Here is a 72,089-nt window from a genome sequence, read left to right as displayed (position 1 = left end):
TGCACCATACAGTCAAGCAGAGTATAGGTATATCACTCAAGTCCACACAAACTATGACGATCAAGACGAATAGTGATACAGACATCATGCTCAAAAGACAATCAAGGCAATATACAAGCCAGAGAATCAACACATCAAGTCAAATGATATACACCAGTGAATCCATGCATGTGAGGTGAACAGAACAATCATGACAAAATCAGAATGACTATGCTAAGCAAGGCAAGATGATCAGTCAATATAATCAGCATGTCAATGTACTCAACAAACATGACAATGAAGCACAGAAAAATCAAAATCCTCAATCAAGATAATCAATCTCATAATCAGCATGTCAAATATCTCATACAAATATATCAATGAAGCATGAATAAACTGGCTATATCATAATCCCCAACCAAAATAATCAACTAACATGATCAACACGTCAATGTCCCAAGTGAAAACTCGAGAACTCCCAATGTGCAATCAAGAGATGAGTACCCACTGATCGACTCATCAAACGCCACGTTTGCTTCACTTTAAGTTCAAGCTTGACCCTCTAAACATCCCCAGTGGAGTCGCCATTTTGTGGACCCCGCATTTCGGCTCATGCGTTTTCCACTCGATGGCGAGCTCGATTTTTATTTAGAACAATGATTTTTATTGATTATTCGAAAATGACTTGGAGTCGCTACTTATTTTTGTTTTATTTTTAAAGGGTAAACAAAATAAGAAAGAAAAACCCTAAATGTGACTCCTTATTTGGAAAAGGTGGTCTACGAAAAATCGGATCGGGTTCGGAGGTCAGGTTACTTATCGGGAAGGTACGGTAAGGACCGTAGCACCCTTCTAAGTCCCTAAAGTCGGGTCTCTACTAATAAAATGAAGCAATCATGGCAATTGATGAGGGAAACAATGAATATCCGGAATGGTCATGCACACATAAAAGTCGAGACACGCATAAACAACGATTAGAGGAAAAATGGGTACACACCTGGGCAACGAGCCACCATGCGCTATCAATAGAGAGGGTTAGTGCACAATTTAGGAATAGTCGCAGGTATGTTAGAGAGTAGGGTAAATCAATCATGTATGATAATCAAAGCAAACAATCAATCAATCAATCATAAAGTCACGTATGTGGGGCTCCCACCAAAGCCCGATTTATATTGCATGAATTAATCTCACGAATCCCATTATTTCGGAATTATGAGGATTCATCATTCTTGCTTGTGTAAAAATTAAAGAAATAGAACATTATTTAAAAATCAGAGTGGAATTAAAACTGTTCGAGAGAAAATTGGATTTCTGAGATTTATTTGGAAATTGAAGTCTCGAAAATTATTTGAAGACTAGAGTCTTGAGAATTAAATTTAAGAATTGGAATTTTGGATATTAAATTTGAAAGAAATTAGAATTTTGGAAATCGGAAATTAAGTTCAGAAATTGGAATTTTGAAGATTTGTTTAAAATGGAATTTCAAAATAAATAACTAAAATAATAATAATTAAATAGATTAATGTGAATATCGGAATTTTCAGAAATAGCAATTTAATTCGGAAATCAAAAGTTTTAAATGAATTGTTTAAAATGGAATTTTAGAATAAATAAATAAAATAATAATAATTAAATAAATTAATGGGAATATGGGAAATTTTCGGGATTAGGAATTTTCGGAAAATTAAATTTAAAAATTTGATTATTAGGAAATTAAATTTAAAATTAGAATTTTAGAAAATTATTTTGAGAATGGCATTTTTAAAATAAATAAATAATAAATAATAAATAAATGAATAAATTTGGGACTTTGAAATTTTAGGAAATTTTAAAAGAGTTAATGGAGAATATATATATATATATATATATATATATATATAAGAATAAATAAAATAATCAAAGAAACAAAACTTTTAACATTAAAAATAATAAATAATAAAAAAATGATAAAAGGTAAAAAAACAAAATGATGGCACGTGGCCATTATAAGTTGGAGGGCAAATCTTCCATTCATTTGGCCGCCCATGCCCATTGCTTGTGAATGTGTAATATTAAAAGAAAAGGAAAAAAGTGGCAGGTACCCAATTTATAATATTATACACATATGCTTGAATGGATTCTTGTCAGGAGACTGAAACAAGAAGTGGCGGCGAGAATGGAGAGGGCGCAGTGGTATTTGCAGAGGAGGTGGAGTTGGACCAGAAGACTGCCCCGGCGACTGTGATGGCATGTTTGCCCAGAGGCTCACGCAAGTTCCGGCCATGGATTCCACCTTCACCCGATGTCGACGGCGAAGCTGATGGCCCATGGTGAACGCGAAGTGCAGGTACCTCTCCGGCGCCCTATAGTATGGCCAAAAACTGAGGCTAGCGGGGATGGTGGTGATGGTGGAAGCCTCGGTGTTGGAGAAAGACAAAGAGAGGTGGAAGTGGAGATAAATAAATATAAAAAAAAAAAGATGGAGGTGGAGGTGGTTAGCATGATGAGTTCATGCATGGAGGTCTAAAACGGGTGTAGTGGTCAGAGAGATAAATGGGTATTGATAGTGGGTAAAAGTAAGCTCAGATTCCAGAAAAAATAAATAAATTACAAGGATCCACAATATGCATGTTCAGACATCAAAAATGAAAATCCTCATGCATAGAAACTATCATAACATGGCATAAATACACAAACAAAAAATAAATAAATGAATGAATCCAATTTTCAAAATCCATACCTTAGTTATTCCCCTTTCTTGCTCGTTTCCTCGGTATGTCTCTCTCTCAGTCCCCTCTCCAAAGAACCTCCTGCCCCCCGAAAACCTTCATTCTCTTCCCCTCCAGAAAACCTTTCCCAGCTGCTCTCCTCGGATCCCCCCGTCAGCCTTTCTTTTTCCCTGTTTCTCCCTCCTTTCACAAGCCATCACCAACTCTCCTGTTCACCCATCAGCAGCATGGTGTTTTTCAACCACCAGCATGGCTGCCATCCCCCATTTGCTCTCCGTCCAATACCGCTTTCCCCTAGCAGAAAAGGGGTCTCCCTCCCCTTATTTTAAAAAAAAATGCAAAGAAGTAAAAAACTCTTTCTCGGGTCCCCCACAAAAGGGGTCTACACCTATTTTCAAATAGACATTAAAAACGTAAAACATTAGGATTCGTTTTCTTGATCTTTTATTATTTTCATCTATTTAATAACCGGTTGTCTTTCGAGTTCTTTGTCTATACGACCTGATAGGCGTTGTGACTCAAAGAGGCAATCCCAGCTCTCCTAAACTTGGCATGACATCTACTCTTGCACAGAGATGATAGAAAAGAGAGAGTTAATAAACTCCAAATTAGAATGATAATGGGAAAGGAGGAATCCATCAAGAATTGCATATATATATATATATATATATATATATATATATATGGTGGTGAGCAATTTCTCTTCAACCTCTAAATTCTTCTTATTTTGAAATCGAAAAATCCTTAAAAGAAACATATTAAGCCATAAGGGTACATCTTGTATGGCTTAGGGCTTCCATGGAGCCCTTTTTAGACTTGGTCTCCTTTCTTCTTCATCATTTGTCATCCATAATCCTAACCAGTTGAGAAAGACGAATTCCTTCATCTCTATATTTTTTCAAAAGTTATGATCAAAGGTTGTTTTTTTTTCATCTCTCTTGTATCTAATTTAAATATGTTATTGTGAAGGTGAGGTGATGTGAAGTCATTTATCTTATGGTTCAATAATAGTTAGTGTGGGTGCGATTTTATATTCTCTTATAGGGTTCCACATGTTTGAACACTAAAAAGAAATATAGGATCGTTACCTACCCTTACTTTTAATCCATAAAATGCAGTCAAAGCAACTTTCTCATGGTAATTAAGGACTTCCAAGGGTAAGTGTCAACATCTCAAGCCAATCTTTTACTTTTTTATTACTTTCATAAACATCTTTTACATATTTTTTTTTCCTAATCCTTGAAGTAAAATAGAAAGTTTCCCTTAAAATCAATCATCAAATCATGTTTTTAAAACCAATTTTGGAGACAACTCAAATATTTTCTTGTATAACTTTATTTTCCTTTGGATTTAGTAACTTGAGCATTTGTAGATCCTAAACTAAACATTTATATTATATTTGTTGATGACTTCAATAAATATAAATATTTAGTTGCTATTATTTGTTATATAATTATTGAATGGATTTTTTTAAATCGTTAAAGAATAATTTTCCTATCATACTATATGACTAAAACAGAGTTGTTGTTTTTTTGTTTTTTGTTTTTTGTTTTTTTAAAGAAAAAGCAAACTTTTTGTTAAAAGCAATTTGATTTCAAACTTTGGGTTATTTATTTTTTTTATAATTTGTTATAATTTCTTTTTGCTTTTTAATGCTTAATAGAAAAAAAATGTTACAAAAATAAACAATCTAATACTTAACACTATTAAATGTTATTTAGTTTTAATTTCTATTTAGAATTAAGTAAAAAAAAAAAAAAAAAAACAATCACCACCTAAATTTTAATATTAATTTAGAAATTATTTTATAATTTATAATTTGTTAAATATTTATTTATATATTTGTTGATAACAGTCTTGTTTAAGATATAAAAATATTTTGTAAATATTAAATATTATATTAAACAATACTATATATTGGTATCATAATATATTGTATTATACATATAGTTTTAACTGTCCAAATTCCTTTTTATTGTAGTAAATAATTATTTATTTATTTGTTGATAATAGTTAGGATACAAAAGTATTTTATAAATATTAATATTATATTAAAAAAATACTATATATTAGTATTATGGATATAGTTTTAAATTTTAATCATCCAAATTCCTTTTTATTATACTTCTTTAAATTATTTTGGTTTTTAATATTTGAATTGATTATATTTTTTCTAGAATCTTTTAAACTACAATTTAATTTGTTTTTACATTTTAATTTAGTTAAGATTACTTTAAAAAAAAAAATAAATAAAAATAGTTAGTTATCCTTTGAATATCCTTATCATTATGAGATAAAGGATTAAATATTTTTAAAGAATTTTAGATATTCATTTTAACTCTTAAAATTAGAAATTTTACTTCTTTTTTTAATTCAATAATTCAGAATCTATATGATGTTTGCATATAAACATTTATATTATATTTGTTGTTGCATTTAATAAATATAAATGTTTGGTCCCACAAGGAACATCCTTTTGGAATTTTTTTTTTATAAAAAAAATCTTTTTTTATATTATTTTTTTATTTGATTAAGGAGGAATTTCATACCATAACTAAAATAGGTTTCAATTCTTAGGTTTAATATTATTTAAAAATTATTCTATAATTTATAATTTAATAAATATTTATTTATCTATTTGTTGATAACCGTCATTGTTAAGATATAAAGTATTTGACAAATATTAAATATTATATTAAACAATGCCATATATTAGTACTATATTATATTGTGTATAAATATAGTTTTAATATTTAAATTGTTTATATTTTCATATAATCTTTTAAAGTATTAAAAGTTTGTTTTGTTTATTTATTTTAATGTTTTTATTTAGTTAAGATTAGTTTAAAAAATAACTAAGAAAGAGATACAAAGTTAGTTATCTTTTTAATATCCTTATCCTTATCCTTATAATTTCATATTTGTCATAGAGAGATAAATGAGTATATATATATATATATATATTATTAAAGAAGTTTAAATATTCATTTTAAATCTAAAAATTAGAATTGTCTTTTTTTTTTTTTAACTCAATAATTTAGAATATATATGAAATTTTTATATACATTTTATTTCTATTTAGATTTAATACACATTTAAAATTTAAATAAATAAACAACCACTTTTTGTGGGCTTATGGTTTGGCCCAATTGGATTGGAGACCAAACTATCATAAGTGATATGGGTATCCAACCATTAGTAGAATAATATTCGTTTTAATAATTATTTTTCTTAAGTTTTATTTTTAAAAAGAATTGTTAATACCATGAAAAAGGGGGAAAATATTAGAAAAATTTTCTTGGAAAAATAAGAAAGTTTGGGAAAAGTAAACTCCTCAATAATTTAATTTTTTTTTTTTTAGAAAAAATTGGATGTAATGTAATAAAATAAAATTATTTGAAAAAAATATGAGTAACCTTTTGAATACAAAAAGACCAAATAAATTTTATTTAACTTAACCAAATTGTAAGTAAAAATCATATTTATGATCTTCTATTAAATAATTTAAAAAGTTTTTAATTTATAAAATCAAAATACCATGTAAGCCAAAAAAATTGCTTTTATAAAAATAAAATATTACATAAGCATATAAATTATTTATAATTAATTAAAATTAAAATATTATTATTATTATTATTATTATTATTATTATTATTATTATTATTTATAAAATCATAAGATCATATTTGGTTGACCGAATATAGCATGAGATATGATAAGAAAGCAAATATTATATCTTATCTCATGTTTGGTTAGTGATGGGATAAGATGAGTTATCCCTATCTTATCCCATGTTTAGTTATCACTTATCATATCCTATGTTGGACAAATATGAGATTAGATAAATGGATTTTTTTTTCATACCATATTAAATGACTAAAATAGGTTTCAATTATTAGGTTTAATATTATTTAGAAATTATTCTATAATTTATAATTTAATAAATAATTATTTATTTATTTGTTGATAATAGTCATGATTAATATATAAAAGTATTTTTCAAATATTAAATATTATATTAAACAATACTATATATTAGTACTATATTATATTGTGTATAGATATAGTTTTAATTATCCAAATTCCTTGTTATTGTACATCTTTAAATTATTTTGGTTTTTAACATTTAATTGTTTATTTTTTTCCTAGCATCTTTTAAAGTATTAAAAGTTTGTTTTGTTCATTTATTTTAATATTTTTATTTAGTTTTTTTTTTTATAACAATATTTTTATTTAGTTAAGATTACTTTAAAAGATAAATGAAAAAGATATAATAAGTTAGTTATCTTTTTAATATTCTTATCCTTATAATAATATCCTTATCCTTATAACTTTGTTATTAGATAAAGGACTAATATTTTTTTTAATATTATTAAAGAATTTTAGATACTCATTTAAAATCTAAAAATTATATATATATATATATATATATATATATATATATATATATATTTTAACTCAACAATACAAAATCTATGTGAAATTTTTGCATCAATTTTTATTTCAACTTCGATTGATTACACATTCAAAATTTAAATAAATAAACAACCATTTTTTGTGGCCTATGATTTGGCCGGCCCAATTAGGTTGGACACCAAACTATCCTAAGTGATAAGGATGTCCAACAATTAGTTGAATAATATTTGTTTTAATAAAATGTTTTCCTTTAAGTTAGATTTTTTATTATATATATATATATATAAATACTTTTATATCCTAATCACAACTATTATCAACAAATAAATAAATAATTATTTACTACAATAAAAAAGAATTTGGATAGTTAAAACTATATGTATGATATAATATAGTATGATATCAATGTATAGTATTGTTTAATATAATATTTAATATTTACAAAATATTTTTATTTCTTAAACATGACTATTATGAACAAATATATAAATAATTATTTAACAAATTATAAATTATAGAATAATTTCTAAATAATATTAAACCTAAGAAATGAAACTTGTTTTAGTCATATAGTATGAAAGGAAAATCCTTCTTCAACAATTTCAAAAAATCCATTAAATAATTATATAGTAAATGATAGCAACTAAACATTTATATTTATTGAAGTCATCCACGAATATAATATAAATGGTTTAGTTTAGATATAAAAGAGAAAGAAATGAATATAAATAGATAAAAATTAAAAAAAAAAAAAAAAAGGAAATAAGGAGGTTTATCAGCTCCTCTCTTCTTTTCATCCCAATCGTTGGGACTATGAAGAAAGGCCCATGGAAGCCCCAAGCCATACAAGACACATATTAATATAAGGATAGCACGGCATAATATTTTTCTTTATGGGTTTTCCGATTTCAAATACAATAATCAATTCCCAGGTCCAAGAGAAGATGCTCACCAACGCATCATGTCGTTCTAGAGATTAGTTGGTGTTTAATTGAACTTGGTATTTTAATGAGCCCCCATCCTTGATGAAGTCTTTATTGCACTCAGCATATTGTCATGCGTTTCTCAAATAGGTCAATTCTTGTGATAAGATGTTTTTTCTTTTGGAGCTTTCATCTATCAATCCCAGGCTTTAAAGGTCAAATAAGGGTTTATCTATATCTAAAGAAGATGGATTTAGTCTTACAATTCATTTGACATTAATTTTAGAAAATATTCTTAATTTTTTTATTATTTGAATTTTTTTTATCAAAAACACTTGTTTTCAAGTGATAAAAAGATTAAAAATGCTTTTTAGGATTACTTTCAAGCGAGTATCTTTGTTTTCTTTCAAACAGGCAAGGAGTCATGATTCATAGGATTGGAGGGTGGGGCGTGTCCTAAGATAACCACCATACTATTTCATTACCTCCTCCAGACCCCATCAACAAACCCATAGGCTTAGCAGTTGTCATAAGTTTTGGACCTCTCAGGTAGATATCTTATCTGTAATCTTTATATCTAAACATGCTATAAAAAAATATTAAATAGCAATTAGATCATAAACGGAATTATAAATTGATCAGAAAACATACCTCCCGCCATTGCCATTCTACAGGTTAAAATGGGTTTTGCCATTTTCGGGTTTCAGGTGCTTCTAAACCTTCACAATCTCCACTTAGACGGTGTTTTGAAAACTGAAAAGAGATTGTAGGCTTAAGGTACCCTCCCATTAGTGTTCTGCCTCGTTTTAAAAGAATCTCTCCATCACCGAGTCTACCTGGAAAGTGCACAGAACATGGGGTAGTGATACGAACGTGGTTTGGAGCATGAATCCTCGTTCCTAAATTGATGGAATGATGTGGACCACATTCCAAATCACGTCTTCGGTTTATTACTGAAGATGCAAGAGAAATAAAATCCCAACATTATCAACATCACCAAAGTCATATATAGATATAGTTGCTTCTGATGTCATGAGTCTCTCTTTGTCCCAAGATTTCTTGTCTTTTCCCTCTTCCTCTTTTTTGATGGATTCTTCCTTTCCCAGAATCATTCTGACTTGGAGTTTAACATCTCATCTATGTATCATCTCTAAATCAATGTACCAAAAATAGAGTCCTAAAACAAAAAACAAATTTTAAAATAATATTTTAAATAGATGAAAATAATATTCAACTTACAACAATGAAAATGAAGATGAATTGGTTGGTGGTTTACTTAATGGTGTTAAGCTAGCTTTGGTACATTCTAATATTACAGCCAGTTGGAATTTGTTTTTCAACAGCTTCAATCAAAGCATTTTTAAAATCCTTTTTCAAGGTATTTATGTGTGAACATATGAACTGCAAAATTTATTGTTAAGACTTTGTTGTTCAGCCTTGAAAGAGACATGCATGGTTGAAACAGTACATCATATGTTACTCCAAGAGCCAATAGCCATTCACTCTTCATCCACCCATCATTGCGAAGTTGGTGGGCTCCATGCATGTCTAATCACTTCTTCTTCAATGGGCTATGGGAATTATAGAACCTTTCGTTACTATTCATATTTTCTATGTCTTGGTCTCTTCTATTAAATGGCTGTATATGGATTTTTTTAATTTTCAAATGACTAGCTAGCAAAAGAAATAGGAAAGAATTTCTAATTTCTTGAGAATAAAAATCTATGATCTATTACAAAGTCATTTATACGTCTAGTATTATTGAAAAATTTTCAAATTAATGTCAATATCGGTATATTCAAAATTACCTTTATCAATATATGGGCTTTTCATCTAAACCATCTTCAATCTTTACAAGGAAAACAACTTTTAAACCATCTTCAATCTTCACAAGAAAAACAACTTTTAAAGAGTTTGTTACAACTCCCCAAAATTTTATCTTCTGATGGGAATTGCATCTAAGAAGGTGATGAGGTGCGAGACGATGGTGAAACAATTCTTGGACAATATTGGATCTTTAAGCAACGTAGAGAGAGAAATATCGGATTTTATATCGGTACTTCTTTTCTAAAAATTATTCTCTACCTCTTAAATTATTACTTATGTTTCATACTCAATTAATTGTTTTTTCATTTCCTCCAACATCTTAATAGTTATCAAAACTGCAATTTTACTAATCAACCAGAATCAGTTTTTTTGAAATTGAATTACTATTTGTCTTCCTATTTGGAATGTGTTGGGTGTTATTTATAATTCAAATTCATATTTTCTATAATAATCATGTGGATGTCATTTATAACTCAAATTAATATTTTATGTTCTCATGTAAAAACCATGAAAATCTTGCCACAAACACCATGACAAAACACATATCACCAAACCTCATCATTTGTGAAACGGTTATCACCCATGTATATATAAAGTTTCAAATAATCTTGGGTAGACCAGAATATAGTTTTGATCCACAATGGAAATTATACCCAGCCGTCATCATATCCATAAATTTTCAATTGTCTATGGTGGCCCTAAGAACTACTTGTCAATATATATATATATATATATATATATATATATATATATATATAAGTCATTCATGGATATGGTTAAAGGATGTTTGTTTTTTTAATTTTTTGCTTAAAATATTTTTTTATTTGATTTATTACTTATTTTTAAATTTTTTATTAAATAAAATAATTAAAATATTTAATTTTTTCTAAATATTAAAAATGAATTACCATAACTTAAAGTAAACTTATTCGGTTTTTTTTCTTTATTTTTAGTACTTAATAGAAATTAATATTAAAAAAATTGAACAATTTAATATTTAAACTATTTACTCTTAAGTTTTATTTAAAATTAAGTTAAAAAAATAATCATCACCTAAATCTAAACATTTGTAAATAAAATTATATAAAAATTATGCTTGGATATGAATAAATGCCATCAAGATGTCTATGACAAATGTATATAAAATTATGAAGTATTGATTCCAGGTAATAATGAATTTGAAATTAAGTCATTCACATGTATGGTTAAATCTGGATGTTTAAGTAATATTATATATATATATATATATATATATATATACTTAGATATCGTAGTAGGGTACGGATATAAAGAGTGGGGAAACATGGGATGTTTCGGGAACCCAATAGTTGTATCTGGTTCTGTCATTTGTAATATTCTCTATTGTATAGTGGAATCATTATATCTCATCCATGGACGTAGGCATGGTTGGCCGAACCACGTTAAAATCTTGTGTACCGTATGTGTGATTGTTTTATCTTTGTGTTCTTGAACTAACATTGTTGGCATCAAAGATTTCGTTGGCACTACAACTGGTATCAGAGCTTAGGTTGAAGATTTCTGGAAGAGTAAAAGATCACAAAGCACACAAGATGAAAACAAAAGAAATTTTCACTGAAGGTGGAGTTGATTGCTCTTTCGTGGTGATATGATACAAAAATGTTTGTGTCATGGAGAAATTAAAGATTAACTTCATGGAATTTGGTTCAAGGTGAAGATTGTTAGGAAATGTCGCAAATTCCTAATTAGTATAGATTCCTTTTTTGTAAATAATATTATATAGAATATTTATAGGTTGATATATTATTATAATATTAGACTTCCTTATAGAATAAGCAAGGTTGTTGGAAATATCTTTATAAATATTTTAGATCATGAGGGGAAAAATTAGAATGTAGGAAGAGAATATAATGCATGAAAAAACTCTATATTAAATTTCATTAGGGGTCTCTCCCTTTTATAAGAAGTTACAAGAGATATTTATGGATGATCATCCACAAGTTACCATAGTGGTACAAAATCTCATATTTTATAACAAGTTACCTTTCTTTTGGAGCTCATGAGTATAGAAGAATTTATGGAGATATGCTTAGTTTATCACCTTTTATGAATCCTCCTTTAATTTGTGCAATACAAGCAGTATTATCTTCATGTAACTTGGTTGCATTGCCTCTGATGGAAAGTAATCTACATGTTTCTTGAATATGGTGGATCATTGACCTTAGTCATATACATTCATGAGTTGCTAGTATTTCTAAATGATTTGATGATATGGCCACCATTGTTTGTTTAACAGATCTCCATGAGATAACAGTACCATTGTAATTAAACATATACCCTATTTATGACCTACCTTTATGTGGGTCTAAAAGATACTTTGCATCTGCATATCCAAGTAATTGTTGCTTTGATTCACTTGAGTAAAATAAACCCATATTAGTAGTTCCGCAAAGATAATGCACTATATGTTTAATACTATTCCAATGTCTTCGAGTTGGAGTGGAACTGTATCTTGCTAATAAATTGACAAAAAGAGCAATGTTTGAATGTGTACAATTGGCAAGATATATAAGTGCATCAATAGCACTAAGATATGGTACTTCAGGACCAAGTAATTCTTCATCTTTTTCGCAATGACAAAATAGATCATTTTTCACGTCAAGTGATTCGACAACCATTGGAGAACTTAAAGAATGCGTTTTATCCATATAAAAACACTACAAAACTTTCTAAATGTATGTTGATTGATGTACTAAAACTCCATTTTGAAAATGCTCGATCTACAGGCCAAGATAAAATTCTGTTTTTCCAAGATTTTTCATCTCAAATTCATTTTTCAAGTAATTTGTTGTTCTTGTGAACTCTTCAGGAGTTCTAATAAGATTTAAGTCATCAACATACACTGGAATAATTGCAAATCCGATTTTTGATTTCTTAATGAAGATGCATGGGCATATAGGGTTATTCACATACCTTTCTTTTAGCAAGTATTTGCTAAGGCGATTGTACCCTATGCGTCCAGATTGCTTTAATCCATACAAGGATCGTTATAACTTGATTGAGTATATGCTACGAGGCTTTGTACAATTTGCTTCAGGCAATTTAAATCCTTTAATAACATTCATGAGACGCATATCTAGTCATTATGGGACTACCAAATTAATTAAGAAATGAAATGTGATTGCGTCCATGACGGGAGAGAATGTTTCCTCGTAGTCAATACCAGGTTTCTGCGAGAAACTTTGTGCTACTAATCGCACTTTATATCTTATGATCTCATTATTCTCATTGCGTTTTTCGTACAAATACTCATTTGTACCCAACAGGCTTTACATCTTTAGGTGTTTGGACTACAAGTCCAAAAACTTCTCATTTTGTTAATGAGTTTAACTTTGCATGTATAACTTCTTTCCATTTTGGCCAATCATTTTTATGTCGGCATTCTTCCACATTTCATGGTTCAGGATCTTCATCATTTCTTATGATATCGGAGGCCACTTGGAAAGTGAAAATATTGTTAATAATAATATTATTTTGATCTCATTTTTCTCCCGTGTATACATAACTTATTGAGATATCACAATTTTCAGGTACCTGTGCCTTTTCAAGGGCTTCTTGTTTAATATTTGCCTCTTTAGGGGCTTTCTACATTATTTGTGCCTCTTCTGGGGCTATAGATTTATCAATTTTAAACTGGTTAATTATTTTTTATGGCCTCTTTTAGAGTGCCAAGTTTTTCTTGGGTTCTCCTATTCCAGAAGTTACATCATTTAAGCTGACAGGTCTACCACGCTTCAGGCGTATATTAAATTAATTTGTTAACTGTCCTACAGGGACATCAATCCGTGTTGGAGTATTTGTAGTTGGGATATATGACTTTGTCACTTTCTTTATATCAATGAATGCATCTTGTAATTGATTTGCAAGATTATGCAAATGAATGATCCTTTGAACTTCTAGTTCACATTGATTTATATGAGGATCAAGATGAGTCAAAATCAATGCATTCCAAATAATTTCACGTCATTCTTCTGGAACTAGCTCTTCTCCTCCTAACGGCGAGAAAATTGTTTCATTAAAATGATAATCTGCACAACATGTCATTCTACCTTTTAAGTGTATAGGTAGACTAGTCACTAAATAAAAACTTCTGGTTTTATAATGTACATCCATATGACCTTTTACCCCAGGGGACCAAGTTGGTCTTACAAGATTCTTCTGGATCTATCATTGTATAAAGTGTCATTCACATGGAATCAAATACTACTAGTGACATAGTATAAGCTCTTCTGGAGCCTTGAATTAGGTTTATATCACCTGATATAGTATTAACATTGTTTGTCGTCAATGTTGTGTAATTAGTGAGACGAGTTTCATCAAAGTAACAAGTCATAAAACATTGTCATAAAGACTTCGTCTTTATAGAGTTGAATAAATATTATCATAGAGAAAAAGTTAAAATCAATGGAAAAATATTAGTCATCGATGATAACTTAACTTAATAAGTTGTGTAAAAGCAATGAGAGCGTATATAACATAATAAAACAAATATGAAAAGATAATTTAAAATTATATATTTCATAAGTATCTCACACATTTGATTTTGTAAGTGTGGAGCAATTTATACATAAAATAACTAGGAAGTATTTCAATAATCAAACTAATTGTAGTGATGGATCAATGTATGAGAGAGATCCATGTATCTTCAAGTATAAATAAAGAAAAAAATTTAAATGATAAATAATAAAATGTGAAATAAACTATAAAAGATGAACAATAAACAATGTGTTCAAATATGATAACAAATTAAGTCTATTTGCAAATAAGTAAATAAAAACATAACATTTAATCATAACAAACATTTCCATCACCAATTAGATGGTCAATTTTCCCATTAGGATTCTCAAAGAAATCTGAAACATCTAAATGGGTTAGATCCACTTGGCCATCACTATCGATGAAGTTCATTTCTATTTCTTTTCCTTTTGCTTTTATTGATGTTTGGTAAAGGTCGACCAAATGTTTGGGCGTACTATAGGTACGCGACCAATGCCCCTTCATACCACATATATAACAATTATTCTCATGGTTCTTAAAAGGTTTATCTTGTAAACACTTCCTATTTTCTTGTTTTACCTCAGTATTATTCCACTATGGCGGTGCAATGAGGCTTTCCTTTTTTGAGAATTTGGTGAATTATTATTATAAGAACCATGGTATAGTGGATTTCTTCCATGTCCTCATCATCGTCCATGAGTTTGGGACACTATTGCATTCATTTCAAGAAATGATTCAGATCTAGTTGGACGAGACCGGTGATTTCTCATCAAAAGCTCATTTTTTGTTAAACCTTCATGGAGATAATGACGAAGGAAAATCGGTGTTTTTGCGTGATCCTGCAGGGATGCTTGATTTCCTTCTTTGATCATAGCTCCAAGATTCATTGACAATTTTGTTTTGAATAACTTCTGGTTATACAAGAGAATTATGAATTGTTTTCATAGCTTCTGGCTATGAAACTATTGTTAATAAAAATTATTTTCCATAATTTCTGTTGAGAAAAATAAGTGAGTACAAAATAAAAATTAAAAGCCAATATTTTTCATAATTTTGAATTATGATTATTTTGTCAGAACAAGAAAATATGCAAATTTGTACATAGCTTCAAACTATGAACTATTTATGTATAACTTCTAGTTACACAATATAATTAAAAGAAATTAAAGAAATTAAAAGTTCATATCTTTCATAGCTTTAGGCTATGATTATTTTGTCAGAACAAGGAAAATATTTAAATTTGTACATAGCTTCATGTTATGAACTGTTTTTTTTATATAAATTTGTATATAGCTTCAGGCTATGAACTATTCATTGAGTAGATTTGTGCATAGCTTCGGGCTATGAACTTTCATTATGTAGATTTGTACATAGCTTCAGGCTATGAACATTTATTTATTTATTTATTTATTTTATAGCTTCTAGCTATAATATTGTTTGGTATGACTTCTAGTTATACCGTATAATTAAAAATAAATAATTAAGGATCATATACATAACTTCTAGTCATGTATTTGTAATTTTATAGTTTTCCCTATAACTTTTGGTTATAGGGATTGCACATATTTTTCATAACTTCTGGTTATAGGGATTGTACATATTTTTCATAACTTCTGGTTATGAATTTACCCTATAATTTATAATTTATGGTTATAGGGATTGTACATATTTTTCATAACTTTTGATTATGAATTTACCCTATAATATATAATTTACCCCATAACTTCTAGTTATAGGGATTATACATATTTATGTATTCAAATAAAATAAATGAAAATAGAGATCAAAAGGTAATAAAATAGAAAATCATGATATAAGTTTATCACATACCTTTTTGTGACAAAGAAGAGAGAAAGTCTTTCTATTTCTCTAAAGAGGAGAACATCTTTAGATTTCTCTCCAGAGAAGAACACCTTTCTTATTTATTTGAAGAGAGAAAAATCTTTATATTTCTTTTGAAGAGACTATTCGTGCTGATAACGTGTTGTAAAATTATAAAGTGAAAGGAGAAGAAAACAAGAAAGAGAACAGAATGCATGAAAAAACTCTATATTAAATTTCATTAGGGGTCTCTCCTTTTTATAGGAAGTTACAAGAGATATTTATGGATGATCATCCACAAGTTACCATAGTAGTACAAAATCTCATATTTTATAATAGGTTTTTAATATTTGAATTGATTATATTTTTCTAGAATCTTTTAAACTACAATTTAATTTGTTTTTATATTTTAATTTAGTTAAGATGACTTTAAAAAAAAAAATAGTTGGTTATCCTTTTAAATCCTTATCCTTATATCTTTCCCCCTTTCATGGAGAGATAAAGATTAATTTTTTTTTTATATAATTTTTAAATGGAGTTTTTTTTGTTTGTTTAAGGAGGAGTTTCATAGTATGACTAAAATAGGTTTCAATTCTTAGGTTTAATATTTTTTAAAAATTATTCTATAATTTATAATTTAATAAATATTTATTTATTTATTTGTTGATAATAGTCATGGTTAAGATATAAAACTATTTTTCAAATATTAAATAATATGTACTATATTGTATTGTGTATAAGTATAGTTTTAACATTTAAATTGTTTATATTTTCATATAATCTTTTAAAGTACTAAAAGTTTGTTTTGTTTATTTATTTAATGTTTTTATTTAATTAAGGTTAGTTTAAAAGATAAATAAGAAAGAGATAAGAAGTTAGTTATCTTTTTAATATTCTTATCCTCATAACTTCATCTTTTTTTTATAGAGAGATAAATGATTAAATATATATTTTTAATATTATTAAAGAATTTTATATATTCATTTTAATTCTAAAAATTAGAATTTTAAATTTTTTTCTTTAACTCAATAATTTAGAATCAATATGAAATTCTTATATCCATTTTTACTTCTATCTAGATTTATTACACTTTATTTGGCCCAATTAGGTTGGACACCAAACTACCTATCATGGATATGTTTGGAAAACATAAATTGAAAAATATATTTTATTTAACATAAAAAAAATCATCAATAAAAATCATGGTTTTAAAAACAAGATTGGTCGGTTCGATTCGGCCAATTGGATTGTGATCGAACCGGAATCAGACCCGGTGAATTGACAGTCCAACCGGCAAACTAGAGGAATCGGTCGGTTCCATCAAAACCATCCGATTCAATTTTATTTTATTTTTCCTACATGCGCAATTGTTCACATTGTTGTCAACCACTAGAGCATCGTCCCGCTAGCAGCACCCCTCCCAAAACGCTGCAAAGCCCCATCGCCAACCACTCAACACCCCACCTCAACCCCCCTGCGTGCCCCAAGCCCAACAACTGCAAAATTCCCTTACAGCACCCCTCCCCAAAATGCTGCAAAGCCTCGTCACCAGCCACTCAACCCCCCACCCTCACCGTGCGCCCCAAGCCTAACTGCAAAATTCCCCATCCTCTTCTCCCCTCCCAAAATTCCCAGGCGTTTTCCTTCCTAGTTCTCACCGCCTTCCATTTTTGTTTTTTAAAATTTAATTTTTATTTTTTATATTTAATATCTTAATATTTAATTTTTTTTTTATAATTGTAATGATATATTTAATATTTAAAATTTTCATTTTTATTTTATTTATTGCACATTAAAATTTTAATTTATTAAAATTATTGGGTTAATTGACATATATAGGTAAAAAAAAACTTTGTGAAAAAACTCAACATACAAAGTAGATATTATCAAAATTTAGATAGAATTTATTATTTTTATTTATTAATTTTTTAATTTTAATAATATATAAAATACATATTTATGACGGTTTAACTAAAAATAATAAGAAAATTTTTTATTATATGAAATCAAGAGAAAATAATATTTAGTTGTGAAATGTTGAGATAATTCCATGTTTGTGAATTTACTTTTCTTTGAATTCTCCCCATATATTTAATTTTTTAATGTTTATCATAAAATTTATATTTTTAAAGAGAAACAATGGAGAACTAGAAAAAAATGATTCTTTTAATATTTTTGTTTGTATCTTTTTTATATTAGTCTCTTTTTCAAGAATGAATAATCGTCTTTAATTTAAATAAGACTTATTTTCATAATTTTATTTATAAATATTTTAATTTAATACTTTTATAATAATAAATTTTGTAGAGTCTTTAAAAAAGGGTTTACTTAGAGCTAGTTTGGTCATTTTTTCAATATAAAACATTTTAAAAAAATATTAAGTAAAAACACTATTAAACAATATTTAGTTATTTGTATTTAGAATTAAGGAAAAATAAATAAACACCACCTAAATTTTAATATTAAATTAGAAATTATTTTATAATTTATAATTTGTTAAATAATTATTTATATATTTATTGATACTAATCTTGTTTAAGATATTAAAATATTTTGCAAATATTAAATATTATATTAAACAATACTATATATTGGTATCATACTATATTGTATTATACATATAGTTTTAACGGTCCAAATTCCTTTTTATTGTAGTAAATAATTATTTATTTATTTGTTGATAATAGTCAGGATATAAAAGAATTTTATAAATATTAATATTATATTAAAAAAATACTATATATTAGTAGTATAGATATAGTTTTAAATTTCAATTATCCAAAATTCCTTTTTATTATACCTTTTTAAATTATTTTGGTTTCTAATATTTGAATTGATTATATTTTTCCAGAATCTTTTAAAATACAATTTAATTTGTTTTTATATTTTAATTTAGTTAAGATTACTTTAAAAATAAATAAATAAAAATAGTTAGTTATCCTTTTAATATCCTTATCCTTATATCTTCCTTCCTTTCACCGAGAGATAAAGGATTAAATATTTTTAAAGAATTTTAGATATTCATTTTAACTCTTAAAATTAGAAATTTTACTTCTTTTTTTTTAATTCAATAATTTAGAATCTATATGATGTTTGCATATAAACATTTATATTTATTGAATTCTATATGATGTTTGCATATAAACATTTATATTATATCCGTTGGATTTTTTATTTTTTTTTTAAAGGAGGAGTTTCACACCATACTATATGACTAAAATAGGTTTCAATTCTTAGGTTTAATATTATTTATAAATTATTCTATAATTTATAATTTAATGAATAATTATTTATCTATTTGTTGATAATAGTCATTGTTAAGATATAAAAGTATTTTACAAATATTAAATATTATATTAAACAATACCATATATTAGTATTATATTCTATTGTGTATAAATATAGTTTTAATATTTAAATTTTTTATATTTTCCTATAATCTTTTAAAGTATTAAAAGTTTGTTTTGTTTATTTACTTTATTGTTTTTATTTAGTTAAGATAAGTTTAAAAGATAAAAAGAAAGAGATAAGAAGTTAGTTATCTTTTTAGTATCCTTATCCTTATAACTTCATCTTTTTATACAGAGATATAAAGGAGTAAATATATATATAATATTATTAAAGAATTTTAAATATTCATTTTTAAATCTAAAAATTAGAATTTTACCCCTTTTTTCACTCAATAATTCAGAATCTATATGAAATTTTTATATCCATTTTTATTTCTATTTAGATTTAATACACATTTAAAATTTAAATAAATAAACAACCACTTTTTGTGGGCTTATGATTTGGCCCAATTAGATTGGAGAGCAAACTATCCTAAGTGATATGGGTATCCAACCATTAGTTGAATAATATTTGTTTTAATAAATTATTTTCTTAAGTTTGATTTTTAAAAAAGAATTGTTAATACCATGAAAAAAAGGGAAAATATTAGAAGACTTTTCTTGGAAAAATAAGAAAGTTTGGGAAAAGTAAACTCCTCAATAATTTAATTTTTTTTATAGAAAAAATTGAATATAATGTAATAAAATAAAATTATTTGAAAAAAATATGAGTAACCTTTTGAATACAAAAAGACCAAATACATTTTACTTAACTTAACCAAATTGTAAGTAAAAATCATATTTATGATCTTCTATTAAATAACTTCAAAAATTTTTAATTTATAAAATCAAAATACCATGTACGCCAAAAATTTTGCTTTTATGAAAATAAAATATTACATAAGCATATAAATTATTTATAATTAATTAAACTTAAATATTATTTATAAATTTTGTATAAAATCGGAAGATCATATTTGATTGGTCCAATATAACATGGGATAAGATGAGTTATTCTATCACTTATCATATCCTATGTTGAACAAATATGGGATAAGATAAATGGGATTAGATAAATTTTAATGGATTTTTTTCATACCATATTATATGACTAAAATAGGTTTCAATTCTTAGGTTTAATATTATTTAGAAATTATTCTTAGGTTTAGAAATTCTCAAGTCAATCGTTTACTTTTTGTTACTTTCATAAACATCTTTCACCTAATTTTTTTTTTTCCTAATCCTTGAAGTAAAATAAAAAGTTTCCCTTAAAATCAATCAACAAATCATATTTTTAAAACCAATTTATAGGTAATTGGAGAGATCCGCAGGACCAACAGAGAAGGCATTTACAGAGAATCCACCAGAAAGGCATGTTGTGGAAGTACCTGGATTGTGAAGCAATCCTTGGAGGATCTTGGACCTTTGTGCGGCTTAGAGAGAAGATGTTGATGATGCGATTAAGCATTTGTACTCACCCGATCTAAGTCTTGGTTGGGTACATGTGATTTAGGAGGTGAACTTGTTGAGGAGGAAGGAGGATCGGATTGTTTGGATGCTGCCATTAGCATGCTTGTTGATCTTGGAATGAAGACGTAATATTCTTGCCCTTTCATCGATCTAGTTGGTTTCCAAAGGCCATGTAAAAGTAGTTTCTATTTTCCTTGGTTTTTCAATATGCCCATTTGCTTGGAATTTTGATCTCTTAAAGCCAGTAACTTATTCTCAAATCTTTTCGTATCCGATGAAGTCCAATGGTATTAAGTTAATGGAATTAAATATGAAGAAGAAAGAGATCCATAACAATTATATGCTTGAATGCTTTCAAAATGAGTATGATCCATAAAAAGGAGACTATTACAAGATACAAAGAAATAAGAACCATTTTAGATGTGTATGATCAAAAGGTAGCTTTTTAGTGCATTTTAGTGTAACATCATGATCATAAATGCATATGTTGTAGCATGACATACCAATTCAAACACACATCCAATCGTTTGGAATACTTTCATGCAAAAAAAATCTGATGTAATTGTTATGGGTCTCTTTCTTCTTCATAATTTAATTTCATTAACTTAATTGGATAAGAAAAGATTTGAGAAGATAAAATCAGAATTCCAAGCAAACGGGCATATGCAAAGAACAAGGAAAATAGGAACGAACTAAGGGACCAATGTCTTCTTACAACAAATATCTCTCGCTTGAACTCTGTGGCAAGACATCCAATGGCTATATCATCTCCAAAAGCCGCTGCCTGACCTTCTCTATTCTCATCTACAGTCAATAAACACTCCTCGGAGATGATGTCATATTCATCATCAGGAGAACCAGAGATAGACATGTATTTGCCCCAACTCCCGCCGTCGTCCACAGCAATACATCTCTCTTTGTAAATAGACTCTGCTGCCATTCCTCTTCAATCATGAAAAGTAAAATAATAAAACCTCAGAGAACAAATTGATAGAACTTAATGTTACAACAACCGGCCAAATTCATCATCAGTTTAAGCTTTTTTTCATACATCAGAATTTTCTTTAACATACTTTTACATTTCTAAAGCAAGGTTCATTAAAATCAATCTCTGCAATCCAATATAACAAAGAAAGATTCAGCAGAAACCAAGATGCATTTAGAGTAACAACCAGATGCTTACTGAGAGAAGGGGGAAAGTAAGAGAAAAGAAATGAAGGGAGAAGAGCCCAAGAAACAGAACGTTTAGAGCATTTCCCATTCTTTTCCTCTTCCAAGTCCCAACAACCAAACCAAGGGGAAAATGCTCAAGAAATAGAGCCTTTTTCCACCAACCTAACAGAGCCTTTCATCGATGAAAAAACAAGAAAATTACCTCTGCATTCCCGGATAAACATGCTCGTTAATGGAAGCATCCAAACCCACGATCCTCCTTCCTAGCCAACGACTTCACCTCCTGATCACAAGTATTACACAACCAGACCTCAGATTAGGGGAGTACATATGCTGAATCGCATCGGCACCTTCCCTCCACGCTGCTGAAAGACCCACGGTCTTCCAAGAACCGCTTCACCATCCCCGCCGGAGCTCCCGCGCCTCGATCTCGCACCTCATCGCCCCTTCGTAGACGCAGTTAAGAAGAAGAGACAGTGCCATCGGGATCCACATCTCCGCCGTTTGAATAAAACAATAAAATAATACATTTAACTTGTTCCAAAAAGGTTTAAAAACATGAAAATCTTAAAATCATTATAAATTTTATTTTATTCAAGAAAACTATTATCATATTTTATTTGAGTGTGTTAAATTATTTTTTAGAATTTTAATAATTTTTATTTTGCTTTAATTGTTAAATAATTTTATTAGATAAACTTTAAAAATTTTAAAGTTTTAATCACAATTTGAAGACCATTTCTTATTAAAAGAAACAAAAATATATTTCTTCTTTTATAATTAATTGATGTAAATTAATTTTCAATACAAAATTAGATTAATACAAATGAAAGTATAGTTTGATATAAAAATTAATACATTATTCAATTTGATATAAAAGTATAGTTTTTTTTTTATTATTAGTTATAATGGGCAAAAAATTAATTTAATTTGAAAAAAAAAATGAATATTCTAAGGAAAAATGAAAAATACTTAGATAAAATAGAGGTCAAAATATTAAATATGAAAAATAGCTTTTTTAAACAATTGTATTATCTTTCATAAATATGACAATTTTTATTTTGTTTCATAAATATAAAAATATTATTTTAATTTTAATTAAAACTTAAATCATATTATATAATTTTAATTTTATGATATAAAAATATTTCATAATAAAATATTGTAATATAATTATTTTGATATTATTTCTCCATATAAATTTTAAGGAAAGGTTGTTTGTTTTTTAGTTTTTTTTTTCTAAAAGTAATTTCGGATTTTAAGTTGTTTATTTTTTAATTATTGTAATTAATTATTTATGATAATTATAATATTTGTTTGTATTAGCATAATTAAAATAGGATAAATTCGTTAAATATATGGAAAGATTAACAAGAAATAAAACTCCTTTCACATAGAACTCGACTTTCTCTAGCTTAAAATTTTATTAAAACAAATATTAGTCACCTAATGCTTGGATATTCTTTGGAATTTATTTATTAATTTATGGATATAATAGCTAGAAAATGTCTATAAATTGCATGATTTTATTTTTATAGATAAGATAAAATTAAATAACAATATTTTAAATTTTATAAACAATCAATTCCAAGACAAAATTCAAGATTCTTTAATATTAATTTTCTATAAACTAATTTTAAATTAAAATTTTGATTTACATAAATTACAAAATAAAATTTGGTCTAAATTACAAAACATTGCAAAATTGATTAAGAACTAAATTTTTATTTTATCAACATTATTCAAGGAATCGATAAAATAAGATAAGATAAATAATAATATAAAAAACTAAAAAATCTTGATTTGATGCACACAATTACAAAGTTTATAAAATATCTATCTTTTATTTTATCATCATTTCTAAATAATATTAAATATGAAAAATAGTTTTTAAAAATATTGTATGATCTTTCATAAATAAGAAATTTTTTATTTATAAAAGTATAATGACAAAAGAGAGATAAAAAATGTAAATAAATAAATGAAATAAAAATATGAAAGAATAAGGAAAGTTGTAATTTGATACATACCATTATCCTTACAAGTCTTTAATTGTCTGGAAGCTGCTTTGACATCCTCTCATAGAATATTCAAATAGTAATAAGTAGTGATAAATAGTATCTAAATAGTAAAAGTTGTTTATTAATTTAACAACCTTGATTTCAAAACGAAAACGTGCAAGATACATGGCTTTTTCACCTTCAACAACCCAATAGAAACTTAATGCTTTCATCTGAAGGTGGAGAAAAGGAAGCCAGTTGCCTTCTACAATTATTCAAGCACGCGGATTTCATCAAAATTCATGTCCGATATTTTTCCTATAAATAGAAATGCAACCTTCATCACAAGGTAGATGCGCAAAAACGAGCAACAAGTTTTCTAAAAATTCTCTTTCTAGCTTTTGTAATCTCTCATTTAAAAAATCTAGTCCTTTGTATTCATCCATTTATAGTCATCCCTCTACCGTTGTAATCAAAGTATATTTTAAATACAAAAGTTATTTTCATATTCAAATATTTGTGTTCTTATGTTGAAATTTTTGCAATAAATTGCATGAAACGTATGAAAGTCTTAAGTGCACTCATGCATTCATCTTACATTAGTTTCCTATGATCACAAATCTTCCAAGTGTTTTGATCTTGTATCCATTTGGTCCTTTGATGAATTTTCGAGTTTATGCCTGAGATTCTTAACCATTAAACAAATTAGTCGCTTAACCATGGTTTGTTATCATCAAAACCCGATTAGGAGAGTCTTTGGGCTAACAAAACATTTTCTTAATTCTTTCACATGCCAAATGTGTGTAGGACATATTACTTATGCATCCCAAATTTTGTTGAATTGGGATCACATTTTTCTTATGAGACCAATTTAATGATAATTTATCTCACTAAAAATTTTAATGTCTACAAAAAACACTTAAATCTCAAAAATATTGAAAATTTTCATTTTTCTATATCGAAGCATAAGGAAATAATATTTTTTTAAATAAAAATATTATTAAACTAACAGTTGGCTATTCTTATCCTTAATATAAATAAGAATAAAATTTTCAATAAAAAGTAAAAAAAAATGTAAAATTTCTAATTTTTAGATTTAAAATGAATAACTAAAAATTCTTTAAAAATATTAATATTTATTTTTAGACATAATTATTAGAGAATTCATTACAATAGATTTTCTTTCTATTTTCGGATTTTTGTAATTAGTTTTAATTTCCTATTTTTGTGTTTTAGGCTAATTTTAGTATTGTTTCCTATTTTTGTATTTTGGGTAGATTGTTTCCTATTTTTGTGTTTGGTTTTGTGTATATACATTCATTCTTAATCAATGGAAAAGTCAAGTCATTGTTTCTCAATAATCCTCTCTCTACTCAACATAGTATCAAGAGCCTAATCTTCTTGGGCGTATTTTCTTCCTTTTTTTTCCTTCTCCTCAATGGCTTCCGGTCCATCCTTCTCTTCCACCAATGATCCTATCACCATCCAAAACTCCCAAGATCCTCAACATCCCCTCCTTACAATCAATCTCTCCAATATCACCAAATTGACATCCATCAATTATCTCACATGGAGTCTTCAAATCCAATCTTTTCTTGAAGGTTATGATCTTCATCACTTCATTGATGGCACTCATACTCCACCACCACCCACCGTCACCGTCACTGGTGTTGCATCCCCAAATCCGGCATACACAACCTGGAAGCGTCAAGATCGTCTCATCTTTAGCGCTCTCCTTGGTGCTATCTCCGTTTGACTACAACCGCTTATTGCTCGCACCACCACTTTCCTTGATGCATGACAAACCTTAGCCAATACCTATTCCAAACCATCTCGTGGTCATATTAAACAATTGAATGAATGATTAAAGTGGTGTACCAAGGGTTCAAAATCAATTAGTGAATATATGCAGGCGATAAAACGCGTGCCGATGAACTTACCCTTTTGAGGATGCCAAATGATGATGAGGATCTCATTGATCGGGTTCTTGAAGGACTAAGTGATGAGTACAAATCCGTCATTGATGCAATTAATGTCCGTGACATGTCAATTTCTTTTGTTAAGCTGCAAGAGAAACTTTTCAACAAAGAAGCATCTCTTCAGATTGCTCAACCACCTCTATCACTACCAGCAACAAAAAATCCTACAGCCTTCCGGAATCATCCAAATTGGCGTCCACCAACCACCACTCCACAACAACCAAGCCCTACCACTGCGTTTTCTCCTCATGATCAACGCCAACCTAAACCTTATTTGGGTCGTTGTCAAGCATGCGATATTCAAGGACACACTACCAAGTGATGCCCGATGTTTTGGCTTTTCACTAATCAACAATCCCGACACCTCGTCCTTAAGGCACTTAGGGACATCATCCTTCCACACCCTGGCAACCACGAGCCAATCATGTTGTTCTTGGCAACAACACTACTCTTACTTGGCTACTGGATAGTGGAGCATCTCATCACGTTACGTCTGACTTGAGCAATCTCACTCTTCATAACTCGTATCAAGGATCTGATGATATCATGATCGGCAATGGACCGGCCCTTCCCATCACACATATCGGTTCTACCACCATACCTACTTCCTCTCACACCTTTACTTTACAAAACGTCCTTTGTGTCACTAAAGAACTTAATTTCAATTTATCAATTTTGCACTAATAACCATGTTTTTGTTGCATTCTCACCCTCTGCTTTTCAGGTGAAGGATCTAAACACATGGGTAATCCTTTTGATGGGTGAACCTAAGGATGGCGTATATGAGTGGCCGACTACATTCCCTTTTGTTACCTCTTCACCGTTGCTTGCATTTTCCAATGTCAAGACCACTTCGTCCGAGTGGCACTCTAGACTAGGTCATCCATCATTTACTATTATAAAAAATATTGTCTCTAAGTTTTCTTTACCATTGTCTAGTCTGTTATCCTCTTCCACACATTATAATGTCTGTTCATGTAATAAAAGTCATAAAATTCAATTTTCTTCTTCTACCTTAACCTCATCCCATCCACTTGAACTTCTCTTTTCTGATGTATGGACCTCTCATGTCTCTTTTGTTGATGGTTTTCAGTACTATGTTATTTTTGTTGATCATTATACACGGTATATTTGGTATTATCCACTTAAACGGAAATCCCATGTGTATGATGTCTTTGTGCACTTCAACGCATTAGTCGAAAACCAATTTAAACACCGAATTGTTACCCTCTATTCAGATAATGGTGGCTAATATCGAGTCCTTGATAATTTTCTCTCCACCAATGGTATATCTCATCTTACTACACCACCACATACACCTGAACACAATGGTCTATCCATACAACGTCATTGCCATATTGTTGAAACTGGTCTATCTCTTCTCACTTATGCATCAATGCCTCTAACTTTTTGGACTTACGTCTTTGCCACTACTATATATCTCATCAACCGTATGCCCACACCCACACTACATCTTTCATCTTTATTTTACAAACTCTTTGAGTCTCCACCCAACTACACTAAACTTCGGGTATTCGATTGCTTATGTTATTTGTGGCCTCGTCCTTATTCTCAACATAAACTTGACTCTCGTTCCACTCCTTGTGTTTTTCTTGGTTACTCTTCAACACAAAGTGCCTATATCTGTCTTGATCCGTCCACCTCTAAAACCTATATTTCTCGTCATGTCAAATTTCTTGAAAACACTTTTCTCTTTACCACTCACTAATCCCATCTAGCTCGTCCCACCCCAGAGCTCATCTCCAACTGGCTTCCACCGGTCCAAACTCTAACCATTTCAAATGGCTCACTCAATATGCCTCCATAAAAGGATTCCTCGTGTCAACATCCGTCCCAAAATGCCCAACCAGTCGACCACCCCTCCTCACCAATCGACCGTTTACCACCAGAACCACACAATTCTGAGACCTCTTCTGCTTCAACCACAACTCCATCTACCCATCAAAATACCCATCCCATGACCACTAAAGCTAAAAACAACATCCACAAACCCCTAACCAAGATGAATCTCGATGTTGTCCTTTCTCAACCATCAGACATTGAGTCTCATACCATTAACTAAGCCCTCACCGATCCCAAATGGAGACAAGCCATGAATGATGAATTTGATACTCTTGTTCGGAATGGAACTTGGGAGCTTGTTCCATCTACTTCTATGCAGAATCTTGTTGGATGTAAGTGGGTTTTTCATATTAAACAGCTTCCTGATGGCTCTATTGACAGGTACAAAGCCAAATTAGTTACCAAATGTTTTCATCACCAGCCCGACGTGGATTATCATGACACCTTTAGTTTGGTTGTCAAGCCGACAACAATACGACTTGTTCTAAGCCTGTCAATTAGTAAAGGTTGGCAATTGCGACAGTTGGATGTTAATAATGTCTTTCTTCAAAGCCATCTTTCCGAAGATGTCTACATGGTCCAACCTCTAGAATTTGTTGATAGAGACAATCCAACACATGTATGCAAATTAAAGAAGGTTATATATGGACTCAAACAAGCCCCACGGGCTTGGTATCTTGAACTTTGCCAATTCCTCATTGAGTCTAGGTTCACAAAATCTCATGCAGACACTTCTCTATTCATTCTCCACTCAGGTGACATTACTATATATCTACTTGTTTATGTGGATAACATTATTATCATAGGTACCAACACCAATATTGTTCAGCTCTACATTGACCTCCTGGCACAAAGATTTTCAATCAAAGATCTTGACACCTTGTCCTACTTTCTCGACATTGAGGTTCTTACCACTCCATCTGGTGTGTTGCTTACTCAAAGGCGCTACATCTCTAATCTTCTTGGTCGGACAAAAATGTCTAGTGCAAAACCTGTTGCTACACCACTTGTTACATATGGAAATCTCACACTTCATTCAGGTACAGCTCTGACTAATTGCACAGAATATAGAACCCTTGTTGGCAGTCTACAGTATCTTTGCCTCACTCGCCCAGACATATCATATGTTGTTAACAAGTTATCCCAATTCATCGTCATCCGACGTCTGAACATTGGAATGCTGCAAAACGATTGCTTCCATATCTATGTGGCACATTGACTCATGGATTATTTCTTCATAAGGCAAATACACTTTCTCTTCATGCCTTCTCAGATGCAGATTGGGCTGGCAACAAAGAGACTATACCTTTACGAGTGCCTATATTGTCTATCTTGGTCGTCATCCACTTTCTTGGTCATCCAAGAAACAACGTACAGTTGCTCAGTCATCCATAAAGGCTGAGTATCGATCAATTGCCGCTACTACTTCAGAAATCAATTGGATTTGTTCCCTTCTCACAGAGCTTGGCGTCACTCTACCTACACTGCATGTTATCTATTGTGACAATGTTGGTGTCACCTATCTCTATTCTAATCCAATCTTTCATTCGCGCATGAAATATGTGGCAATTGACTATCACTTTATTCGGGATCAAGTTCAATCAGGTGTTCTTCGTGTTACTCATGTTTCCTCAGCAGATCAACTTGCCAACGCTTTTACTAAACCGCTTCCACGAAGCCGCTTCCAAGAATTTCGGGTCAAAATTGGTGTCTCCTCCGGAGCTCCATCTTTAAGGGGCATATTAGAGAATTCATTACAATAGATTTTCTTTCTATTTTCAAATTCTTGTAATTAGTTGTAATTTCCTATTTTTGTGTTTTGAGCTAATTCTAGGATTGTTTCCTATTTTTGTGTTTTGGGTAGATTGTTTCCTATTTCTGTGTTTTAGGTTTTGTGTATATATATTCATTCTTAATCATTGAAAAAGTCAAAGTCATTGTTTCTCAATAATCCTCTCTCTACTTTAACAATAATATATTTTAAATAATATTTTTATAATATTTTTTTTTAGGTTTTAAAAATATAAAAAATTCAAGTATAATATGTTTTCTATTCTAATTCTAAAATAATTTATAATTATTCATTTTGATGGTTTAGGAAATAGATTATATTTAATAAAAGGTCATAAATATTATTTTATTGAGGAATTTTTTATGTTAAATAAAATGTATTTAATTATTCAAAAATTAAAAAGCTCATATTTTTTTTTCAAATATTTTCATTTTGTTACATCTTATCTGATTTTTTGAAAGAAAAATTAAGTCTCTAAAAATTCTTGTATCTTATGTTTTACCACTATTTTCTGATTTAAAAAGAAAAAGTAAAATAAAATATTTTAAAGATATGAAAGTGTAAATCTAATTAAACTTTGATGTGTTTATTTTTTCTATTTAAAGTAGAAATATATTTGTATTTTTTTTTTAAATCATCAATAGAAATTGATGCAAAATATCTAAAAATAAAACTTATTTTTTAAAAATAAAATGTTATTAAAACATCTAAAATGTATCAACATTTCCAAAGAAAAGGCCAAATTGGGCCTTTATATGACTCAATATCACAACAAATTAATGAAAACAAACAGGGCCAAAGTCTACCACTGAATTGGGCCCCATTCAGGCCTGAGTAGGCTGGCTTGATCACGGCCAACATTGGGCCAAATCTGAACCGCAAGATATGTATCAATTCCTTGCAGCACATATTACACCGGAGAGATCACGACCGTGGATTTCTTTTGAACCGTACGTCTAAGAATGAATCTAACGAAAGTCCCCAAATTACTATAACAGCCCTGACCATGTAACGTTATTGAAATTCATTGGACTTTAATTACCCCTACAGAATAGGCGGTCCCAGGTGATAAAAATCTCAATCCTTAAACCGCAGAGGTAATATGGACAAGGCATTGGCCAGCCTCACGGGTGACACGTGTTAACACAAGACAACCCACATGTCATGCAAAACCCACGCGTCAGATAGAGAAAGAAACACGTGACAATGGATTGTGAAGTAGGCACGGTTACGACTTTAATATGTTCGTTCCCAAGATCTCCACCATGAGTTCTTCCTCCTCTTCCTCCTTTCAACTCGGAAGCTTTTGAGCCATTTCTCATCCTGTAAGATTTCTGATTGTTTCTCTTTCTTTTTCTTTTTTAAAATATTTTTTCCGAATTTTGCATGGTTAAAGCTTCAATAATCTTGAGTTAGCGTTTTGATTATTGTGGGTAGGTGGGTAGCCCCTACAGTGTTTTTTTTTTTTTTGGTGATATTTATGTGAATATTTTGAAATAGATTTAAAATAAATGAAAAAAAATGGAAATGGCTGAAAAGGGGAAGATGATTGGGTAGTCATTGGGTTTGAGATGTGGGTCATAGCAAAGGGAATTAATTATATTAAATTAATTAGAATTAATTGAAAAATCTGATATTGTTTTCATATTGGTTTGTTGTTTATATTTGATCTGCTAATTGATGTTTATGAATTTTTCTTGTGTTTGATTTGTTTGTTATGTATTTTGTAGAATTGAATTTTATGTTTGTATAAAAGCGTTTGGGGTGAATTCAAAATTTCGAAACTATTATTCCAATGGAAATGGTTTCTTTGAAATTTTAGACCCAAACAGACCGTAACTTTTTTACTTTTTTTTTTTTTGGCCTTTTCAAAATAATATATATACCATTAATTAATGTAGGTTATGGAATAGCTTTAAATGTAACACTGTGATTCGATGACTTTACAAATGGCTTTAAATGTAGTTGCTTTTCAGGTTTCTGCAACTCCGCAAACATATAAATCACTGAAAGTGCTTCTTGCAAAGCAAACAAGCGTCAAGAAGGAGAAATAAGGAAGAAAAAACAGATATAAGAGATGTCTGGTGTATCCCTTGCCGTGGCTCCTCGGACGGAGCCTGACAAAACCACGACCACCCCAAACACGAAGCCCCAACAGCAGCCAGGCCGCCACAACCACCACCAGCAGCAGTCTGTGGTGGGAGGCGTCATGGGATCACTGCGCGTGATCGAACTCCAGCTAGTAGCCTTCATCATGGTTTTCTCCGCCAGCGGTCTCGTCCCTCTACTCGACCTTATATTCCCAGCATTCGCCTCCGCTTATCTTCTAGCCCTCTCCCGCTTCGCCTTCCCAGCCCATGGCAGCACCAGCTCCACCGGCTCACAGGAAATTTTCCAAGGAAGTAGGCTTTTCCGGCTCTACGTGATTGTGGGAACCGCCATCGGCCTGTTCTTGCCCCTGGCATACGTGCTAGGCGGTTTCGCCAGGGGCGATGAGCATGCAGTCCGGTCAGCAACGCCTCATCTCTTCCTCCTCTCATTCCAGATACTAACCGAGAACATAATAAGCGGGCTGTCCTTGTTTTCGCCTCCGGTAAGGGCACTGGTCCCGTTGCTCTATACCGTTAGAAGGATCTTTGTAATCGTAGACTGGATAGTGGACGTGTGGCTTAACAAGACGCTGCCTGCCAATGCACCCTTCAAGGTACTGGTTTTTCTAAAAGAAAGTGTTCATTTTTAATATCACTTCCAAACCAGGCTCTAAATATTATGGTGGAATCGATAGGATGTTGCATGGTTCTGGTTCGGAAAGACGTTGGCGGTGGCGAATTTAGCATACTTCTCCATCAACCTGTTTGTATTCTTGATTCCCCGGTTTCTTCCAAGGGCCTTCGAGAGGTATTTCAGGGAGAGGGACGAGACTCGAGCAAAGATTGAGGAGGACAAGCGCTCTGCAGCAGCAAACAAGTCCCAACCCACAGATAAGAAAGCCGATTGATTGGCCTTTCCGTTTCTTCACCATTGCTGGTATGATTCGGAATGTATGATCTCCTCCTCCTCCAACTTAACATTACTCCTTTTTGCTGTGCTTTTCTCAGTAGTCCACTGAATTTATCGTCATTTGTGTATTATCCTTTCTTCACATGTAATGAATGTGGGCACATTACCACAATCGTTCGCCATGCTTGTTTTCAAATTTTGGAAATTGTAATAAAATGATGTGAAGATCTTGTGCAAACTATTGTTTGATAGGCATTGGGAAATTAGTAATTTTGTTTCAATAATAAAATCTTCTAGTTATAATTTTTTTTTAACGTATTAATTTAATAATTTCGTAAAATATTTAAGATAATAATTTTTTAGAAATTCTAATCATTAATAAAGTTCATTGAAAAATAGTAAAAATTTTATTATTTAGTTTTTTACAATTTTTATTTTGCTAGATTTATTTATTTTTTTAATTATAGTATATTTGAAACCTTTTTATTTTTACAATAAATTAACAAACAAAAATTTTGTTTAAAAATCATATTTTTCATAAAGATGGTATACTTCTAGAGCAGAAGTTTTCAAAAAATTTGGCTATGAAAATTTGTCTATATATTTTTAAAATATTTTTTTGAATCACTATTAAAATATTTTTTAAAAATAAAAATATCTTAAATCTGTTTTAAAAAAATTATAATATTTTTTTTACAAAATATTTATTTTTATAAATTTATAGAAAAATCTCCATTTTTGAAGAAGATTTTAATTTTTTTTATGATTAATTTTAATTTTAGAATTTTTTTCAGACACAAAAACTAAACCCTTGCCCATGACGCATGTCACTTTCCTGGGAGTAATAGCAGTGTAACCACAGTTCTAAATAGGTGCATTCAACATAGCAGCCTCCTGAATAGAAAACTTCTGCAACCTTCAAATAGAATCTCTCTCCCTCTCTCTCTCTCCCTCTCCTCCCTCTCCCTCTCCCTCTCTCTCTCTCTCTCTCTCTCTCTCTCCCCCCCCCCCCCCCCCCCCTTTTCTCCCACGCCTGCAACAGTCCTTTGAAACTTTTTCCTTCTTTCACTCTCTTTTTTCCCTACAACTGTAAAAAAAAAATCAGTAGCTAGGTTGTGTCCAAATACTTTTGAATATTTTATTTAATGTGGTTGTATGTGAAAAGGTCAACAACCGAAGTTCAAGAAAGTATACACTAATAAAATATAGTGATGGGACACTAAATGATTGATGGAGCCCTAATATTTGACTCTAACCCTTCATTATGCTCTATGGATTGCTTCTTTTGCTTCCTAAAAACATGAAAGTTGTTTCCCACCTTCTTTCCCACCAATTTAATATCCAAAAAGATAGATGGAATGTGCCTTTTTCCATTCCCAGGCTCTCATATTTATCATTTTTTTTATTATTATTATTTTTATATGAATTTTTAATTAGGATTTTATTTGGGTGGAGGAGAGATTTCATATTCCCAAAAATTATTTTTGAAAAAGCTTCCAATGACACCCTGGATGCTGTTTGTCTTTAAGAGATAGTACAACACTTGTCTTTTGGGAAGTGGTAGGAAAAGAAAAGAAAAAAAAATTGAACTTTTGGCATTCAAAATTTATTAAAATATTTTTTTTTCTTTTTTTTTAATTGTAATTATTGTATATTTATAATAGTTTGGAGCAAGTGAGGATTAAATTATAAATAAGAAGAGAGTAAGGGGTTGAAAATATTATTTTAAAAATTAAGTCTTTGTCATCAACTCCCAAGTCATGAACCACGCCACAGCCATTTTTACAACTCTAAAATTTCGGTACAGTTTCCGAGTACTTTATGGTCGGCTGTCCTTATCCCTTTACCAAAAAGACTAATTTGCCCCTGAATATAGGGTATTATCACAAGGATTTGTGGGGTTTCAGGGGTCTGTCCTATCAAAGCAAAATGAAATAAGTTGGGGGACCAATTGCAATAATCGGTTCACGTTATATATCTCTAAGATCATAGTCATCATCACCTCTGGTCTCTGTCTTAACCCCACGTGCCTCTCCCGCGCGTGCCAACACGCGCTACTTCTATGATTTGAAGGAAAATTTCGTTGTGTGGATTTCTTTTTATGTTAATTAAAAAATGTTATTAAATATTTAAAATATATATATATACGATTAATATAATCACAAAATATATTATTGTAATAAATTTTTTTGAATAAAATATGAAAAATTAAATTTTTTTGATACAATATCCTTTTGTTACTTAAAATTTCTTAATTACACCATCTTTTAAATTTAAAAAAAATAATTTCTCAACTGATCATGATTACTTAAATAAAAATAAACAATTTTAAATAGGAAAAATAGAAAATTAATACTCATGCTCATTTATATCCAATCAACGATAATTCATCCAAATTGGTAAATAAAAAAATTAACAAAGATTTATAAAAATATTTTCTCCTTATTATTATACAACAATTAAAAATTAAATTCATAAAAAAAAATTATATTTTATATTTTCAAAAATAGTAAAAGTCATAAAAAGGAAATCTTCTTTTTAGGATGGTTATTTTGGTATTATCTTCTTGTTTGGTCTTTACATGGGTCCTTGTGGTTTGTTTGGGTGTTTTCTTGAGATGTGATTGGTATATTCATTGCTTTGGCAAAGAAGTAGTTGGGGAGAGAGAGAGAGAGAGTTTCTTGGGGCATAGGAATAAGATATCTTGATTAGACATGAAATATAATGTTTGGGTTGGTAGGTGTTTTGAATATTGTAGTTTTAAGACATTACTTAATTATGAAGCCAGATGGATATGGACTTTGACTAGATTAGTTTTTAAGTCAAACCCGTCACCTTGGAGGAGTATGGAGAAAATAGAGTAATATTCAAGACATATAAATAAAAGTGTTTGACAAATTTCACAACAATTACCTAATGGACAAATATAATACCATGTTTTCAAAATTCAAATTCGAGAGAGTTTCTTAAATATTAAAATATTAAGTATAGTTGATATAAATTAATTCATATTTTATAATTTTTGTGAATGAAATGCATAGTCTCGTGTTTTCTTAGGACAAATTAGTTGTCTTAATTTGTCTTTATACTCCCTTTTTAGGGCTATGTGAATAAAATTATATTTAAATATCAAATAAATTAATTTTTAAGATTTTTTAATAAAAATTTACGAAAACATAAGCAAATATTCAACATGATAAAAATATAACATGTCAATGTTGACGTTAATATTCACATAATTATCTTACAATTTCTCATCCACCTTTTAATGAAAAAGTTCGATATTTGAGTATGGATTGAAATTTACATTGTTTTATAAAAAGTTATGAACTAAATTAAGTATAAATGATTTTAGATATTGCATATCGAATAAAAGATAAAGTTTATAACATTATATAAGTATAAATTTTTTTTATTTATGTAAATGCGTTTTAAAGTCGTGATAACTCACTTAGATCAAAGCAAATAATATCTATATAACTTCGATGTGGTGATTTGTTTGACCCTCATAATCTCGTTAACTTTTCAACACAAATCGCATATAAATGATTATCACACATAGAAAAAAAAAATTCAATAATATCATCATTGCCTTGCTACTAATTTTTTGTTATAAGGGCATAATTTATAATTCCTTCTAACCATTTGAAATGGTCCTATAAATGATAAATATTGATAAAATTTTCTTATAAAGCTTTCAAATTTAGTATATTTTTTCTTTCTAGTAAATTAAACAAAAAAAACATATTTACAAAATTTTCTAGAAGACTTTATAGCAAATTTTCTAGAAAAAAATGTTTTCATATTTAGGGTAAATGTGAAAATATATTTAAGATATATTTGTCAGATTTAAGGTTACGTTTGGATATATTTGTTTATTTTTTACAAAATATAAGAATTATTATATAAAAAGGTAAATAAAAAAATAAAAATAAAAACCTTCTTTTTTTAAACTTGCTTCAAATCGATAAAGGGAAAATTTTAAATTTTTTTTACTTTTTTTTTATTTCTCTGTCGTTTCGTACCTCTCGTGAGCACCAGCATTTGGACACGCGCCTAAGACGAGGGGTGGGAGTGGCTGTGTCATAACCTGAAAAATAAGCTAGTGTGACTTCCCCTCTCTGCCGTGTTTATCAAGAAAATAAAAACCCTACCTTCCTTAGCTTCCTCCTTATTTCCCCGTCTCTCCTCACATCCACATACTCTCCTTCTTCATCTCTCTTCCCTTCTACCTGCGACTATGAAGATTAAACACAAGGGGAAAGTATACCCCTCTCCATCGTCATCTTCTTCATCCACTCCACAAACCTTTATTTCTTCTCCAGATGCGCTCTCTGTTCTCAAGCTTCTTCCAGCTGCTATTCTAGCTCTAGCTTCGGTTCTTTCTACTGAGGATAAGGAAGTTTTGGCTTATATGATTACCAGGTCCATCAAAACCACCACCACCACCAACCCATGTTCCCTTTCTCAAGATTCCAAGAAAAAGTCCAAGAAACAACCACCCGCCGCCGCAGCAGGCGGGGGCGGTGGCGGTGGCGGTGGCGGCTCTGCTCATAAACCGCCGGTGTTCGACTGTGGCTGCTTTGAGTGCTACACCTGTTACTGGTTCAGGTGGGACTCGTCTCCCAACAGAGAGCTCATCCACCAGGCCATTGAAGCGTTTGAGGACCACCTGAGCTCCGGCGAGAAACCGAAGAGAATCGGCAGCCGAGGGAAGAAGAAAGAGCGTGTTGGCCGTCGTATCGCCGATAAGCCGGATGATATATCTTGCCAGCTCGAAATGCCGGTAGCGGAGGAAGAAGCTCCTGAAGTGCCGAATACCGATGACGCCAGCGTTGCACCCGCCCCGGAGAGCCACGCCCCGACGGCGCGTGATGGGTGCGAGGAGGCAAAGGCGGAGGATAATAACGGAGACGTCCCTGGGGAAGAGTCGGCGGCGGAGACCTCAGAGATTGTACGGGACACGGCGGCGAGCAACCACAAGGGCTTGGCAAGGAAGGTGTTGCCGGACGTGTTGGGGTTATTGAATTCGCGCTTATGGGGCCTTTGGAGTCCGAATGTGTAATGTAAAATTTTAAAAATTTTTCCAGTCCCAAAAAAAGAATATATATTTTGGTGGTTGGTTATATTCTCTACTCCATTATTGGGATTTGGCCCCTCCACATAAAAAAGGCTTCATTTACTGCATTTCTCTTTCTCCGGCCATCCTCACCGGAAAATGTCTTCCGGTGACTTGGGGTTCCGGCTTTTGATTTGGAAAAATATTTTTGGTCAATTATTTTTTAAATTTTCTTAGAGGCTAAGTTTTGTAATTAGGTGAAGTAGAAGCTGACGTGGACCAGCCAAATGTGACCTCTTTCTTAGTAGTTAGTGGCGACCATATTATAAAACTTGAATATATGATGTGTTGCTTTTAATTATTCATTTCTCCCTTTTTTTAGGTTTGTCAATGATGCGATTTTCTGTGCCCTTGAAACTTTTGATTCCTTTTGTGGACAACCCTCCCGAGTACTATTTTTTTAGGACCACTAAATTTGGGCATGTTGCCCTATCAAAGATGTGGGTCGGAGTCCGGTGGTGGGTGGTGAGTGCCCGAAACCGTCCATGGTTAACTCGAATGAGTATGTTCCTTGACATGGGTATTTTTGTCTTTTTAAAATAATTGGTGGCCCTCAAGTAGGGTTCTTCTTTTCCCTATTTGTTTTAGGGTTGTGTATGGTGATGAATGGGAATGGGAATTGTCCACTAGGAAGTGCCCTTTATGTTGGGTTTCACCAATGGGCCATGGTTTCTACAGTTGGGTGATGAAAGCAGAGGAGCTTTGTACTTGAATGCACTTTTTAGGGGTCTGATTTACCTTCACTGTCATGTAAAATTTGGGAAAATTACAGTTTACTAATTTTCTCCTTTTTGTTGGGTGGATGATGATAAATTTGAGCTAAAAAAGGTGGGTTGCTTGAAGTAAAAATGAAAATTAACCAGTGTATAAGGCAATGGACATTTCTGCAGTTATTCTAGAAAACGTTTTAATTTTTCTAATACGTGTTAAAAATACTAGAAACCTCTTTTAAACACAACTCTTAATCACGCAAGCATGCATTGAGATGATTGGTTGGTTTTATTTCTATTAGGAAAACCTCATTGAAATATATTCTATATTAATCATGCTCAACACTCTAAGCATCCTTGCCTCCTCAAAATGGGGTGGGTAAAGAACATTCTTATTTTTAGAGGAATAAACATCTGGGGTTAAGAGTGGTATTTTTGCATCTCAACAATCTCATCTTTCAATATGATATTTTTGTAACCCAAATTCCCAATCTTGATTCAACATTGCCAAACAATCCCTTCCCCTAACATTGATATGTTCTTGTAAATCGAATTCATGACCTTTAATTTTGAAATCAATTATTGATCGATTTTGATTATCAATTGATATCTAATAAAGATAAGTCAAGCCTTTTATGATCTTCGATATTATTATCATCATCGTTAGGTGATTCATCTCCTTTAAATAAAATAAAAATGATCATGGTGGATTCCTCAAATTTCATAGATGGGTGATGACTGGTGAGGCATTTGGTGAAGGGTTTTTTTAACTGAGAAAATGCAGAAGATTGGAACAAAGGAGAGAGTTGGCCTAGTTGGCCACAAGCCTTATCTCGTACATTTTGGGGGGTCACTATCATCGAAGAGAAGAAGACGCAAAGAATTGAATGTATATGATGGATAATAGAGGAGTGGCATTGTCTCCTTCCATTTTGTCTGCTATTGCTACTGACAAAAACTTGGAGCCCATCCCTTCTGAATCACCTATAATCTTACCCATCTCTGAACCCAGTCTTGTTAAATCCGAAGCAGGTTTCCTATTTTTTATTTTAAAAATAAACTTTTATACAAAATATGTACTCCAATTTGGCTCATGAAGGTAACATTTTTGGAAATTTTCATAATAATTGAGAGGTGCAGCATGAGCCACGTCCCCACATTTGGTGATGATGAGAATTGGTGAACCCAAGGGACCATGGGACCCATGGACTTGACCCGCGACACTGATGCTCGGAAGATCACATGCTAGGATCATATGGGTAAAAACTAAAGAGAGTAATTTCCACGAATGAATTGTTCATGCCACTTAGGATTTTGGTGCACCCTATTTCTGGCCCATGGGCTTTTCAGATGTTTGGTGCAAAGGCCCAATCCGGTCTTGTTTGGAACTCTTCCGGGCTTGCAAGAGGGACAAATGTAGATCCAATCAAATCTAAAATAAATAAACAAAATGAATCATATTTTTCCTATTTTAATTTAAATTTTATATTCATGCATATGATTTAATAGCAACATATGTTTTAAATTGTATATTATACTTGAATGATTGATTAGAACTCATTTGGGAGTGATTTTGAAAGGATTGGAAGCACTTTCTAATTTATTTTTATTTTTTTACCTTAGATATTTATCATTACCTTATTTATTGAAACAATTATTATCTATTGCATTTACTTTATATTTATTCCTTATAATTTAATATTTGCTTTAAAGTAGATAAGCATTTTTGTAAAATTTTAAATTATCAATGTCATTTAATCATTTTTAATGAAAAAAAATATTATTATTATGTTAATAATTTTAGAAACTTTTTTTTATAAAGATAAAAAAAAATTTAAACAAAAGGCATTTAATAAGATGAAGGAGTTTGTAAAATAAAGAAGATGAATGAGTTTGTTCACTAGAAAAGATTAAAAATAAAATAAAATTAAGTGCATTTAAGAACATGATTGAATTTGTAAAGTGGAAAAGAGATTAAAAAAATAAAATAAAATAGATAGTACATTTAACAATATAGAAGGGTCTATAAAGTAAAAAAGAAAATAGAAAATAAAAAATATAGGGTGCATTTAGTGATATAAATTGGTTGAACAAATTTTGAAGTTACTATTTTTACACTTGGGGGATTTTTGGACTAAAATAACTAAAAATAAGGACACCTAGTTCAATTTTTCCAAATTTAGGCCTAAAAAATGACATTGCTCTTGAAGGCTGATCAAGATTAATAACTTAACTTAAATTACTAAACACATTAAATATATTTAATAAAATAACTCAATACTATAACTTAAAAATAAAAATAAATTAAATTAATAAATCAAAATAATGAAATTTTGTATATCTCAAATCTCTTTTACCCTAATAGCTCATATCCCTTTTTTCTTTTTTCTTTTTTCTTTTTTCTTTTTTAAATTTCTCTCTCTTCACCTTATAACTTAATATAGTCAAATAGATATGTCCACTTAATAATTTTAAAAAATCATAATTTTTTTAGAAACAATCGTAATTCTTCCAAATAAAAATTAAATAATAAATTTAAAAAAACAATTTAAATTAAAATTATTTTAAGTTTTTAAACATTAAGCATTAAGTTTTACTATACCCTATTTGATCTTAGGAAAATATTAAGTAAAAAAAAAAACTATTTAAAAAATAATTTTCTCATATTTAATTTTATTATAGAAAATATAAAATAAAATCATATATAATTTAAATTAGTTGAAAACTTACATATTTTTTCCATTGTTTAATCTTTATAGAACAATTCAAATGAGTGAAATGTGTTTGAAATATAATATAAAAATTAATTAATTGTTTATTTATTTGTTTATTTTTCTTTATATTCCTTTGCACCAATATAATGACTTATTCTCAATTGTGTAAACATTATTTACTCATGACTTTAAAATACACCTATGAAACTTTTTTCCTTTATTATGCAAGCACGATGTCCTTGTTGTGTCCCACAATATTGCAAGGTCAAACAAACTCCTACATTGGGACTAGGATCAATTTTGATACCATTTGTAATAATTCACTCCCAAATTTATTATTTGTATTCATCATTTTTTTAAGTATTTAAATGTTTAAACTCTCTAAAATTGATCAAGCAATGTTTTTCTAAAATATGCATTGACAAACATTTGTAACAATTCACTCTCAATCATGTAATATCGTTCGCTCCATCAATTGAGCTACTTAACCCTTATGGTAAGTAATTTTATAATTTATTATTTTTTTTCTAAGTATCAAAATGACATTCAAAAGTTGATCAAATAATATTTTTTTTAAATATTTATTCAACTCTATAAGGTGTCTTTCTATTTGATCTCACAATCCTATGATGAAAAACAATAAAGACATCGTATCTACATATAAATGATTGTGATATCTCACATTTGTTCAACACTATGTATATGAATTTTCTTTAAGGATATACTCGTTTTACAATCATGAAAGCTCATTGAATTATAATGTACAATATTTACACAATTAAGAATTAGTTATTACAACTAACTTCAATTTCAATAATCTAAGTCCAATCAATGATACAAAGAGTGGAAATTGATGCAAAAGTATATGGTAAAGAAGGACATCAAGAGAAAGTAGGGAGTCATTTGTGGGCCAGATCTCAAGAATAACGCACCAATCCATTTCCTCCATCTAAGGCAAACACTACAAACATGTGCTAACCTTGTCTATATATTCGACACGATAGGGAGGTCCATCCATTATATTTGCTAGTCTACTCAAGGTGTAACCATACTTTTCCCTGAAACTTTTCTGAATCCTATGTCTATTTATGCGAGTCAAAGCCGCCATCATCGGGATATGGGTAGACTACTTACCCAAAAAGAGTGGTCAAAAACCTGCCACGTCACGTGGGTAGACAAATGTTTACCGACCATGAAAATTGGCTGATCAGAGGGCCATATATCTTTTGGTCTACAGGGAGCCTCAGCCGTCAGATCAACAATTGTGAAAATGAGAAGGGAACATGAAGCGAGAGAGAGGAAGAGAAAGAGGGATGGATGTAGGGTAGACGTCCCGTCGGTCGGTGAAGAAGCCATAGAGAAAATGCTAAGAAGACAAAGGGGAAGAGGCCAGAGAGAGAGTTCCAATGGCTTGTTAGTCGTTGCCCTCTCTCTATCTCTCTTATCTCTGCTTTTATTGTTTAATAGGCTCAGTGCACTTCACTTTCCCTATTACATTCTACTCATGTCACCAACGGCTGCTCCTCACTAAATCAACCATTCACATCACTTCCTTCTCATTTCATTATCTATAATAAAAAAATAAAATAAAATTAAAATTAAAATTAAAAAGATTAAAAAGACATTTACCTTCACAGACCATTTATCTATGGATTTTTTGCTATATAACAAAAATATATATATATATATATATTTTAGAAAAATCACCTCATAATTATCACACAAGTACTTGAATAAGCGATTCTCTAAATTTTTAAAAGGCATTTTAAAAAATTTGACTAACACTTGGAAGCTCTTGACATTCTCAACATTTTTTAAAGTCACTATCACTCTTAAAGCCATTTTCGAAGTGATTATGTACAAATTATAAATGCTTCTTTTTACAAAAATTAGAGGATTGTCAAAATTATAAATAAAAAATGTAAAAAAAAAAATCACCCAAGTGATTTTTAGACTAGCACCTCATAATGCTTTTTTCAAAAATCTAACAAGCATTACTTCCAAACAGCCTTAAATTTCTTTTCAATCGAATTGAAAATGAAATCCATTTACAGAGCAATCAGGCCAAAAGAGCATAAATCACAAACATGCAGCTTAGAAGAATTGTTTGCGGGAAAAGCATCTTTCCAGAAAAACTGGAATGGTATCAAACTCGAAACTTTTATTTTATTCTTTTATTTTTTTCTTTCCTCCTAATTTTCCATTGAGAGGTCCTGGTTAATCCACAAAATGATTGCCATTTTATGGTTTGGCATGGCATGTGGGTGAGGCTACTAGCATAACGGATGTTGTAGATGAGAATGCAAGCTGGATATCTATATATATCATTGTTGTTGCTACAGCGTTTGTGTCTTAGGAACCTTAAAACTATGACTAATCGATTGTCATACCTTGGCCTGATTGATGACAATTCGGTTGTGAGGCTTCAGAACGTCCCCAATTGAGGCAGCTTGCCACAACTCACCCATATGCAAACCCTTATCCCTTTCCCTGCTTAGTGACTGTTGGGTTGTGGAAGGGCTTGCAATCTACAGGAGGAGAAAGACAAGGCAGCATTTGTTTAAAAGCCGAGTTGAAAGTATATACCAATGACACCCTGACAAACAGCACCATCCCAATGGGTCCTATATATCTGCATGAGTGAAAGAGCTTTGGTGACCAATCAATGGCTGATAAGCCAGCTGCACACGATGCAGTGCAGCTGGTAGAGGCTCCAGATGAGATACAAAAGGGCAGGCATGTTCATTTGTCGGTGCTCTTCGTGTTAGTGTTTAGAAAATATGGATGAGGGGTTCGTAGTTTAGTACCTCGTTCGCTTCTCAAAAGGAGGATGTCACGATCGTGTGCTCAGACCCTACTACAATTGAGAATGTGATCCACTTTTAGTATTTGATAAGCAGCAGATGGTTTGGTTTCAGTGGGAATGGCAGCATTTCCAGAGATCATATTTGTTTCATCCACACAAAATGAGTATTCCTGCACAAAAATTAAATAAATGGTCATGTAAGACAATGAAAACATCATTGAACTTCAAGAAAAAATCTAGCGGAATGAAGTGCTTCCACAGCCATTCAAAGCAGCGGATTCATGAAAGCAACAGAAAAACCCATTCCCACTATAGAGTTGCTGGTATCACAAAAAAAAAATGATTTAAATTAATTAAAAGATAGTTATTGAAATGTAAATCCGGAAACAACAATCATTATCTACTTATTGGAGTTACAAGAAATGAAGTAAGAATATATGAATGATACACAAATATTATACAACTATAACTAACTACACTCAATTGCTCTTATCAGCACCCGTACCATTATTCATGATGGATGTAGAACTTCATTTTAAGATCCAAAGGCAAGGATAGGGTACAAAGCAATAGCCCACTGTCATATCCATAAACCTCCCAAATTTGAATCAAACCCATTTCTGGCTTTAATCACATGACGGAGAACCTAAGGAATTGTTGATTGCCATACAGGAAGACAGGTGTTCTTTTTTTTTTTTCCTTGGCGCAGAGATTTGCCCTCATCATCATACCCTTTCCACCTCTATGCCTGTCCCTTTCAATTTCCACTGTTTGGTCTCCCACTCAGGCTAATCCATCTCCATCAGCTCAGTGACATTTGATGACCATGTAGTTCCTATCATCAAAACATAAGACTGGTATTCAAAGCTGGATATGCTCTTTTATGAGGAAACAAGATCCGAAATTATCTTCAGATGAAGCCCAATATGCTTAGAGCTTTCTCCAGCAACTTCACAAAATCTAATTGACCAGGAAAGGAAAATTTTAGAGTGATGAAAATAAAATGAAGCAAACATGCATGCTGATCATCAGTACAATTACTTGGTTTTGCTTTCAAACCTTAGAATGGAAACCTTAGTTGAACCAAAAACTCCTTGAACCTATAATGCAATAAGATTGTTGTGTTTGTACACAATCACAACATTGAAATGATATAATAAAGGATATAATGTTCAAAACATGGTAAGTTGTCTTCATGTGAAGAAGCTTCTTCCCACCTTAATGATTCATCGGAGACAGTTTTTGACAAAACTATTTTAGAACTGGACATAATCATACAAAGAACAACAAATAGTAGTTGTCGCTATTGTCAAGCTTCTCATTTCTTATCAATTTCATCCTCAATCCTAGGCATCATCGTTTGGCCACTGAATTTCTTTCATATTCAATCAAACTGCTTAAGAAACAGCCAAAGCTTTAGTTAGAACCCTAATCACTCAAGAAACTGGCTTTGGAGATATAAAGTCCATGATGAAATTAAAGCATTCACATCTATCATTTTTGTAGAAGCTACATTTTTTTTCAATATTCAAAGCTTCTCAAAAAACAATGTTACTTGTGTTGCTTTCCATACATTATCAAACAAACATCAAAGATGTTTGTTATCAGCAAGGATGGCTCTGTTCCCTTTGTCTCTAAGCTCAGAAACCCTTTCCTTCTTCTCTGTTCGCTCTTATTCACAGCGATGCTTGTGGGGTACAATAGATTTTCAAGGCCAACAGCCCAGTGCCTGATGGGCTCTGTGAAAGAATATGTATATGAAAATGGTGGAGCAGAGAACATGAACATGACCGGCTAAGGCTAGTGCTTCTCTTCCTTTAAGCTATTTTAGGCCCCTACTTTCACTATCAGACTGGAGAAATGCAATAATTCATAGAAATGAAGCCAGATGACAGTATGCATTAAGCATTCTCATGTGACAATTTTATTGTCCTACAGAAATATATTCTCAGAAATAAGGGTGTGGGCTCAAGTTAAAAGATTTATATGTGATAACACTGTTGCAATACTAACAACTAACAATTCATATTGTTTATTCACCACAAGCAAGTAAAATAGGTTCTCAAGGATGGACCACAACTTTGCAACTAATTTTACTGCAACTCCAGCACCATGAAACAAAAGACATTACAAATGTTGATATAAAAATTGAAGGCTCGAGTCGCCTATAAAAAAAAAAAGGCTGGAGTCATACCTGTAGTAGTATACCAGATCCCTTCACAGATTGACCTGTTCCAAATGCAGGGAACATTAGACATCTACAATAGCAGGAAGTTCAGTGCATCTAATTGCCTCTACAGATTAAAGTTGATTGCAAACAGCAACAAACACAAAGTTCAGAGTCATAGTTACACATCAAATACAAAGATATTTGTTTGAGACAATCATTGGTATAATAGTATATCAGATAAGGGTCATTTCAGTTAGGAATAACTTACCCAGGAGTGGGCCTACCAAAAAGCATTAAGCGTTCTAACTTTTTTTATCCCAAATAAGAAAAGATTTTCCTCATTGTCAAATTGTCTTTGAACCCATAGAAGCCAACAAAATATTCTCTATGGCCCCACTTGCAATGGTGAGGTATTTCCATCAAATAAATGGTAATGTAGGTAGAATTATTAGAATGAAAAAGGTCCATCAGCTGATGCAAAAAGTGCATGTCCATAAACATGTCAAATTGGCAAGATCAATTACAGACCCACATCAAGGTGCACCTGTCACACATGGTTCATAACTGAACATGTTTACATGCATCCTAACAAATCTACTGGACATCTGCAAAATACAACATTTGCCATCGTATTCAAGCATTGATAGGTGCAGATTGTGCAGTGATCATGCCAAATCATGTGAAGAAAAAAAAGAAGAAAAGAAAGAAAGAAAGAAAGAAACATAAACCTGCAACCAACCTCACACATGCATTAAGTGCATGGATCAGACAGAATCAACAGCTTGTGGGTACTGGAACCCACATACCATTTGGCCACATGATTTGATCTTGAAAAGGAATAGCCAACCAAATCACCAAATCTTGTAACTTTCTGTGTGTTTCTCTTTACCCACCTGTATCTCAGACCCTTGGAAGCTTTCAGCAACAATTCAATATCCTATTCATAAACAGTCATGCGGCTTACTATCAAAAGCTGCTTCTCTCATCCTCTCCTCACTACTGAAGTGATCAGACATCAAACTCTGAAGAAGGATTTTAAAAATGAAGGTATTCAATCTCTATTGAACTTTTCCATTTTGGAAGAAAATCTCTGTTACAAGAGAACCAAAACTACACTTCATACCATATGGCTTCACCATTGCACTTCTTTGATGCAGTTACTAGGTTGGATGCATCGCAAGTTCCGGCAGAATAGCAGTGAGCCACTCAAAGATTTTGCCATCGGTGAGTCCTGTTCTCTTATCTGCATTTTTCTGCTCATATGTTCCTAAAGACACATCGTTTCATATATCCATCAAACTGGTTAGTCATTGCATGGCCTTCCATGATAATTTAGTGTAAACATGATCATAGGTGACCATATTTCACATGTGTGTAAGCATGTATGCGCATGTGTGTATTAATAGAGTTCCTAGTGTGCTGGCTCATGTAAGCTTGCTGCTAGATGCATAATGGACCAAGGGAAACTCGATAAGCTATGTGCTAAGCTTGGGAAGACAAGTGCAATCTAAATTAGACCTAATCTACCTGGTAACAGAATCACTCCAAGAAACACCTGTGTGTGTAATTAGCTAGCCTTTTATGAAGCACTTATCCCTTTTGGGTTTTTTTTCCTCGTTTCTTTTTTTGATAGACAAAGACCATATATATCAGCAACGTCTAACAAAAGGGTGCATACAACCTTACATAGTATTTACAAAGGGGCCAAAAGGCCATCTAAAGCAAAGGGATACACAAAAAACAGCTCCCTCACCTTACTTAGAGCTCAGTCAATCAATAAAATTCATCATGGACAAAGGCACATCCCCATTGATAAATCCTAACAAACTGCACAGTAGTAGACACTAGGTTAAATTAAACTTTGACCCCTAAAATTACTAAATTACCCATTTATTCTGGAACTTTAAAGTGTGTCCAACTGCTTCCTGAGCTTCAAAGGGATCTTTGAATTTGGCAGAGATAAAAGGTGTTACAAAAATTCCATTTTTACCCGTAATCTTGTAATCATTTCTCCACATGCTACCACTCTAAGAATTCAATGGTGCCTATGTGATTTCACCACTTTAGCACCAAAAAGCATACAGAAACACCATTTAATGATCATATGTATTGAAGGTCATCCATGTTCAATTAGTATAACCTTTTTCATCAAGTTATTATGAAAAATAGAGCAAAAAAAAGAGCATGAAATTCCAATGCTTAAAATTGATAAAATTGAAATCTTTTATGCTATTGTGGCAAGATCACATTAAGCACTTGGATCTTTGTATTAGACTTGTATGATCTTGTCATGGCAGCACCATAAAGAAATGTTTCCATCTAATGGGCCAATTCAATGGATTAAACACAAGGAAACAACTCGTTTCAATGATTTCCTTCTAATTTTGGCTATATTTCCACAAATGGAAAAGGCTGTTTAAGAAAGGAAGTGTATGAGGCTGTGGATGGTAAAAAATTAATCCAATAGAGATGGTTTTTTCGTAGTTAGTTGACTAATTAGGACTTATCAAATGGAGGATCCCGCAATATATAGATTTTTTATTCCTGATATATCAAGATCACACAAGTACCTAAACTTCAAAAGGCACACTAGTGTGACCTCACAACATCAATACAAAAAGGCATTGTTGATCCACCATCAAATTGTACCAAATCATCCACCAACAATGGAAAGAATTCTGAGGTAAGAAGACCTGATTATTGGGCATAAACAGACTAAAGAACCGTGATATTAGTATGCTAACATCATCTATTTGCTTGAGACATCCTAGAAGAGAGAGAAAGGATTTTAAAATTTAAAATAAATTAATAATAACCTATATGGCATTCCTGTTGAAATGCCAATGCAAAGTCTTCTCCCCCAGGTAACCCCATTATTAGCCTACTTCCTTCTACATTTTGCTTGTCAGATCAGTCTGTCAATTGTTTTTCAGGACAAAGATCACTGGATGACCAACAATACTACCCAAAGTCAAACTATGGCACCAAGCCCTTAAGGCAACGAGACTACTACCTTCGAAAGTCATTCGCTGGTCTAGAAGCAGCAAGAGAAGAAGAAGAAGATGACTTTGAAGAAGAATCATCAGCAGCAATTTCAGAACTCTTCCATGGCTTTCTAGCAATCGGTACCCTCGGCTCAGACCCAGTCGTCAATGACCCATCTACGCCAACATTTGCCATCTCTGTTGAGAACATTACTGAGAAAGAAACTGAAGTAACAGAGAATGAATTGAAGCTCATTAATGATGAGTTGGAGAAGGTGCTAGGAGCTGAAGCTAAAGAAGATGGTTACTCATCTGGGAGAAATAGTCATGTTAGCACAGGAAGAAGCAGTCATGGTAGCACCATCACACTTAGTGGCAAGCCAATGGAAGGCACAGAGTCCAATGGGAATGGAACAACAGTATGCCCACTCCAGGGCTATCTTTTTGGGTCAGCAATAGAATTGCCAGAAACAACCACAGTGGCGAAAAAGGAACATAGAACATCTCTTGGTGAGCTTTTCCAGAGGAGTAAGGAGGAAAATTCTGGAGCAAAATGCGAGAGGGGGGAGAAGCGAACAGATAAAGAAGCAGATAAATCTGCTGTGCATATCATGAAAAAGATGCTAAAGAAGAAAATGCTCCATGCTTCTTCAAGGAACTCTACTGCAGCTGGGGGAACAGTTGATTCTGCTTCCGCAGAAACAAAGCTACATAAGGTATGTACATGATACTAGCTATTCTATTTGGGACTCACAATACAATGCATCCACTGGTTGTGTTAAACAAGATCATTCCCAAGGGACATGTTCTTTCTTTACAGTGACTACAACATGAGCAACTAATAAGATTGTTTTATAGTCATCTAATTATAAATATAAATATTTAGAGATGGCTTTCTAGTTTCTATACCTACCTTTGGTCCACATATTTGCCTATAATCAAACATACATAATCTCATCTCAAAGTTTCATTATTGTGAACATATTATTTGCATCAATGGTGTTGCAAGTGTTCACATGAACTTCTCTGGTATTTGATGTTGCAAGTTATGGGTGTTTCACCCAGAACAGTCCAACAGAATGAGTGTGAATACTCCCTGCACCTCATATGCTTACCAGGGGCAACTTAAACCATCAAAACCTGGAGACTCGTCCCCATGCTATTCAGGACATGACCCATTAGATGAATCCAAATTAACAGATCTATGGATTGACCATTTAAGAATATTATTTTTTCTTCTTTTTAATCATTTACTTTATTCGGTTGTGGAAGCAGGGAGTTCATATGTTAATACACTATATTTCAGAACTTCTCTACCTCAATGGAAAGTTCTTTACAGAATTTGTGGATCCTCTAGGATGCATGAAATTATCCCAGTTATAGACTTTGGGTTGAGATTCCTAATTCTATGATATGTGGCATGTAGATCCTACATATGTTCCACAGAAAAGTTCATCCAGAAAGCTCGACCGCCACAGAAAAGCCAAACAGGCCCCACAAAAATGAGATCAAGAATGGCATCTTCTATGACGGGGGGTGCAACAATGGAGATCGGATGCTCCCAGACGAAGACATCATGATATTTCCTCAGAGAACCCTTTCAAAGGAGAGTATACGACGTTACAAGAGCCAGTCTAACCCTCCCCAGTTCACACTTTGTGGCAATGATTCAAATGGGAACAGGGAGTACTGGATCAAAACAGATGCAGATTGTAAGTACAAAAACCATGATTCACGACAAAACCTCATACAGGATGCTCCATGACAGAGCGATACTATAAACTGAATGCACAGAACCTAACTTATGGTCCACATAACTGGTGGCATTTAGAATATCACTTCTTGATCAATAAAGATGAAAAGGCACCGTTTTTTGCTCTAGATTTATAAAGAGGATTTTCCTCTTTGAGGTCCTAGTCTAGTAATCCTTGGTTATGCTTCTAATTAGGACAACAGCGTATATGACAATAGATCAGATTATCAAGACCCCCCTGCACATTGCCCAAGTATAAAGCACTAGTGTGACTTTTCGAAGGACTGTGCTGTGCATCAAACAATTTGAGTGCTCAAGTCTTTCCTCTTTACAATAGCATGATTTTGAATCTAAATTTTTTTTAGTTAACTGACCCATCTCTACTATTTGTGTTGTAGATCTGGTGTTGGAGCTCTAAAAGTCAGAAGAAGCAGACAAGTGTAGCATTGCCATCCTCCATCAATAAGAAGCATTGTGGTGTATGTTAAGAATCTCCTTATCGGTGAGTGTCACTAGTAATATGTGAGTGATTATATCATAATGGGCTTGAGAGAAACAAAAGAATAAAAGAGGCATGCCTCTTATCATCCTATTCCTACCTTTGAGTGGTGACCGTAAACTTAATTGTAAACACTGTTCAACTATATTCCAACTAGAGTTTGGAATGTTAAATTACCCTGGATTTGTATAACATGGAAGTCATGCCTTTTCTGTGGCAAATCAACCATTTAAGACAGAATCAAAAGGGTTTAAACAGATCCAGCTCAATCTGCTTCCTAACATTTTATGATTGTCTTGACTAACAAGAACCAGCTAAGTTACCTCCTTAAAACAGAAGAGGAAGTTGTAGCCTAATCCAATCCAGACTTGCATTCTTCCCGTACCTTTTTTTCTATACTTAAGTGAAAAGGAATTATTAAGTGTTGCTTTTTTTTTTTTTGTTAAAAATATATATAACTCTATACTATTGAGAATAACATTTTTAATATCCCGCACTAGAATCAGATTCTAATAATTAGTTGCAAAAAATTCAAACCTAACTTCAAAACAATAATTAAGGCTTGAGAAGATTTAGAGGGACTTGTTGTGGGGTGGGGGTTCTTTGGAATACAAGACGCATCTTGTGAGATGGAATATTACTTGTAGAGAGAAACACTGTGGAGGCCTTGGTATAAAAACTTTCAATTCTCAATAAGCCACCTTTAGGAAAGTGGTTGTGGAGGTTTGCATCAAAGAGTGAGCCTCTCTGGAAGAGGGTTAATGTTGGGAAGTATGGGAAAGAGAGGGGTAGGGTTTGTAGGGATGGTTTTGGGTTGGGTTGTGGAAGGTCATCAGAAGGGGCATCTTCAACAAACGAATCTCTTTCAATGTGGGCAATGGCAAAAGGATGAAGTTTCGGAAAGATATCTAATGTGGTGAATCAACTTTTAGAGAATCTTTTCCCTCTTTACATTCCATGTCCATGTCAAAGGATGCTTGGGTAGTGCACATGTGGGACCACTGGGACGAGGAAGGGCTTTGGAATCCCCATTTGAATGATTAGGAGTTGGAAAGGATGAGGAATTTCTCTCAAGGCTCCAAGGAAAGGAAATGAGAGGAATGAAGATGATGTAGAATAGATTGACACTAAGATGGGGAAATTTATAGTTAAATCCTTTGACTCATTTTTAGATAGAAAAGAATGGTTGCTTTCCCTACAAAAGCTATTTGGGACTCAATGATCCCAAACAAAGTTGGTTTCTATGGGAAAGGTTCTGACATTGGACTAGTTGAAAAGAAGAGGTTGGTCCCTTGTGAATTGATGATTTCTTTGTATGGAAGATAAAGAGTCAATAGATCACATTCTCCTTCGTTGTGCTCAAGCTCGAGGATTATAAAATTTGATTTTCTCCTTGTTTAGGGTGGCATAGGTGATGCTACTTTCGATAAAAGAGAATCTATTAGGGCAACAGGATTCCTTTGTGGGTAAAAAATGGAAGAAAATTTGGAGTGTTATCCCATCATATGTTTTTTGGACATTCTGGAAAGAGAGGATCTAGAGATCTTTTGAAAGCAAAGAAATGTCTAGTCAAACATCAAAATTCTCTTTTCTTTATACTCTTTCGTCATGGGTCAGGATGTACATAAATGGAGGCTCCTTAACCATGTTTGATTTTATAGACTAATTAGGATCTTTGTTAAGGGGAGGTTGCCTTTTGTTGCTCTTTCTTTTTTGTTGCTTTCTTCCCTCCCTTTGTTTATGACCTGTGTACTTTGGTGCACCTTCAGATAGTGTTTTCAATATATTTATTTTACCTACATAACAATAACTGGTGCAATTTTTGTCATAGAATCCTTAAATTTAGTAAAAGGTTCACACTTTAAAGTCAGATTCTAACAAACAGTTGCAAAGAATTCTAAACGCATCAAATATAGCAGATGGAGCTTTTATTTAAACAAATCAAATAAATTAACAGGAAAGTAACCCCGATTTAGTAAAGCAATTCGATATGGAAAGACACAATTAGCCATGCAAAAGAAGGTCACTATGGTTGCCAAGAAAAAGTAGAAAATGACTTTTTTTTTTTTTTCAATGTAAAAAATATTTGATATATTGATTTTCAATGTGTAGACATGGTGAAACCAAAACTTCACTCAACTGACTTCATGCAATATCTTAATTCTAAAATGATATAAAACATTATAGAACTTCACTCAACTGAATGTAATTCAACTGTGTCAATAGCAAAACAACATAAAACATTATATTCTAAATTCTCTTTTTTTCTTTTCCTTTCTTTTTCTTTCCTCAATTCTCTGAATAACCAAACAGAGAGATTAAGAAAAAATAAATAAATAATAGATACCTATCAAAAAACAAAAGGAAAAAAAAAATAATAGATGGGGAAATCAGGCTTGCCTGGAAAACAATTTAGTTGTGGTCAGTGATCCAAGATTTTGGTGTTGGGCAGCCTAGTGTTGTGACCAGCACTTGAAACCAACATGTTCTAGGCCTTCAACACTGGTTTTTGATGACAATGAGCAAAATTCTCTCTGATTGAAGTGAAAATGGAGTTTCAGCCACTGGTGCAAAACCCTAGCTCAGTTTGGACCAAATTAATGCTACCAAATTCAATTGTCTGGTCAGCCTGAGATCATCACATGTATGAATTTGCTTAAACTCATTAGTTGAGATGCCCTCTAAATGTTGCTGTCTTTCAAATAGGTTCTCTGAAGTACTTATTCATTGAAATGCATTTATGACATTCAATCATAATTTGAGAGCAAAGACACCATATATTTGATAGTTTAAATACAAGCACCATAATGGAGGGCTGAAAATGGTGCATCATTCACCAATAATCCCGGCAAGAGCATGATCCCTTACTAAAATGATGGAAACGGTTTCTGTCCCGGATGATGATCTCCCTTTCAAATACATCTGAAGCATGCTTCATGAAACAATGACAATCATGACAAATTCGAAGATTCTTCATGACCCTAATGGTCCTACTGTCCTTAAAACAAAGGAGGGCAAAGGCAACAGCCAACTTCTCACTATGGTAACCAAGAGTACTCTCCTTCTCCTCTTCTTCGATGTCAAACAATACATTTGATATATCAGGAGTATAACCCACAACTTTCAAACTATCAATCATTGAAACCAAGAACTCCCTAATACTCTCAAACTGGGGATGATTATTATCTCCTGCAACAAACTCATGAATCAAATGGTTCACATTAATCAAACTACAGCCAGGTTTCTTGCTGATTCTCTTCTCTCTCATTGAATTCCTCACCCCAGCCTTCTCAGCCCACCGACCAACTCCACCATACACATTTGATAGAAGCACATAATCACCATCATGGTAAGAATCAAGCTCATTGATCTTCTCCTTCACTTTCTCTGCCAACTCAATATAATTGTGGTTTACACATGCTCCAAGCAGAGTCCTCCAAATGATGGAATTTGGCCTAATTGGCATTCTATCCACAAATTTGCAGGCTTCATTAAGCAAGCCTGCACGGCCAAGGAGATCAACCATACAACCATAATGCTCAGGCAATGGTTCCATGCCATATTCATTCCTAATGCTTTCAAAGACATGCCACCCCTCACTGACAAGACCTCCATGACTGCAAGCCACCAAAACTGCAGTAAAAGTAACATGATCCGGCTGAAAACCATGATTCCTCATCTCATAAAACATCCTTAGCGCCTCTGCACTCCGTCCATGCACCGCAAGCCCATTAATCAATGCAGTCCATGTCAACACATTTCTTTCACCCATTTCATCAAACACCCTCATCGACTCCTCAATGCACCCACATCTAGAAAACATATCAACCAAAGCCGTCCCCAATGAAACTGTAAATTCCAACCCATTTCTGCTAATAAAACCACGAATCCACTTTCCCAATTCCAAGTCCCCCAAGATAGAAATCGCAGATACCACGCTGAGAACGATAACTTCATCGGGTTTCACAGTACCCACAAGCTGCATTCTCTGAAACAACGCTAAAGCCTCATACCCAAAACCATTATTCGCAAAACAAGCGATCATCGATGACCAAGAGACCAAGTCTCTTTCGGGCATTTCCTCGAACACCTTCAATGCAAAATCCAAAAACCCACAACACCCATAAACATGGATCAACCCATTTTGCACATAAACATCAGAATCAAAGCCAAGCTTAAAGAGAAGTGAGTGGAGGTCCAGACCAGTTTGGAGACGGGCGCAAGCCTTGAGAACAAAGGGAAAGGTGAAGTGGTCTGGTGAGACACCGGCCATGGTCATTTTAGAGAAAAGCGAAAGAGAAAAAGAGGGGGAAGAGTCGGCATGAGCTCTAATGATGGTGTTGAAAGCGAAAGTGTCTGGAAAGGCGATGAGGTCGAAGATGGAGCGCGCGTAGGATAAGCTGGCCGGAGCAGAGGCGGCGCACGATAGAAGGAGGCGGCGGAGGGCGAGTGGGTGGTTGTGATGACCGGTTTTGAGAAGACGGGCATGGAGCTTGTATATGTGATTCATGGAACATCATGGCACATAAATTTTCTTTTGTTTTCTCAGCGTCTCTCGAGCTCCCGAACGGTGAGATATGGTAGGCACAAGTACGATAACGTGGCAACATGGACAAAATCAAACGGAGCATTGACACTCGAATCGTGGGACCTGGTTGGTCCCGGGGAAACTAGGGGCTATTTGGGAATTCCATTGTTGAAAACATTACCATAGGCTATATAATTTTAGGCAATGCTTAAATTGTTTTTTATTTTTATTTAAAAACAAAAATAAGATGAAAAATAGTCTTTTTTTATTAAAAAAATTTTGATTAAAAGAGGTGAAAAAATCTCAAATTTATAAAATTAAATTCTTTTATTTTTTAACTTGAAATTTAACTCAATTTTGACATATATGTCCTTCAACATTTTTATTATTTACATATGTATTTTAAAATAAAAAGTTATTTTTATTGCACAAAAATGAGGATATTTTTATCCAAAATAAATATTTTTTAAGTTTAAAAAATGTGAAGGAGTAGTTTTACAAAAAATAACTCTTTTTTTTTTCTTCTAAATTTTGAGCTCAAAAACTGAAAAAGAAGAATTAAAGGATCAATTTGGTGTTCTCAAAATTTCCTTAAAAGAAAATATTTTCTTAAAAATTGAAAAGAAAAGAGGATAAAACCATATAAAATATTTTGTGGAGCCACTATTATAAAAGAAATATTAATATAAATAAAACATTATCTTATATATTAAAATAAAATATTATCCTAAAAGTATGATATGGAAATTTTATTGATTTATTAGTTTATAAGTTATCATATATGAATATAATGTTATATTAAAATAAATTATTTTATTAAAGAAAATAGAAAAAAAAAAGCATATTTTGGATTTTCCATATTTAGTTCTTTAAATATTTCGGGAAAAAAATTTCAAAAAATAAATAAATTTATAGGTAACAAATTATTTTTATGTGTTTCTTTTCTTGTCTATATCTAAATCAAATGATTAAATTGTTGCACTTTTGATTTCTTCTATTAAGGAAATTGTTGCACTTTATGTCACATTCAAAATTCTATGACATTTGTGGAAGAGATAATCAAATTTCAGTAGAATATCTATACCTCCTTTTTTTTTTTTTAAGGGGCAATTGTCTTTTGTACCCAATTTAGCCCAAAAATTAAGGTTTGATCCATATAACTTACATAATTGATGGAAATGATATAGGATATTAAAAGACCAAAATACCTATTGATCTTTCATATAAGCTTTTTTGGTCTTTATTCCACCACTATTCATACAACCATAATAATTTTATTTTAACCATTTGGATTTTTCATTGTTTTTTAAAACTTTTTTTTATAAATAATTGAAAATCAACATTATTTTCTATTTTAAATTATAAATAAATAAAAATTATGTTCAAAAACTATTTTTAAAAATACTTTCTAAAAAAATGGTAATATGATTTTTATTTTTTGAAAAAACATTTAATTAAAAAATGAAAACTATTTTTAAAAATAAAAACTGAAAACCTTGTTTAGTATTATTTTTTATATGAAAATAATAAAAGGAATTAAATTTCATTCATTGATTATCCATTAAATTTTATATGAAAAAAATTTATCTTTAAAAAGATTAAATATCTTTAAAAAACAAAAAAAAAACAAAACAAAAAGTTAGAAATGAGTAATACTTAATTGGGAATAAAAAAGGAAAAAAAAATTAAAATTTACACTCACTATATGTCTATATTGGAACTAAGAATTAAGGGTATTTTAAGGATTAATAAAGAATAATATCCTTCAACTTAATTTTTACACTCTATTTGGGTCTTGAGCTTAAATGTGCATGATATATGGATCTTTGGTCAATTTTTGGACCCAACTAGGCCCAAGACACAATTCTCCATTTTTTTTATTTTTTTTATTTTTTTTATCAGTACCCCTAAATTAAGGACATTATTTTAATATTGTGGATATCTTCATCCTTTGAGTAACACTACAGACGGTTCAAAAGAGGAAATGCCCTTTCAGACCTCCCAAAAAAAAATAATAATAAATTGCCGTTGAAGCTGCTTTAAATCCTTAAAGAAATTCAAAGGAAATATCAAGCAACAGTCAAAAATTAACATTTGGGAGCTGGGCATCATGCAATAGTTGAAGAAAATCAAATAGGGGTGGCTCATTTATTTTATGAGTTGATAAGAGTTCTTTTACAACAGAATCACGGGAAACAAACAGAACCACATCCAGAGAGTACAGTGACTCTCAACAGCCCAAATTGATTGAAATTACCACCAGTTGTGGAGTACAGTGAATGCTAATGCCACTAGCATGTACCGTCCATGAAATTTACCAGCAACTCCCCAACCATTCCCCTGTCGGGCATCTTCCCTGCTGCACCATATATCGGAGCAAGTCCTCCATTGATTGGACCTGGGTTTTGTTTTACCTGAATCAGAACATGGAAATGAGCACCATAGCAATGGATATAACACCAGTGATAAAGGAGGAGGAGATCAATCGAGATGGTTTGGTACTTACAGTTTGGACAGATTCCTTCAGATCCTTGAGGAAGTCCTCAAGGATGGTAACATGTTGAAGGGTCAGACAGATGTGAATGCTGATTCATGAAATCATAATTCAAAAGATAATGAGTTTCTTGAGCAAGACCATACTATGTCTTTGGAAAGAACAGAAAAAGAAAAAAGAAAAAAACATTTGGAAAAGTCACAAGGGCGGGCTAGCCATCAATCAGGAGTTTAGAATCATCCAATTAGTTCAAGTTTCAGAGGCCTGATAAGCTTAGAGTAGAGAAACAGGGAGTCCAATGCCGTAATACCCTAAGAAATTCATTGCTTAATATGCCTCAAATATTATAGATAATGTTTGAATCCCCCACCTGTTGGGTCTCTGCAATGCATTCAAATGCCAGCCTTTGGATGACAATATGTCATTGACTTCGAATATGTCTACGACATTAGATCCAAATGCCACAATTGTCATGTCTGGCCTTCCAATGACAAATAACTCGGGAATATCCTTTATTCTGCATGTTAGAAGACCATTAATTAGTGATGTCCCAAAGTTGAGAAAAAAACAATTTTTTTTTCTTTAATAAATAAAATAAACCCACATACCCTCTCTGTAATTTTTTTGATACTTCCATGGTCTCTCTTGTGTTATTCAAATATCCTACAAAATGAAATGGAATAAATAAATAAATAAATAAGTCCACAAGGTGTAGCAAGTAAGAGGAAAAAACAATTGACAGCACCAAGATTTGGGAATAAAACGTAATTTGGCACCTTCTTGTCCTAAAGAAATCATTGCTGCCCAAGCCCCAGCAATCAAAGCACCAGGCCTGCTTCCAGCTATTGTTGGAGAAACGTAAAGCCCACCCGACCATTCAGTAACTGCACCATAAATATACAACAAAAACAAAAGGATATATAAGGACATAGGCAGCAGAAATTGATTATTCAATTCCATCATTAACATGGAAAGTAAACTTACCAGCAACAAATTGATGCTATTGGAGAGGCGAAGCCAAAAGCCAATACACAGCATATAAATGGTATCCCACCAGTAAAGATGCAATTATAGAAAGGCATATCAGAAAAAAATCAAAGCAAAATAGTATAACCATGCTAGTCGATGTATGAGTCTATGAGAATTCAAGCGACATAGTTTATCTCAAATATGGATGTTAACACTCTGTTCTTATCTATTTACCTGCAATCCAAATTCCAATAATAGAGTTGAAAACCGAGTTCTCAAATGCTACACATCTTGCATACATATAGTTTACCCAATAGAATAAGGCAACACACAACTTAATACAATGTTTTGAAGAACATAATTTGATCATGGAATTGAGACATCATAGTTGAATAGTTGCATAATTATTGTAAAGATGAACATGCATTATGGGCCTCAACTTAATTCATTGTGTCAAGGGACAGAACTTGATCCCATGCTAGAGAAACCACATGGATCATGCAAACTTTTTCAAATTAGATATTTTTAATGATTCCCATGAAATGATAGTGTCCTTGTCTCACAAGCCACAGGCAACCACTAAAAGGTGTTTATAGAAGCATGATTAAAAAAATGTCCTGGGATTTCTTCAAAATAGATGTCAATATCACCATGGAAGATCTTCCTTTGAGATAACCAGAAGAAAAAGAAAATAAAACAACTCAAATGAATCCTACGTCTGACTGAAACAATTATTCAAAACCTGCACACAAATCTGAACAGCAGCCTGGTGGCTGACAGCCCTCACACCTACCAACTATAACAGATTAGATAATACTCGTTTCTAAAAACTGGAGCAAGAAAAGGGGAAACAGAGACTACCTTTCTGATGTCATGATTTCTATATAAAACTACACTTGTTCCTTTGGGAGCCAGCCCATATTTGTGCACATCGACTGATATTGAGGTCACTCCTTCCACAGAAAAATCGAAAGGTGGAATTGGGTACCTGAAAAGAAAAGGTTAGAGATTAACAACCAAATAACTGATTGACTAAACTGAAGAAAACCAGTAATTGCTTTGTAAAGTTGAGACAAGGTTTGAGGAAAACTCAACCTTTTCAGAAAAAACAGACCCCGTAATAAATATGAATTTGTGATCTTAATTTAAATTGATCAGTCAAAGGAAATCCAGACAGCCATACCCAAGTTTACGAGCGAAAGGCAATACAAAGCCTCCAAGACAAAGATCAACATGAAAACAAATTCCAAAACTAGAAGCCAATTCACCAAGCTCCTACAAAAGCAATTGCTGAGTTCTCTAAAATAAATCCAAGAGCTTCAGAATAAACAAGTCAATTTCACATACCTCAATGGGGTCGATGATGCCATGTGGGAACCCAGGTGCAGAGCCAACTATCTGCATATCAGGAAAATTTACATAAACTTGTACATATAAATATTCCATTGGGAAAATCATCCCAAACATAACAGAGAAAAACAAACCATAAAAAAAGAGACAAAGCAAGAGAGGTACTCCATTCATTGTCTTATTTTTTTATTTAATTTTTTTTTTAACTATAAACAATGTTAAAATGCTCCTCCACATATTGTGAAAGAAATCATCACAAAGAAAATAAAATTTACAGAGTAAGGTTTAGAAATATATACCAAAATGGTGTTTTTGTTAATACGCCGTCTAATCCCTTTGACATCTGCTTGAAATTCTTTATTTACAGGAACACGCAAAAGTTTGATGTTAAAATATTGTGCCGCCTTGTCATATGCTGAGTGTGCAGATTCAGGTATTATCCTAAGCTTGGAAGAAAATTATTTCCATAAATAATTCTCAGATCAAAAATAGATTAGAAGAAAATAAACATGAAATAAAGGAATGTACATACATTTCTGGCCTTGTGATTCCCCTCTTTGCTTTCATATAGTCACGTGATGTTTTCACAGCTAATAATATACTTTCAGTTCCTCCGGAAGTCATGTTTCCACAAATCTGTCCCCCAGAAGCCTTTTCTTTACTGCCAAGTAATGCAGCCGTCATGGCCACAACTTCCACCTCAAATCGAACTACACTTTGGAATACATCCATATGCAATGGGTTCGTATGTGCAAACCTGAAAATCAATTTAAAGGCATGATGATAGGTGCAAAAATGAAGATAAACTGAAGCTACTAAACTAGTTAAAGACACCGTGGTAAAGCTTATTGCAACGGTGAAACCTACCCTGTGAGGATAACCTAGATAGGAAAAGCACCATGAACCTTGTTGTAGAAATCATGTTCATAAGGGTATCAAATTCCAACCTTAATTATAAATTGAAAATTTGAAATATTTCAGTGTGTCAATTTATACACTATTCTACTAGAATTTTTAACAGGAAGATGTTAAAGTTTCAAAATGGCCGGAAATAAAAGCAAGGAGGTAAAATATTTTTGGAATTTCATGGAATACTGGAAATTGTGTGTGTTAAACATCAGAACTGGTGCTTGTGTACGGTGTTCTTGAAATTTACATATTTAGTCAAAAATACGTCCACTGTTCTCTTGCATCAATCAAGAGAGAACACCTTGTGCTAATTATGAGAAAATATCCACTATGCCCTTGAGCTAATTAAGAGACCACTTCCACATGGACACACACCCAAGAAATAGAGCAATTCAGGATGATTTCTTCTAGACTTCAAAAGTAGGGATGATATGAAGACATAGTAGGAGAACAAAATATGATATTTAAATTGACATACACTGGTATGAGTGGCAGTAGATTAGTAAATGAAATATCAGTGGCAGGACAAAGAAAATTGTGACCTTGCGAACAAGAAAGAGATAATTTTTCAAGTCATAAGCAAATGCATTATTATAATTCTCTTTCTGAGTGGTACTCAATTTAATAGGAATTTAGTGTTTCCATGTTTATAAAGCCATCTCAACAGTTGCCAGTATTTGGCAAGAAGCATTTAAGTACAAAAGTAAAAGGTTACTTCTGCACTGTTCACTGGAACCTTTGGTTTTTGCATTACCTAAATCATAAGAGTTTTGAGCAAAAATAATATGTCTAAAAAAATTCAGAAAGTAAATCTCCTACCAAAATAATTCTCAAACTAGTGCATCTCAATCATCTAGGCATCCATGTGGCCTGAGATTTTTTTTTTTTCTTTTTTTGGGTCACAAAATGTAGTTAGTAACTACAATTTTGAATTTTTTTTAAACATAAAACCATAGTTAGTGACTACGGTTTTAAATTTATCTTTAAAACCATAGTCACCAACTTTAGTTTTAAGCTTAAATTTAAAGTCGTAGTTGGTAACTACAATTTTGACTATTTTAAAAAAGATTCAAAACTGTAGTTACCAACTACGGTTTTGTGATGTGGATACCAACAAAGTGAATTTTTTTTTTTAAAATAAATTATTTTGCTCAATACTCCTAAATCATAATCATCAAAGTTTGAATCAACAAATGCAATTTTTATTTAAATTAGGATCTGCTCTGCAGTAGAAAATACAAGTCAAAGAAGTGCATATCTCACTGACATGGAACACGCCTCATTTATCAAAGAAAAATGTCCTTCTGATTCACTTCCTCCAATGTAACTGCACAAAACCATTAACTTATCAACATAAAATTTGTACTCAAGCATAACCAAAAATAGAACCAACTGTTCAATGTTTTTCTATGGACACAAACATATAGTTCTTGTTCTGATAATCACAAACATACACTGTACCGGAGCATTTGCCTTGCCAAACCACATCATTTCTTTTCTCTTCTTTCATTTTCTCTATGACTCCTTCTCCCAATCCTGTCCTTGGCAACTCTGTACTCCAACCATCTCTTTTAGATTTACTACCAGATTGCAACTTATCAACAACCTGCACATTCAAGGAATCAACACCCCCACAAAAGTAACGGAATTGTTAGTTTCATCAGTAATAAGATTTCAGCAGGAAGGGACCCATACCATGTAGGCATCAGAAGTAGTTTTCTTGCCAACTAGAATTGTTGCTTTCAAGTTCCAAATACTTGGATCCATTAAATGTTTTGGAATATGAGGTTCACAAGAAAAGCCATAGTAAACATCCATATTAGTGGTCCAACGGTCATAGCTCCATTGGAACATCTATAAAGTAATATGCAGTTGTGCCAGTGTTCATCTATTTCAAAAGACACTAAATATATTAACAATGGCCAACATGCTGTAGGTCACTGTGAACATGATTTCAGAGGAATAATACTGCTTTTGCCCAGGACTGATGACCCTGAGACAAATCATGGTTTTTTTTTTTTTTTTTGATAAGTAAAAGCTATACAAGATTAACTAATCATGGTTAATGACTAGCATGTAGATGCATGTAGATGTGAGCAATGTAATAGTTTGATGAGGAGCCTCCTAAAATTGGGTACGGGCTTTCTTGCAGTGAGTGGAACACACCCAACATATCAGGTGTCTGATGAGAACATCTCTTTGATGAAAATTCAATTCAAGTTAATAAATTGAACCTCCCATTGTAGGCCCCCTGAATATCATAGCATCCATTGTTGTTTGCATTCCTCTCAAAAAGTCGTCTTAAGTTTAGAACATTTCAGGTTCTCCAAAAATGACCCCATTCATGTTTTACTCCAGAGATCATACTAATCTCTCAATATCAGACCATCATCATTGACTAACATGCAATGTAGAACATCTCAGTCTAATTCAATTACCCTGCAGTGCCTACCCAAAAATGACCTTGTACACATCTATTTAGGTGATTATTCTGAATTTTCAAAATCAGACCAACAATTACTATGCAGTGCTGGACGAAAATATATTAAATTCCCCAAAAGCTGCAAGCCTGAACCCATTTATTTACTTGGTGTCGTAAGTACTAAGTACAAGACTTTGCTCGATGCCTGGTTCAATAAAAGCATGGGAGAAAAAGGAAGAGGCCACCTATATGGGGCTAACTGCTTATAAAAGTAAAGACACAACCAACTACCGTCATTAAATGTAGTCTGTCAAAAAGCATGTACATGCATTCACAGCTTACCAATCAGACAAAAAATAACGAATTGCACATGAAAATGATGAAACATGACAAAGGACCTACTAGAGCCCCACCAAGACTCGCAACTCCAATCGCTTCAAGCCTTCAAAATTCATAAATACAAGGCATTTAATGCCACCTTAACTGTACAGTGACCGCAATTTTATTTTATTTTTTTTTCATTTTCTCAAAGAAAAAACAAAGGACATCAATTGCTCTCTTTCGATTCGATCTCGAATTATCCTGTTGCCAGAAAACACTTTCTCCGCTTCACGAAGCAAAAACACAAAAACAAAAAACAAAAAATCAAATCTCTCTGACCTTTTGCTTCTCGGCATCGATGTACCTCTTCACACCAGGAACCAACCTGCTCTTCACAAATCGGCGAATGAAAATCAGATCAAAAACACACTAATTATTTTTTATTTCTAATGAAGAAAAAAAAAACCAACAATAGACGAAGATTTACTTGACGGAGGTGATGAGAAACCCTAGAATTGTGGCCTTGAGTCCTTTCTCATTGACGACGTCAACGAAGCATTGAAGTATGCGAGCGATGAGGAGAGCGAGAAGAGGAGCGAGAAGCAGATTCAGAGGCTCGTACTCGGATAAGAATGAGTTCGCAGCAGCTCTCATGTGAGAGAAGAAAGAAGATTCCATTGAAGACGTAGAGAGAGATGCTGAGCTTTGTTCAATGGCGTGAGACGATGCTTCTATTTGTTTTGGCGGGGCTGCGTTTGTTGAGCTGATTGTTTTTGGAATGGTACGATATTTTGGATAAGTTCTATTAAGTATTATCATATTTGTTCACTGTGACAAGAAATGAAATTATCAAGCCATAAAATTTTGATCAGCGACATTTAGACAACTCCATACGGCTTTCTAGTTGTTGGTGATTAATGGTATAAAATAATAATTTAAAGCATTTAAAACCTCATCGAAGAAACAAAAATAATAATATTTAATTTATAAAAAAATAATTTATCCATTTTAATCCTTTTAATTATAAATAAAAATTACAATTTATTTTGTCTTTCACGAGGTCAATATGGTGGAGTATACGCAACGATGTGAGGTGAGATGTACACATCATAGACATAGGATAACAACTTCATTGTTTAGTAAAAAAGGACAAAATGGTAAATGTGACTATTGTATGATTGAATATTATATTTAGAATTAAATATAAAAATAGTTATAGTATATTAATATTAAATATAAATTTGTTAAGATTTAGATTAATCATATTAGGAAGTATAAGATTTATGGTTGATCAATCTATTCAAATACTTTCCAAATGTGTAAAAAAACCCAAATAAACCAACAAAATTCTAGAATTGGTCAATCATAATAATTTTTTTTAATAATTTTAGTTTTCCAAATATAAATTCGAACAATAATTTTTATTAGAAAAACCAATAATAAATCAAATTGAACTAAAGTTATGGCTTTATTTGGTCATTGTTTTTTCAAATAATTAAAAAAATAGTTTTTTAAAGTTATTCTCTGATTTTAATATAATAAAAGTTTGTTTAAAAACTTCAAATATTTTTAAAAATACTATTTCATATATAATATTTTATTTTTAATCATTTTATGAGTTTATGTAATTATTTTTTAAAATAGTCATAAAAAATAAGTGAAAACAATATAAAAAACTAAAACATGCTTTATGAAAACACCTTGTTTTCTATTTTTAAAAATAGAAAACAAAAAACAATCTTTTTGTTGTCAAAAATATTTTATATGTTTTTGTTGTAAAATAATAGTTTTCATATAAGCCCATATACCTCCTATGGTTTTTGGTTTTTTATTTTCTTTTTTTAAGTATACATAATTAAGTTATTTTAGTATGGGTGGTATTTGTTGTAACCATAATTAGTCATATGATTTGTGCAAGTCTTCACATGTGTTAGGAGAAAAAAAATCTTTATATTTTTTTTTGGGCCGGACCGGTTCATGGTTTGATGGGACTCGAACCCAGTCTAGATTGGGTGGACCCATGACTAGTCCATCCAAAAATTGTTGTGTTCCAAGTTGATGGTGAAAATTTTGGGCTCAGCCCAAATCAAAGTTCAATTTCACCTCTCAATTAAGACTAATTTAAACCTTATGCTAATTACTACTTAATTTAATATTTGTCAGGGTGTAACTTGTGTTGATTGAGCAGGTTAGAAGACGTTATCTATTGTTATGTCAAACCCTAATCAAACTCAACTTAGAGTCGGAGTGAGAATTCTCTAACCTATGATAGGTCGGAAGGCAATTCGGGTCCCTATGAGTTCGTATGCATGTTTTATTAAACTAAAAGTTTAATATTGGGATGCAGTATAATTTTTATTTTAAAAAAATATAAATATATTAAAATAATTATTTATTTGGTTTACCAATAAAAATAATATAATTAAAATAGCTAAAAACATATATATTGTCATATTATTTAAGAAATAGAAAAATAAGTATTTATTTGGATACAATTTATATTTTTAAAATAAAAATAATAATATTAACTTTTATATAAGGTATCCTTAAAGATTACTTGGTACAGGATTGTCTAAATTTTATAGAAAAGTTTTTAATTTAATTTTTTTTTAAAAAAAATCTAAAATAAAATAAGTTTGAACAAATACATCAAGTGTAACATCCCAAAATAAACTTTAGGGGCAAAATAATAATAATAATAATAATGAGTAGAATTGGTGGGGTTGTCGAAGTTGTTAAAAGTACATGGAGTATTTTGGGTATTTTGTTAAGTAAGAGGGAACTTTGAGATTAATAAGAATGATGATGATAATGATGACAGTAATAATAATAATAATAATAATAATAGTAAGAATTGTCTGATTTAGATGTTTGTGAGTGACTTAGAGTGAGGTTGTTTTGAAGTTACGGGGTATCGAAAAAATGTAGTAATAATAATAGTAATTGTTTTTAATAAAATTTTTAATTTAGTTTAAGTATACAAAATAAATAAATTGTTGAATAAGATTTGGAAGAAATATGAATTTATAAAAAATTTGGAAATTCATTAAATTATATTATTATTGTTTAAGAAGTTGAAAATAATATTGGGTAGTAATAATATTAGCATGGAAAAATAATTAGGATCCCTAATACTAAATAAAATATTTTTAGGATTGTCAAATTTTTGCCTTTAGATAATTGTGTGTGATATTATGTTAGGTAAGGAGTAAATTCGTCGAGCTAAATACTTCAAATTTTTTAGCGCTTCTTCAAGGTAAGGAAAATCAATGCAGATTTTTATAAAATGAAATAATTTTCTTTTTATATTGTATTTTGAAATGTGTAAAAATATTATTTTATCTTTTTGCATTGATTAAATATGTGTTTTGTGTGGAAAGTATTTTTGAGAACTTTCCTTGTTTATGAAGAGTGAAAAATTGAGGAGATATGATATTTTGTTTTGTAAGTTTAAATTAATGAAATAAAATGTTTGACTTTGGATTATATGGCCCTAGTCAGCGGATTATAATTGTTGACATTTGGTTTTGTTCACCTTAACTAAAACAAATTTGAAACTAGTCACTCACTTATGAAGTCCCATCTAATTGGGCACCATTTGTTATTTGATAATCATAATAAAGATATTTTGAATGCATTCGATTTGGTTTCAATGAGAAAATTGTTTTGAAATGGATATGAGAAAGTTTTGTTGAAAAGTTTGAATGTATTAGTATCTTGAACTCAAAAGTTTTTATGAAAATAAGTATATATTATATCTCCTATTTGCAAGCATGATTGAAAATGTCTGATCTATGAAACTGTATTAATATTTCTTATTGAGCTCATGCCCCTTCGTTGATAATTTTTCAAGTATTCTCAATTCGGGTGAGGAGTGATGGCTAGGTTGGAGAATTTTTTTTTTGTTAAGATTTTGGTTCAAACTTTATTTTGAACATTGTTTAGATGTTAAAATTTAATTATCCATTTAAAGTATTTGAATTTGGAGTTATTTGGACAATAACACTCTGGTTGATGTGTTAGTTTTTTTAAAAAAAAATTTGATACTTGGAGATTTTAGAATTTTGTCCTACTACCCTGAACATGAATTTGGTAATTAGTAAATTTTCAGTTACAATATGAATGTTTGTGTCATTTCCACTTTGAGCCTTTGGACTTGAGGGGTAAAATAATTGTCATGCCCTTAGAGTGGGTTTTGGGACGTGACATCAAGGGCCTATTTGGTAGCTGTTTTCGAAAATAATTTTGAAAAATGTTTTTTAGGACAGTTTTTGAAAACTGTCATCTAATTTTTATAAAACAAAAATTTGTTTGGAAACCTGAAATATTTTAAACATATTTTTAATATTGGTAAATATGTTTTAAAAATAATTTTTATATCGAATGTTTTATTTTTAATCATTCTTCATGTTTGTATAATTATTTCTTAAAATAATTCTTATAAAATAAGTGAAAATAATATAAAACAATTAAAATATGTTGTATGAAAATACATTATTTCTTAGTATTAAGAATATAAAATAAAAAACAGTTTTGTCAGGGAGAACATAAAACCATTTTAAAACACAGCTCCCAAAGAGCCCTAACTTCAAATCAAATTTCTATTTTTCTTTCCCTGAAATGTTCCCGGTCCAAACATGGCCTAAAGAAACTTCTATAATCCAAGAAAACAAGGAACTCAGTCAAAGATACATATACAAGATGATCAGTTGCAGACTTGGAGGGAAGCCTGCAGGTGTAGACACAAGCTTTTTTCAAAGCCCTTTTCATTAATACATATATCAACATCTACAGATATATCAATGCATATGCAATCTATAGACAGGTATATAATATAAAAATTGAATGAAATAATAATATAAAAAGAAGAAGGAAAAATTCAATCTGTGCGTGCCACAATTTTCAGGCTTCTTCTGAATTATCAACGTGGAGCAGCTGCATGTGTTCCGAAAAGCTTGACTGGAATAATCATGGTTGAAAGTTGAAACCCAGTAGAAGCTTCTTTTTTCCGTGTCATCATCCGAGATATATATGATAGAAAAGTGTTTAGTACTGGTACATGCACCATGATGAAGTTACTAGGAAGCTCACTGAGGTTTGGGAGATATTGAGAGGACTGCACTATTCCAAACTCACCATTTTTGACCATCAGAACCCGCCTACCTCTCTATTATTAATTATTTTCTATCATGGGAAACAACTATGAGGTCTCTTTGGAAACTTTTATATATATATATATATATATATATATATATATGATGTCTCTCTGGTATTTGTTTTCAACAAGAAAATTATTTTGTGTGTTATATTCTTAAAAACACAAAATAAGGGGTTTTTTTTTTTTGTTTTTTTTTGTTTTTATTTTTCAAAACAAAAAATAAAGTGTTTTTTGGATAACATCTTTTTGTTATTTTTAGTTATTTTCATTTTTTTAAAAGATTAATATTTTAAAAAATAATTATATAAATATGTAGAATGGTTAAAAATAAAACACTAAATATAAAATTTAATTTTAAAACATATTTAGAAATATTAAGAGTAGATTAAAAACGTTTAAGGCTTGTTTGACAACTATTTTCGAGAATGGTTTTATGTTCTCCAAAACAAAAAATTAGGTAAATAAGTTTGGCAACCAAACCTTGTTTTCTATTTTTTGTTCTTAAAAACATAAAATATATTATTTTTAGATAATATCTTTTAATTTTTTTTTTTTTTGTTTCACTTGTTTTTAAGGATTGTTTCAAAAAATAATTATACAAATATGTACAATGATTAAAAATAAAACACTAGGCATAAAAATTATTTTAAAAATATATTTTAAAATATTAAAAATGAATTAAAAACATTTTAGGTTTCCAAATAAATTTTTATTTTACAAAATATCAAATAACAATTTTAAAAAACTATTCTCAAAAATTGTTTTTCAAAACACTTATCAAACAGACCCTTAAGTTATCAAACATATTTTTATTTTAGAAAACATCAAATGAGCAATTTTAAAAAACTATTCTCAGAAATTGTTTTTCAAAACTATTTTTTAAAACACTTATCAAAGAGACCCTTAAGTTATCAAACATATTTTTATTTTAGAAAACATCAAATGAACAATTTTAAAAAACCATTCTCAAAAATTGTTTCTCATAATCATTTTTGAAAACAAACACCAAACATAGCCTAATTTTTTAAAAATTTATGGTGAAAAAAAAATATTTGAGCTATTTTCAATTTTTTTTATAAAATAATTTTTTAGTAATAATTGAAAATATGAAAAATATTTTGAAAATTTTTATATAATATGTTCATAGAAAATAAGCAAAGAAAACTAGTCATTGGTTGGTAACTGTTTTTTAAAATAATTTTGAAAAATAGTTTTTGAAACTCGTTCTCGAATATTTTGTAGAACAAAAGTTTGTTTGGAAAATTAAAATATTTTTAACATGTTTTTTTATTTTTTTTAAATATGTTTTAAAAATAATTTTCATGTTCACAACTTTATTTTTTATCATTATATATATTTGTATAATTTTTTTTTAAATGACACTCCAAAAATAAGTGAAAATAAATTTTAAAATATTATCTAAAAATACCCTATTTTTCAGAAAATAGAAAAAGTTTCTACTTGCCAAACCGTATTTTTTAGTTTTTTTTTTGTTCTAAAAAACAGAAATTTGTTCAAAATAATTGTCAAACAGTCTCCTAGTTTTATATTTGAGTTAGGTGTCTATTGGTGTTTCATAACTTGGAAATATTTTTAGCTTTTATATAGAGAAAACATGGTCTTTATGGTCTACATTTCATTTGAAGTTTTTGGGAGTGATTCCCCTTTAAAACGTGCTTAGTTTAGGAGATCGTTGTTGGTATCATTTTTTTTTTTAAAAAAAAAGTTTAAAATATTTTTGGTAATAAAATTCTTAACAAAGAAAAAATCATTTATCATGTGCTAATTTAAAAACTATTTTGAGTCATTTTCTATATTTTAAAAATAATTTTTATATTTTGTCATTTTTATAAGAAAAATGTTTCAAAGTAGTAAAAATTGTTTCTAATTTTCCATTAATTATTCCTAAGGCAATACTTGGATCTTGCAAAGTTTGAAGAAAAATGTGAAAAGAAGAAATTAGAATAGGAGATACTCGTGGATATAGGCATGATTGACGGAATCATGTAAAAGCCCGTGTTATCTTTATATTTTTGAATTAACTTGGTTTGCATTAAAATGTTCGTCAATACAACAATTATAATATTTTCTTAATTTCACAATTATAAAATTTTCTTAATTTCAATTACAAAAATATGTTTCCTTTCAAGTGCTAGTAGGGAGAAAAAAAAATCATGAAAAGTTAATGCTATGTTTAGTTTCAAGAAAGCGTTAAGGAAAAAAATCTATAAAAAAAATTATTTTTTTTAAACTTTTTTCTACTATATAAAAATATATAAAAAAAATTAAATATAATTAAAATTAATTAAAAATTATACATATCTTCAAATTACTTAATTTTCATATAAAATAAATTTAAAAATAAAA

The 72,089-nt window shown here is 31.3% G+C and overlaps 6 protein-coding genes and 1 long non-coding RNA gene across 13 annotated transcripts; 3 read left to right on the top strand and 4 right to left on the bottom strand.

The window, feature by feature from the left end:
* Positions 1-20,830: 20,830 nt before the first annotated feature.
* Positions 20,831-22,665, bottom strand: LOC117923416. Its single transcript, XM_034841687.1, has 2 exons — positions 22,385-22,665; positions 20,831-21,953 (listed from the first exon to the last, which is right to left on the bottom strand). Exons 1-2 carry the CDS (start codon positions 22,390-22,392, stop codon positions 21,575-21,577), a joined length of 387 nt encoding a protein of 128 aa, XP_034697578.1. The 5' UTR covers positions 22,393-22,665; the 3' UTR covers positions 20,831-21,574.
* An 8,391-nt stretch (positions 22,666-31,056) lies between these two features.
* On the top strand, positions 31,057-33,054 carry LOC117922303. 4 transcript variants are annotated; one of them, XM_034840410.1, is made up of 3 exons: positions 31,057-31,141; positions 31,793-32,520; positions 32,602-33,054. In XM_034840410.1, exons 2-3 carry the CDS (start codon positions 31,894-31,896, stop codon positions 32,812-32,814), a joined length of 840 nt encoding a protein of 279 aa, XP_034696301.1. In that variant the 5' UTR covers positions 31,057-31,141; positions 31,793-31,893; the 3' UTR covers positions 32,815-33,054. The 4 variants fall into 4 exon arrangements, with proteins under 4 accessions (XP_034696301.1, XP_034696309.1, XP_034696317.1 ...); XM_034840418.1 differs by having other exon boundaries at positions 31,075-31,141; positions 31,782-32,520; XM_034840426.1 differs by lacking the exon at positions 31,057-31,141 and adding an exon at positions 31,168-31,249.
* A 3,908-nt stretch (positions 33,055-36,962) lies between these two features.
* Positions 36,963-38,240, top strand: LOC117929900. Its single transcript, XM_034850675.1, has one exon. The coding sequence runs from the start codon at positions 37,057-37,059 to the stop codon at positions 37,879-37,881; it is 825 nt and encodes a 274-aa protein (XP_034706566.1). The 5' UTR covers positions 36,963-37,056; the 3' UTR covers positions 37,882-38,240.
* Positions 38,241-42,089: 3,849 nt separating this feature from the next.
* LOC117918682 lies at positions 42,090-49,501 on the bottom strand. Of its 4 annotated transcripts, XR_004651922.1 has the most exons (6): positions 47,064-49,501; positions 46,360-46,394; positions 44,671-45,125; positions 44,167-44,335; positions 43,750-43,991; positions 42,090-42,927 (listed from the first exon to the last, which is right to left on the bottom strand). It is a non-coding gene; the product is annotated as an uncharacterized LOC117918682 (long non-coding RNA). The 4 variants fall into 4 exon arrangements; XR_004651919.1 differs by lacking the exon at positions 42,090-42,927 and having other exon boundaries at positions 43,653-43,991; XR_004651920.1 differs by lacking the exon at positions 42,090-42,927 and having other exon boundaries at positions 43,653-43,991; positions 47,075-49,501.
* Positions 47,293-51,804, top strand: LOC117918675 (protein LAZY 1-like). Its single transcript, XM_034835496.1, has 5 exons — positions 47,293-47,382; positions 47,493-47,559; positions 49,269-50,035; positions 50,746-51,031; positions 51,471-51,804. Exons 1-5 carry the CDS (start codon positions 47,377-47,379, stop codon positions 51,488-51,490), a joined length of 1,146 nt encoding a protein of 381 aa, XP_034691387.1. The 5' UTR covers positions 47,293-47,376; the 3' UTR covers positions 51,491-51,804.
* A 2,463-nt stretch (positions 51,805-54,267) lies between these two features.
* Positions 54,268-56,138, bottom strand: LOC117918667 (pentatricopeptide repeat-containing protein At4g21065-like). The gene has a single exon (XM_034835485.1). It carries the CDS (start codon positions 56,079-56,081, stop codon positions 54,405-54,407), a length of 1,677 nt encoding a protein of 558 aa, XP_034691376.1. The 5' UTR covers positions 56,082-56,138; the 3' UTR covers positions 54,268-54,404.
* A 2,080-nt stretch (positions 56,139-58,218) lies between these two features.
* On the bottom strand, positions 58,219-65,412 carry LOC117919680 (sphingosine-1-phosphate lyase). Its single transcript, XM_034836906.1, has 15 exons — positions 65,052-65,412; positions 64,904-64,949; positions 63,276-63,427; positions 63,089-63,148; positions 61,445-61,669; positions 61,212-61,353; positions 60,910-60,960; positions 60,746-60,837; positions 60,424-60,550; positions 59,578-59,593; positions 59,370-59,477; positions 59,202-59,256; positions 58,964-59,110; positions 58,606-58,684; positions 58,219-58,513 (listed from the first exon to the last, which is right to left on the bottom strand). The coding sequence occupies exons 1-15, from the start codon at positions 65,381-65,383 to the stop codon at positions 58,391-58,393; spliced, it is 1,755 nt and encodes a 584-aa protein (XP_034692797.1). The 5' UTR covers positions 65,384-65,412; the 3' UTR covers positions 58,219-58,390.
* Between the last annotated feature and the right edge of the window lie 6,677 nt (positions 65,413-72,089).

This window comes from Vitis riparia, chromosome 1 (genome assembly GCF_004353265.1).
Source record: "Vitis riparia cultivar Riparia Gloire de Montpellier isolate 1030 chromosome 1, EGFV_Vit.rip_1.0, whole genome shotgun sequence".
Taxonomy (NCBI): domain Eukaryota; kingdom Viridiplantae; phylum Streptophyta; class Magnoliopsida; order Vitales; family Vitaceae; genus Vitis; species Vitis riparia.
The sequence above is the reverse complement of the archived record's forward strand: the minus strand, read 5'-3'. Positions and strand labels throughout refer to the sequence as shown.

Coding starts and splice junctions, on each gene's coding strand:
- LOC117929900 (XM_034850675.1), top strand. CDS start 37,057: ATGAAGATTAAACACAAGGGGAAAGTATACCCCTCTCCATCGTCATCT.
- LOC117922303 (XM_034840410.1), top strand. CDS start 31,894: ATGTCTGGTGTATCCCTTGCCGTGGCTCCTCGGACGGAGCCTGACAAA. Junction 32,521..32,601: donor CTGCCAATGCACCCTTCAAG/GTACTGGTTTTT, acceptor TGGAATCGATAG/GATGTTGCATGGTTCTGGTT.
- LOC117918667 (XM_034835485.1), bottom strand. CDS start 56,081: ATGAATCACATATACAAGCTCCATGCCCGTCTTCTCAAAACCGGTCAT.
- LOC117918675 (XM_034835496.1), top strand. Junction 47,560..49,268: donor ACTCAAAGATTTTGCCATCG/GTGAGTCCTGTT, acceptor ATTGTTTTTCAG/GACAAAGATCACTGGATGAC. Junction 50,036..50,745: donor CAGAAACAAAGCTACATAAG/GTATGTACATGA, acceptor TGTGGCATGTAG/ATCCTACATATGTTCCACAG.
- LOC117919680 (XM_034836906.1), bottom strand. CDS start 65,383: ATGATAATACTTAATAGAACTTATCCAAAATATCGTACCATTCCAAAA. Junction 59,111..59,201: donor TCAAAAAAATTACAGAGAGG/GTATGTGGGTTT, acceptor TCTAACATGCAG/AATAAAGGATATTCCCGAGT. Junction 58,685..58,963: donor GCATTGCAGAGACCCAACAG/GTGGGGGATTCA, acceptor TTCATGAATCAG/CATTCACATCTGTCTGACCC.